This window comes from Vicia villosa, unplaced genomic scaffold, assembly GCF_029867415.1.
Source record: "Vicia villosa cultivar HV-30 ecotype Madison, WI unplaced genomic scaffold, Vvil1.0 ctg.001055F_1_1, whole genome shotgun sequence".
In the NCBI taxonomy this organism is placed as follows: Eukaryota; Viridiplantae; Streptophyta; class Magnoliopsida; order Fabales; family Fabaceae; genus Vicia; species Vicia villosa.
The window spans coordinates 422,541-494,629 of NW_026705464.1; the positions used below are offsets into that span (position 1 = coordinate 422,541).

The following is a 72,089-nucleotide window of genomic DNA, read 5'->3' on the forward strand; positions in this document are numbered from 1 at the left end:
GGTCTCCTTGATGCTAAGTGTTGATTTGAATGTGACGCAGATGCTTTTCAGAATGAGTCATGCGTTTCGGTTGCGCCTGACGGACAGTGATTTGCTGAGTACTCAAGAATGAGATGATGTCTTTTATAAGATTACCTGAAGAGGTCTTTGGAAAGAAACGGGAACTTGTCTTAAATAAGACGGAGCTTTAAACAAAGCTCGAAGGGATGTGTTGTGCAAAGGGTCAGAAATATTCCTATAGAGGATAAAGACTGTTTTTAGGAGCGCGAGGTTTTAAACAAAACTCAGGGAAAACATCTTGAAGAAGACTACTCTAGAAAGAATGGTGAACTGTCTTAGAAAAGACTCTGAACTTTAAACAAAGTTTGACAAGGTTTTTGGAAGCCTAAGAGAAGTTTGAATATGTCTAAAAAAGACTAACTGAAAAAAGTTAAGAGATGTCTTACAGAAGACTACCTTGAAAAGGTTCTTGGAAAGGAATATGTCTTAGAGAAGACTGTCTGCAAGGGTTTGAAAATAGAAAGGATAAGAAGGTGAGTCTTTTAAAAGACTGTCTGAAGAAGGTTCCTAGAAAGGGTAAGGAGTGTTTGGACATGTCTTAAAGAAGACTGCATGGACAGAATGAGAAATATCCTATAAAGGTTCCTGGAAAGGATTTGAGAGTGGCGTTGACACCATCTGATACTGAGTGACCTTTGCAACGTGCCCCCAGGTAATGGGCTTGCCCCATGGGCTATCCAGCATCTTTGAGAGATTCTATGGATCTTGATTAGATTGCCCCATGTAAATGGGATGATGACGAGTTATGCCATGTGTACACGTTAGCCATCCCAGTCATGCGTAAGAGATGTTTCTTCTTTTGACAAGCTTTTAAAAGCTACTTCGTCAGTCAGTAGGACTTTTAGCCATTAGCCATGCCCCATGCAACTTCTCCTTGATGTTTAAACATCTGAATCTACATAGACAAGTGTACTTTGTAAAGAAATTCATAAAATGCGAATGCATATGTCTGTCTTGAAGGTTTAAAAACAATTTTTTTTTGAGCAAAACAAAGTTTTTTTTTTGTAAGAAAGTGATATCAACTCAAGAGTTATAGTAGACCTTAAGGAGTCGGGATACCTTTGGTAACGATATGCTTTCGAACTAACCATGCTTCAGTTAGGACTTTTAAAGGTTGTAACGTGGCCTGGTTCAAGGTTTAAAGAAACAAAAGATAGAGGCTCAAAGTTTATTTGTACCCATCCCAATCTTCGTGATGTTCTCCAGTCCTATGCTCAGTTAGCTACGCATTTAGTCTCAAAAAGAATTTGAGAATTGTGACATTGATATTTGTGATGGTTCAAAAACCAAAGGTTTATCTGCAAAGGCAGTCATTCTCCTTTTTTGTAGTATTTTCCTTTTGTCGAAGGTACATAGTAACCTTTTTTCGACTTTGTTATCCCTAACTTTTTTTTTCTGGACTGTTTGTTTTAAAATTACAGTCAGCGGGATGCCCCAATTTTGCCTAAGTCTCCTTAATAGGTTTTGACTTAGCAGGCTCTTGCATTGCTTTCTTTTTCTTTGAGGACATTGACTGCCGGACTTAATGATGATGGGGAACCATCGGTAATTATGTTCAAAGGAACAACTTGGAATAATTAAGTTAACTGAGCAGCTACCCTACCCTAGGTTATATATTAAGGGTTTTATTTTGTATGAAGGAAAACTCCTACTTCTTTGGGCTCAAAGGGGTTGACGAGGGATTAACATCCTTATATCTCCATTTTTTAGGGATTTGAACAAATGCCTGTACATCGTCAACACGGTCTGTTCGAAAGCATAGTGTATGAAATTGTGGTATCGTTTTCATCATTCTCCCTCAAAAGGTGTACGACTTTAATCGAGAATTGAATATCACAAAGAAGAAAACCGAGTAAAAACACAATTTTAAATATAGTGAGAACACTAGGAATGAATCAAGACAAACGTAAGCAATGCATTAATGATTGTTGTAAAGTACATGGCATATGTCATAAGACTAATGTTTAAACAAGCGGAAAGAAATTGCGAATGAAAACAAAACTAATGATCTAAGAAATCCTTCTTCTAGCCACCTTGATTTGTTCACTGTCCTTGGAGTCTTCCCCAGAGTTAGGGATAGACTGTTATGTCTGAGGTGTTTGGTCTGTATTGTCCACTTCTTGCACTCCGTATTGTAAACCCAGGTAATCATCATCCCTAGGGACATTGCTAGCAGGAATGCGAACTATGCGGGTTGTCCCTTTCGTTTGTGGAGTGGGGACAAATCCTTCTTGGGAGGTTTCTCCTTTCTCTTGGAACTGAATAGCTCTCCTGACAGATTGGGCCTGAGATTTATCCTTAGCTGGGCCAAAGCCTGAAACAAATCCTAGCAGCGGGTTTTTGTCGCTAGGGATCTCATCCTGAACTAGGGTATCCCCTGACTGAACCTCTTTTGCTTTTTCTTTTTATCCAGGAGGGCCTTCATGAATCCTAGCATCTGGGTCATACCTCCTTTAACTTCTTCCATATTAACCTCAGTTGATCCACTTCCTCACGAAGGGCGGCTTGATTCTGCTCTAGCTAATCCATTGATTTCTTTTGCTGAAATCTTGTTTGATAAGATGGTCGGGATGTTAGGTTATCCTTCCCAATGGTCCCTTGTTCTTGAGATAGAAGAGAAATCTTCTCTTAATGCCATGAGAGTGATGTGTATGCCATGCATGATATGTATGATATCCTTTTTTTCCTTCTCTTTTTTTTGAATAAGATATGATGCAAGAATGCCCCTGATGTATGATGAATGAAAAAAGAAATAATAAAAAATGATCAACACATATATATACATATAGCACATAATCACATAGGTTCATAGGTCCGACGTAGCGGCTCTTGGGAGCCAACCTTTTTATAGGGGGTTTCTAGAAGGTCTCACGGGGTCGTTCGTAGCCTCCGAGACTTTTTTTCTCTTCGGATTTTGGAACAACTAATTTTATCCATGAGGTTCGAATTTTTGGGGTAGGTTCCCGGAGAGATCAGCTAAGTATCCAGTCCAGCCCTCCACAAAGTCAAGCTTCGTTTCGGACCTTTCCAAATACCTAACCCACTCCGAGTGGAGTTATCAGTGAGACTCGTAAGGCGATTCATGTCCCCTTTTGGTCTCAAAGTTAACTCCCACACTTAGGGTTTTAACACTACATAATATATCCAGCAGTATATAAAAATATAATAGTTAACAAAAATATAAATATATTCACATAGACAGTTAAATATAAACATATTATAAATAATTAAATTTTTTTAGACAAAAATGAATAAACAATTTTTAAGAAAAAAAAATTGTAAACCCTGAAAAAGGCGCGTTAGCCAAACACTAAAAAGTTGCCAAACCTAAACCCTGCCAAAACCTAAAACCTATAGGAGCATAGTAATTCACCGAACTAGTTATCCCCAGCAGAGTCGCCAGCTGTAGCAACCTGCCCTAAAAATTAAGATTCTAGAGTCGCCACCTATTCTGAAGGGCGAATAGGAAACCCTACGCAGTATAGAGATCAGGGTAAGATACTATATTCAGGTCGAGGGAAGGTGTTAGGCACCCTCAACCCTTTCCTAAAGGCTGATATTCAAAGATAAAGGTTTATGGCAAAACATAAAGAAATGTAACAAAGAATTAATAGGATTAAAGACATGATTAAGATTTGGAGGAAGGGGACTCGCCTTGTTGCCAAGTGCCTACGTACCTCCTTAGGGAGGATCAGAGTCTACGTAGTTCGGGGGACGGGTTGTACGCCCTTAAGGTTTGAAATTTGATTTGAAAGTTTGAAAGATGTTTGAAAAAAGCGTTTTGAAATATGGGCGTACAACCCTGATTTAGTATGGCACTATTAACCGCAATGATCAATAGGTTTGATCACCATAGTCAAAAGATTAGGGGTTTTGCACCATTACCAATTCAAATCGATTGATTCGATTATCACTAATAATGAATTATTGTGTTTTATTATTTTTGTGAATTTTGTTTTGTATTGTTACCCCTCATAACCGATTAACACGATTACAAATAATAACAAATTGGAATTTAGAAAACAGAAAAGTTAATCATCACAACTAATAAAATAGTTGCAACCATTTAACTAAATAGAAATTATTTGTATTTTATTTTAATTAAATAAACATTTTAATTAAAATTATTATTGCCCATAGTGATCAATCGATTTAATCGGCACGAACAATAAATTGCATTTTTAATATAAATATCATGTACTAATTTATTTGTAAAAATAAATATTATTGCATAAATAAATATATTAAAAGAGATTTAATCAAAATAAATATTTAATTAAAATTATTGTAGTTTAATAGAATTTGATTCAGTGTGATTGTTGTTAGGGTGTATAGCATGGGTATTAGTCCTGGGACGTTGGATCATGGGCAAGTGGATATTGAGGGTCAGATCTTGAGGGACCATGGTGGGCTATAGAAGTGCAGGCGCAAGGGATTTAGAAACATGGCTATTCAATAAAAAATGTGGGAGATGGGGCCACACTCCCAAACACTGAACGCGTTAAGAGGACGCACTCATGATAATAAAAACAAACAGAGAGGCCACACATTAAAATGCGCGCGGAGATTCAAATTAACAAACCAGACGATGACACATCATCTTCTTCTCCAACACACCTGCAAGAAAACTGGACAATTCGCTACGAATTTGCTACGACTTCGTTCGTAGCAGAAGAACTTGGAAAATAGCGAATCCAACATCCCTGCATATAAACGTTTCGCGATACCCCTATCTCATTCGCCTGAACCATGCGAACTCAACCATATGAGTAATTTGATCTAATTTTACTCCTAATGAGAAACCCCAATTAAGAGCTCCTAAAACCCTAAGCGGCCAACAATGGTAGCTCTCGATTAAACCACGCAATCCCTAATTAAACCACCCAGAAACGTTCAGGGCATCAACAATAACCACGATACATACTTAAATTCTAATGAGAATGCATAAATAGTCCTCACCGATCCAAAATCGAAAACGACATACCTTGGCTTGTATGGAGGAAATCTGGGGTTGTTGATGACGCGTGATGATCCAGGAATGTTCAAAGGCCTTCAAGGAAACTTTTGTGACCCTCAAATTGCTTTGAAGACTTCCAATTCTCTGAAACCGATCATGAGTTTTGGATGAAATTTTTTGTTCTTGGCTATGCGCTCTTTGGCCAGAGTTGCGTCCCCTAATCCTATACATCACTTCCACTATTTGTAGGCAATGGATTAGGTCAAGAAAAATAGCCCAAAAGCTTCTTGAATCCAATCTTGCCATTTGAGGAAAATTGGTTTTATTCTTGAATACAAACCTTCTATCTTGGCCAAAATTTGTATAAATCTTTCCCCATTAGGTTATGCACGAAAATTGCAATATATTTTACCATAAATGGTGATTGGAAACAATCAAAATATATTTTCTACAAGAATATTTGATTTCCCCTTTTATTTAAATCATTAAAAAAATTAATTTTAAATGAATTAAAATTATGTAAAATCAAATAAAATGAAGTGCTTCTTGTCATATATTTTGGATAACTTGTGGATCAATTTTGTATCATAAAGCCATAGTCCCATTTGCAAAATTTCTCAATTTGAACCTTCTTTTTTCACATTTGGTCCTCCAAAATCACCCAACTTTGATCAATCATATCTCTCTCAATTTTTAAGCTATGAGGGAGTTCTAAGACTTTTTGGAAACCTCAAGAGGTCCTCTATAAGCCACTTTGGAATATATTTTTCATTTGGAGCTTTTATCTTGATCATATCCTCTTTGACAAAAAACTACTTTTGGAGGATGCCAAAAAAGGACCTGTAATCTTTTGCACTGTATCTCTCAAATGAATCATTTCTAGCCCTGGCTTGTGAGAGACAAATTTGTAGATAATCCAATTTCCTTCAACATAGGCTTTGAGTGGGGAATTTTTGATGTTCCATGTGAAAGTTATGCCCAGTCAAAGTTGGGTTGACTTTCTCCTAAGAAACCCTAATTTGAACCTTTGTGTATTTGTTCATCTCTGAGTTTCTATTAATGGAATCATGATCAATCTTTGATCAAATGATGGTTGTACTTCACATACTAGATGTTGACCAAAATTGGGAAGCTTTGACTATGCTCTGGTGATGGTTGACTTTTTAGGTCAAACCAGTTGACTATGGATCATCTTGGACTTTGGAGTGAGTGATCTTTAGGACTGAACCTTGAGCTTTGCATTATTGTGAATGGAATATGGGAGGGCAAATTTTGGGGTATGACAGCCACCATAAGACAGCTTAGCCAGAGTAGATTTCGGCATGACATTCATCGATGAACCAGTATCGATCAACACATTGGACATTGAGTCCTCTTTACAACTGATAGAGATGTACAAAGCCAAAGTATGATTTCTCCCTTCCTCAGGCAAATCTTCATCATTGAAGCTCAGATTGTTACATGCAGTGATATTACTCACAACCCCATTAAACTGATCCAGCGTCACATCATGATCCACAAAGGCTTGATCAAGTATTTTCATCAAAGAATCCCTATGAGCAGGAGAACTTGTCAGTAGCTCCATTATAGAGATCTTATACGGGGTACGGTGCAACTGATCCGAAATCTTATAATCACTCATCTTGATAAGCTTCAAAATCTCATCCATCTCCTTTCCTGAAGATGATCCAGCATTCACTTTTATCACATCATTATTGTTCACAGGCACTTGAGTAGGATTCCTCTGGACATCCATAACTGTTTGGGGCTGAGTAAAAACTCGTCCACTTCTAGTCACTCTACTAACATCTGCTATATTATCAACAGAAGACAGAGGCTTAATCTCAACTTCTTTTCCAGCTTCCAACATGGTGGCATTGTATCTGTAGGGTACAGCTTTGTCAGAACTATAAGGTACAGATCCAGGCAAACATATCACAAGAGTTTCTAGTGCAGCTTTGCCATAATAACCAATCTCTACACATTCCGGGATTTCAAAGCATGGTTCAATCACATTGACATCATCTTCATCTCTATCCCTCAGAATCTCAATGAGCCTTTGGTCTATCATCTCTTTCAAATCTCTTCTCACAATATAACATCCTCGAGGATTAACTGAACAGATCCTACAAGCAGCATGATTATGCTCATAATGACTGTATTCACACAAAGTGGCATGCATCTCTACCAATGATCCTCTGATGTGTTCCACACGATAAATCTTATACTTCCCAGGGCACCCATACACCATATTCACAGCAGACGCTTCATGAGTTGGCAACGGATTGTTCTTCACATTAGGGCCAATATCACGGAAAGAAAGCATTCCAGAACGAACCAATCTCTAAACTTCATTCTTCAAAGGCCAGCAATTCTCTAAGTCATGCCCAGGAGCATTCTGATGAAAAGCACAACTAGCATCAGCTTTGTACCACCAAGGGAGTTTCTCTGGAACAGGAGGTGGTGACCTTGGTTGAACCAACTTCTTATGAATTAGAGCAGGATACAGTTCAGTGTACGTCATGGGGATAGGATCAATATTAACTCGAGGATACGGATTCCGCCTTGCTAGTTGTTGATTATCAGGAGCTACAGGCACTGAATTCACAACAGGAGTTACTGACGCCACTTGTTGAGATTGATTTCTGAATCGACTATTCCTCCCATGAGAAACAGCATTAGCATCTGATTCCTTCTTCTTCTGGAATGATGAACCATACTTCTTTGCACCACCAGAAGAATTGTCATTCTGAACCAGACGGCCTTCTTGCACAGCTTCTTCCAACCTGACACCCATACCCACCATTTCGGTGAAGTCTACAGGAGCACTCGCAATCATTTTCTCATAGTAAAACGGACCAAGAGGTTTAAGGAAAATCTTAGTCATCTCTTTTTCTTCCATTGGAGGAATCACTTGGGCGGCAACCTCACGCCATCTCTGTGCATATTCCTTGAAAGATTCCTTCTCTTTCTGCATCATAGCTCGCAATTGACCCCTATCAGGAGCCATGTCCATATTATACTTGTATTGCTTCGTAAACGCTTCAGCTAAGTCATTAAAAGTGCGAATATGGGTGCTATCAAGGCCCATATACCACTTAGAAGCAGCTCCAGTCAAACTGTCTTGGAAATAATGGATCAACAGACGTTGATCATCAGTGTGAGTGGACATCTTCCTTACATACATCACCAGATGTGCCTGAGGGCAGGAGTTTCACTTATACTTCTCAAATTCAGGTAATTTGAACTCAGCAGGTACTTTCACGTTGGGAACAAGGCAAAGATCATGCACATTCTTTCCAAACAGTTCTTTCCCATGCAAGGCTTTCATTTCTTTCTGCAGTTCTTCAAACTGATCTTGGAAACCATCCATTCTGTCTTGAATTTCACTTGGAGCAGCATCATAAATGGGCTCTGGGACAAAAGGACCAGTATGAACAATAAGAGATGTGTTGACCATAACAGGAGTCAATGGACGAGTCATCTCTGGAACAGACAAATAAGCTTCAGGCATGCCCCAGGGATATCCATTAGGCATACGTTGCTGAGTAGCACCAACAGGAACAGCAGGAATGGTTGTAGCAGCAATTTCGGAAATTACAGTGGTCTGACCCTGAGCTTGGGCATTGGGAGGAGGAACCTGATTTTTATTCTGATTCTGAGTAGCCATCAATGTTTCAACCAGAGCAGTGAGACGATCCACACCAGATCTCAAAGTAACAACCTCTTCGCGTAGCTCACGATTCTCTTGTTCAAGACCTTCCATCTTCTTCTTGCAGTTAGCTCAAGTTTTATACCGGTGAGACAGCTTGGTTCTGTATGAAGAACACTGAATAAGACCTCGGGAATACTCTCGGAAGCAAGACCAAAATGCAGAATGATGCATGAAATTCAATGCAAATGATTTTTATTATTGGTTTTCAAGGAACTTTAAGACATTAATTGTAAACATTAACAAAAACAACATAAAACAAAATAACATTCTTCATTAGAAATGGAAAAGCTTACAAAAGGAATAACTAGAAACTAGAAGGGAACACTTCTGATGAAGATTCAACTCCTCTCTGCAGCTTCCTACGGAGCTTCTCCAACTCATCTTCATAAAAGGCCTTCAAATGAGCATTCTCGACCATCAACTTATCAGCAACTTCTTCCATGCAACTGAATCTTCTTGTTGTCTCTTTCGCTTTTCTCCATGTTGTTGAAGCAACTCTTCTTGATGACGGATTTGATCATCCTTTTCCATCAACCAACCATCTTGGATATCAAGCATTTCATCCTTTTCTTTCAAATGTATCTTCAACTCTTTATTCTCCATTTCCGAAGCATGAAACTTCTTCTCCCAAGCATCTCTTTCCAATCTCATCTTAGCCACGAGCTCAAAATGCTCTTCATTACTTTTAACAGGAGTAATGAAAGATAATGGTGGAGTAATGGGTAGAGAAGGCTCCTCAAGCAAATAAGGCGTCTGAAAAGTATGAGCTCTAGCTTGAACCCAATCAGTGTAGTCTTTGAGAGCAACACATTGTTTCGTTCCCAAATGTCTCTTCCTTTCAATATGATGCCAAGCACGCACAAACCGATTTCTCATATCCGAATTTCCATCTTGATTAAGATAGAAGATTCCTGACACAAGAATACTAGCGGGTCGCTCCTTCATGGGATAGCAAAATTGACGCCTTGCAAGAATGGGGTTGTAGGTAATTCCTCCTTGTATACCAAGAAGAGGTAAATTAGGGAATTCTCCACAACTATCAATAATCTCACCAATGTCATAAGCAGGATTGTACCAATGGATATTCGCATTAGTAAGAGGCATGATCTTCTGAGACCATGAGAGACCATCAGGATTGTTCATGAAATTCTTAGCTTGAGGTAAGTGCGAAATAAACCACTTATAGAGCAAAGGAGTGCAACAGTTGATAAGTCCACCTTTCTTATCATTTCTATGGTGAATGGAATGATAAGTGTCCCCAACCAAAGTAGGTACAGGATTCCCAATCATGAAGATCCGAATAGCATTAACATTGACAAAATTGTCAATGTTGGGAAAGAGTATCAAACCATAGATGAGCAAGGCCAAAAATGTCTCAAAAGCAATCATACTTCCTTTACTAGCCAACATAGAAGCCTTTCCAATCAAGAACTTAGAAGTCAACCCCCAAATTCCTCCTTTTTTGGTCATATTTGCTTTCACATCTGATATCTTCAACTTAAGGAGTTCTGCTATCTCATCAACCTGAGGCTCTTTCTCCAGATCACTAAATGGTATATCATTCGTAACCGGCAGACCAATCCAATAAGAATACTCCTCCAAAGTGGGCATAAGCTGATAATCAGGAAAGGTGAAACAATGATAAACTGGGTCATAAAACTGCACAAGAGTCTCAAGAATCCCTTTTTCCACTTTGGTCTTCAAGATAGAGATCAATTTCCCATAACGGCTTTTGAAGTTGTCAATATTAGGAACCAAAGTTGCTAGCTCTTTCAATTCCTTTGCACTTGAATTCCTGAAAGTGTACTTCTTGATGCCTCTCTTTTGATCCATGGTACCTGTGATGTTTACAAAAAATGTCTCTAAGTTCCTTGAAAACCATTTGTGAACGTCATTTTTATGAATGCATGAATGCATGGTTTATGCATCAACCACAATCAAGAGCACACAAGATCACAGCAAATCACACAAAATCACACAATCAAGGTTCTTAGGTTCGACGTCACGAGCATGGAGCCATGGGTCTACCCATCCCACAAGGCTTGATCTAAGGAGTTTTGTACCTGCCAATCGGGTTCTACAAAGGTTCCCAGAGTTTTCAATCTTCTATCGGATATTACCGGCACGCACAATTGCTCATGGGCGCCAATAATATGCCTAAAAAGACCTCGTCTGAGCGTAGTATCGCATGACAACAAGCTCAAATTGGTACTTGATCTTGTTTCTGCACTACATCCTAAAAAGGCTTAGATGGGTTAAAAAAGTTCTAGGCCATTCAGCTTCTACGGACACTCACTATTGAAAGTAATAGTGTTATCACGATGGTTCGTAACAACCTCTACTACCTTCCATGAGGCCTCCACTGATTGGGGTTCCACCATATGAAGCTCATGGTAAGGATTGCTCCTGACATGCGACTATTGGTCTTACCACCTCCTATCTTAAGTTACTCACCAAAGTTCGGGTTAGAACTTTATCTCATCACAGAGGAACCATCAAGCACCAAAAAGAAAAAAAAGAAAATAAACACACAAAGAACACAACAATATATACAGATAAAACACACAGATAAATAAAAATAGGCTTAGCACACTTAAAACTTGTTCCCCAGTGAAGTCGCCATTTTTCTGTAGCGGGGAAAATCTGATATCGAAGCCATGGGATTGACTCGAATCAATATTTCGTTTGAAATCGCCACCGCGCTTTATTTTTTCAAAGGAAAAGGGAAAAGAACGAAAAACCCAAAGTTTTGCTTTTAAAACAAGAAAGAGAACTCAGGTTCGGGTGTTGATTATATGAGGGGAAGGTTTAAAGCACACCTCATATCTGTGGTACTCCACAGGAACCTTTTTGAAAATCTGTATCGTGTGTGCTAAAAAAAGGGTTTGTTTTATTTTTAAAATAAGCTCGGCAAAGCGTTAAGGTTTGTGCCTACATACCTCCTCGGTGCAATGGAGAAGTCAGAGCTAATGTAGTTCCGCTTAAAGGGAAACAAGTTTTAGAAACGAATAAACACTTTATCGTCATCGGAGAGAAATACTCAGCCATTCATCTTGAGCATGAGAACAAATGAGTTCTTTGCATCGCAAATGAAAGAAGGGCTCCAACTCGGATAAAATCAACGAGTATGCCACTAGCTCTCTCACGTGGAAAAAGATCTCATTATATCAATCAATTTCAAAATCGTGGGGTATAACCACTCGTTTCGACAATTACGGTGTCTAAACTTTTTGAAGAAAATGCCACTAAGGGCAAAAGATATTTTTTTAAGAAAAAAGGTTTTGAAAAGATTTGCAAACATAAGAAGGTTTTTGAAAAAGGGAGAAGATTTTGAAAATTTAAGAATGGGAGGAGATGAAGAGGCTATCCTATTGTGTAAAATAAAAGCTAAGGAAAAGAACGGTCTAACCGAAGAAGAAGCCAACACTTGACATTATAGATCAAGGTAGATTTCCCATCCTTTGGAATATCAATACTAAACCAACGTTATCACTTGGGGATCCAGATGAACTTATTGTCTTAGCACCACTTTGCATTAAGCGCATTAAAATTATGACAAAAAACGGGTAGAGTAACGGCTGTTTTCGGGTAAAATCCTTATATCAATGCCTTGGAATTAACCATCAAGGGCTTTCAAGGAAATACCTGCACACATAAACAGACAACAATCCAATGCCAGACAGGCAGAACAATCACAGAGTAATAACAGAATGAGGGTCCAGAGGTCCTAAGTCCATAAGTCCGAGTCTCCAGAATGCTAGGGATAGCAACCAATAGTCCAAAAGAGAGCCTTAGGTGTTTTTTTAGATTTTTGTTATTTTATTAGTGTTTTAGCATAAAAGTAAAGTATGGTCCAAGTGGACAAAAGAGAAAATGGCGGAAACATAAACATATGTCCAAATGGACAAAGAGAAAATAGCAGAATATAAACGTCCAAATGGACAAAGGAAAAATAGCGGAATGTAAATATGATGAAATGATAAAATAAAGCGATAAAGCGAGAAATATAAAGAGCGGTATAATAAAGGTGCGGAAATTAAAATTAGTTGTTAGATGTTAAAGATAACCATCTTGAAACTTGTCAAGTATGTTATCAAAGTTAGTAATGAAGATCGATGGTGAGTGAAGGATGTTCTCGGATTTAAAGTCAATGGAAATTTATCAGAAGCATGATAAAATCATAGCGACTACACGATAAATTTCCATAAGTCTTAAATCAACCGCATACAATTCTCTTCCATATTTGATCTTTTTTGTTCGGGACACGAAATATTGCGCTATGTTAAGCAGATCGCCAAGTGATTTATGTAGAAATCACCCTACAACGAGGCCGGTCAAAACTTTATGTGCTAATGCATGCGAGAGAAATGATATGTAGATCATTCTCCGAAAGCAATACCGCACGAAAAGAAAATAGGTAACGATCTAGTCTTTACTAAGAATCCATAAGAATTCTCAAAGTGTTAAGACTTTCATCGATCAAAAGAAAAAAAGGAGAAGAAGAAGATAAAATGCATAAAGTAAAGTCAACTCACACTATCATTAATATCATTCATCTAATATTATGGATTTGGTCCTTTCAAACCTATCAACATCCTAGATCCAATGATATTAATGAAATGGAGGAAGAAGAATAAAATTCACAAAAGATAATCAACTCACACTATCACTAATATCATTCATCTAATATTATGGATTAGGTCATTTCAAACCTATCAACATCCTAGATCCAATGATATTAATGAAATGGAGGAAGAAGGAAGCCAAAACAAGCATAAAAAAGGCAAAAAAACCACATTCTGCCAGTAGGAAATCGATTTCATGCAGGGGGAAATCGATTTCCATAGTGCAGTTTTCAAAAAAACAAGTTACGTTCAGCAGGAAATCGATTTCAGCCTTAAGGAAATCGATTTCATCAGTGTAAATTTCAGCAAAAACATCATTTAAAGGCATGAAACTTGATTTGAACAAATATACAAACACCTTATGATCACACATCAACTTGAGCACGAAATTTCCATCACAAAACCAGCAAATATCATCAATATAGCATCAAAGATGCATTGAACACAAGCAATAAAGATCTACATCATGGATCTAGCAAATTACCACTTCTTGAACAAAAGTCTTGGAGTAGCTTCAAGAGCAAGCACAAAGTGTATAGGTCCTTCAAATTTGGAGATGAACAACCAAAGAAAAGAGAGAAATGTAGGAGGTTTAGTTCAAAATTAGCAAGATTCAATGTGAATCTCACTAATCTTATGAAAGTGAACTTTGGGTGAGGGTTTTGGAAAGGGTGAGAAATGAATTTGCAAGCAATTTTTTGGCTCTCCAAGCTTGAGAAATGAGAGAGTAGTCGCCTCTATTTATAGGATGAGAGCAAGAGTAGTGGCAATTTGGTCATTTGCTCTTGGTTAATTAACTTGTGTTTAATTGGTGATTAAAGTGGCATTTAAATGGTAAAAAATGGTAAAATGAGGTTAAAATGGAATTAATGAAGGGAATTATTTTGGTGAGGTGGAAAATTGGTAAAATGACAAAAATGGTCAAAGAAAATAGGTGCCAAAATCAAATCAAGCTTCCCTCTCTATTTTTTTGAATTTCGCCTTAAGGAAATCGATTTCCCCCAGGAGTGAAATCGATTTCACTCTGTTCCAGAAGAGAATTTGGCGCAAAATACACTAGGGAAATCGATTTGCCCAGGAGGGAAATCGATTTCATGCTGTCCAGAATGTGATTTTGTTGAAAATTGCTGTAGGGAAATCGATTTACCCAAGAGGGAAATCGATTTCATCAGTCCAAAATGTGGAAAATGCCTTGTTTATTGCATGTCTTGGCTTGGTACCTACAAAACAAAAACCTACAAAGAAACAAAGCAATATTTTTGGTATTTGGGTTAGTATAATATGCATACAAGATAAACAATCATTGGTGCTTGACGGTCCCTCTTATTGATGAGGTGAGTGCAACACCACAAACAAAACTTCCAAGTGAAGCTCTTGATTAATGATTGGGATATGAATGATATATGATCTTAGGGTCAAAAATTGGGGTATGACACTAATGTATATAAACATACTTTGATGATGATGTTGATGATGATGATGATGAAATGAGTATTTGACAAAGTTACTCATTAGACTTGACGATGGTATAAGTATGTTCATGTATGTTTGCAATCATTCATGCTCATTGATGATACTGTATCCATAAGGGTGTGTTGGATCAGTAAAGGGCATGATTCCCATTGTGTGGAATCTGTGCTGGCAGGGCCGTATCTGGATGATGTTAGATCGGTCATGGGTTATTCCCATTGGATGATGTTGGTACCACATGCATAGTGTCAGTTCATACATATGCATACTTTTATAACATGATTGGAAGTATTCTAGTGTTATAAATATTGATGACATGTTGGTTGTGTGTTTTGTTGAATTAATGTTGAGTATGATTGTCTGTTTGAAAGATGTGTTTTGTTGACGTTTGTGTAAATGGTGGATGTTCCTGATAATCTGAATATGATGAAATTGGGTGAATAAAATAACTATGATGTGTTGTTATTTAAGATGCAATAACATTTGTTAACTGTGATGAGACTCACCCTTACTGTTGACATTTTCAGATTGAGGATAGCTGCTTTCGACTTGGTGAGGATTAGCTCATAAGCCAGTGTTTTAGTGTAGCGTCAGGTGTCATGCTCTGATATTGTAACACTGGGGGAACGCTAGTTTAGAGTTTATGAGTATACTCTATCATGTTGTTATTGTATTAATTCTGTGGGATATTGCATAGATGATGTTATGCTTATCCGTATGATGAATTTTCCGCTGTGTTAACATGAGATGTTTATGTATTATGATGAATTGTTCCTTAGTGAAAGCATGACAATGAAGTTATGATAAATTTGTTTTAATTGGAATTGTGGCACCCTTGTTTTCATGTTTTACTCTGAATTATTTTATTAAATTCCGCGGGGTTTAGAAGGGTGTTACAAAAGTGGTATTAGAGCAGGTCGGTCCGTCCGGCCAATTGTTGAGTCAGTTGAGTTGCGCGACAGTTGTATACCGTCGGCGTTTTATCCCTTGGTACACGACATGTGAGTGAATCACTGTCGATACTTGTTTGTTTTGTTGCAGGTGTTAGATTGAAACAAGTGGGGGAGAAGCTTTGCTTATCGATTATGTTTCAGTTGTAAGATGATTGATTGAGTAGGCTATTGTTGGCAACAGTGCAAGCGTTGTTGGAGTTTGTTGTTTCCCGAATTGAAGGTGACTTGGAATTAAGATTTGATTGATAATTGAGTTGGAACATCTTGAAAGAAGATGATTAGAAGTATTTCGTGATTAATTATAGGAGAGGAAAATTAGAATGTTGCGATGTGTCAGTTCTGCTGGTGTGCTGCGAAGTTGTCAGTTGAGTAGCCTTGCGTCTCGGAAGAGGTTCAGTTACGAGTTTGCAAGGAGGATTGCTGTCGTGATGTTTCAGAAAGCAGACTTCGGCGGGGGAATGTGTCGCTTAAGTTATAAGAATGTTTGGAAGTGAAGAGATACGATGATGGGCTGTTTGGAATGTGATCGAGTTGAAGAGAATGAGTTTTCGAGTGAGATTTTCGTAAGCAAAACGCAGGAAAATTGCTGAATAGCTGCAGAACTTCGAAAATTCATAACTGGAGTTCTGGACATCCGAACTGAGTTCCGTTTGAAGCGTCGGAAAACTAACGAGATGAAATTTGTTATAAAAATAGTTGCAGCAGCTGTAACATATTTAATTGTGACAGGATGACGTTGGAAAGAGGTGAAGTTACGGTTACTCTTGTTCTTATAACTAGACTTGTTTATTGGTACTGCACGGGATGTCAGTGTCAGTGTTGAATGGATCGAAGGAATAATTAGAAGGTTTGTTGAGGAGTAATTTTAAGAATTGAATTTACCAATTGAGGAGTTTTGGATATATCGTATAGAGTGTCGCTGCATGGTGTCAGTGTTGCATTTTTCGGGCAATGATTGGAAAATTCATATCTTGAGTTCCGAGTGTCGGATTAATGTGCCGTTTGAACCTACGAGGAGGAGGGATTGTGTTCTAATTTATGGAAGAGTTATAAATACAGTAGAGTGACCCTATGAAGAGAGGTTCTGAAGTCGGTTATGGAAGTGTGAAACTTGTTGAATAAGAATGCCTACTACCGCGATTGTTTGAAACAACGTGGAGTAGAACATGTTGTTGATGAATAAGTCGACGAGATGTTCGGTCACAAAGATGATTTGAGTACCGATGGATTTTAATGAGAAGTGAATTAGTAGTAAAGGTGAAGTAAACTTTAGAACCCTTGGAATCGTATTTGTGATGGCAAAGTAACGATAAGCATAAAAGAAGAATTGTAGGGAATTTCTAACATTTGTTGACGTGAGGAAGACTTTGTTGAGATTCCGAGTGAAATGATATTTGGACGTGAAGGATGTAATAGAATTTGGATTAAAACCACGAGTTATGAATGTTGTCTTGGTCTTGCAGGTTAATTGTATGGTTCAAAATTCGAAGTGTTTAGTGATCATAAGAGTTGAAGTACCTCTTTGATCAGAAAGGGCTTAATATGAGGCAGTAGAGATGATTAGAGTATATTTTTTTGGATTAGGATTTTGGTTTGAATTACCATCCTAATGAGGAAAATGTTGTGCTATTGTGTTGCGTAAGAAGTCTTTAAAATGTCGGTACTAATGATGAATGAGTTGGATTTAATTGGACAATTTAGAGACTTGAGTTAGTATGTGAAGGCACTCCTAATAGTGTTATATTGAGTATGCTAGAAGATGACTAGTGGTATTCTTGACGAGATTAGAGAAGGTCAGAAAGATGATGTTGAGTTGATCGATAGGTTGACTTTGAATTACCAAAGTAAAGACGGTGAATTCAGAATCGACGAAAACTATGTAATGAGGTTGAGTGATTGGATTTGTGTTTCTGATGTTTGGAGCTTCAGAAGGATATTCTAGAAGGACACCGTACTGAATTATTGGACTATGACGATGTTAATGAGTTTGGGCGCAAACTCGGAAAGGGACACTATTATGTAGTAACGACGGTTTATGCTTAAATATGATTTTCAACTAATATTGACAAATTTAGGACTTGATCACCCTAAATCTCTTGTTGGTAGTAGATGGAATCATATAGAAGAGATAAACTTGTTTTGTTACCTTAATGGTTTAAGATGTGATGAATACTAAGCCGTGAGAATAATCACTCACTATGTTGTGTGAACTTATGAAGAAGTGAACATGAAAGAGTGCAACATGGTGGATGATGACTTAAGACGGGTAATCAGAGTCGCGCAGCGAAAGTGTGATGTGGAGTAGTGTTATGAGTACTACTCGCGGGAAGTAAGGAATTAATATGTCGGAAGCCTACATAGAGAATATGTATTGATCTATATATTGGATTTAGAATCCAGTGGATGTAAGGGTGTCGTGTCGAAAAATTATAACTCTTTTGAATAATTGCCGAGATGATGAATATGTTATTACGGTTGTACGTAGTTAACGAGTATGTATTCGGCGAAATTAAAACGAAGAGTTGATGCTATATGACGTTGTAATAATTTTGTGTTGTTGTTAAGGGGTTATTGTAGATTCTAGATATAATGAGGAATTATACTCTATGAAGGGAGGAATTGATTTAATTCTTAGAAAAAAGCGAAACTCAATTTGAGTTGTTTTGTAAGAAATGGCGTATTGAGGCCGATGAGCGTGATTATAATTACTTGTGTGCACTCGTTCCGATGGCCGGAATGTTTAATAGATGTAGTAACTCATGAATTTGTTTTTGAGTGCGAGTAAGTATTACTGAGTGGTAAATTGGTACCATGAATGATGAAGAATGATTCTTGAACGAATAAGTAAAGAGAGTCGGGATCGGGTAAAGCTCTGAAGTCTAATTGGTATAGATGATTGTGATGAGTAGTCAGAGTAGTGCGGAAAAAACAGAATGTAAAGTGTTGGATAATCGATGGCTTAACATAAGAGGAGTCAGATAATTGGAATTCAATGGTATAGGAATATGAGTATTGAGTTTCTTGAAGGAAGCGGTTGGTGAAAAGTGTAAGTATTATTTTATCGCTCAGATGGAAGAGTATGTCTAAGGTTGGTATGTTTGGTAGATGGTATGCATTACTGCAGTGTTGATCAGTTTGATCATACTATAGATTGTGTAATTGTATTGCTCGGCTGTTGAGCGTATTGTATAGGTTGTACCTCAATGTTCTGTTGTTGTTAACCTTTTGGAGCTATAGCGAGTGGTATACTTTTGGATAGTCAAATGTGACGTAAGAACTGGGATTTGAATGTATGAAACATGTTTCCTGTTGGTTATGTCAGATGGATTTTGGGGATTGACCGATGGTAATGTTAATTGGGAGCTGAAGAATCAGGTGGAGGACTCTTATACGAGCTGGTTACTTGAGGTATGTTTTCGAGGACGAAAACTCTTTTAGTGGGGGAGAGTTGTAACACCCGTATATTTTAATTTTTAATTTAAATGGAAATTTAATTTATAATTAGAATTATTGGTGGTTTGTGGGATTTAATTGGAAGAAAGATGGTTTATAGTATTGGGCCAAGTGTGGTATTAGTAAAGAGGGGGTGCTATGTTAGTAAAGCCCTTTACTAATTAAAATGTTATTTTTCATAAAAATAAGGAAAATTGGGAGAAAGGAAAAAGGAACGTGAAAAGCAGAGCAGAGGAGATGAGGGATTGGGAAGCTGGTACGTGAAGAGGAGCAATGGAGGGAGAGACCAATCAAGAATCTTTGGCTAAGGTAAGGGGGGACTCTCTGGTTATCATCTATTATCGTATTCTTGGATAATAATATTGATTAGGGATGTTGTTGAGTCAATTGGATTATATGTCGGGTTTAGGGAGGTTATGAATTGATGAAAATTGCGTGGATTATCGATTGATTATGTGTTGTTTTGATGTGTGATGATGAATAATGATGCAATTGATGATAAACTGCCTGTATATGACGTTTAGAGTCAGTTTTGGACTCAGATTGAGTCAGATCGCAGGATCTGACGCAGACCCAAAAATCTGTGAAATCGCCAGTTCGCGCCGCGTCCCCGTGTTGGCGCCGCGAAGGAGTACTTGTTTTCTCGTATCGCGCCGCGTGCATAGGTTGGCGCCGCGAACGTGTTTGTGTGGTTCAGGTCGCGCCGCGAACTTTGGTTGCGCCGCGTGCTGTAGCGTTAGATGTTTTCTTAGAAGAGTTAAATTATGTGTAATCCGTAGGTCCGTTTTTAGTGTCGTTTCGAGCACGATGAATCTTATGAGATAGCCTATGTTTTAAATGATGGAATGAGGTGTGAATCCAATTATTTTAAATATGATTTTATTTCTTGGTGAATGATGTATTGTACATATATGTGATGAGATGTGTTAAATACATGCTATGTTGAAATATTAATCATGTGACGATTTGTTTAGTTGGATGATTTATAATTGACATATATGATGAAATGTGACAATATAAGATGTTGTTTTGAAAAACATTATGATGTGATGATTTGTTGAGAATTATATGATGATGATTGATTGTTGTGGAATGATGTGGATACATGTGTGTTCTTCTTATTGATGACGATGATTGATGTGGACACATGTATGTTCTTTAATAATGATGATAATGATTGATTGTATTTGAATGATGCTAATGTATATAAACATACTTTGATGATGATGTTGATGATGATGATGATGAAATGAGTATTTGACGATGTTACTCATTAGACTTGACGATGGTATAAGTATGTTCATGTATGTTTGCATTCATTCATGTTCATTGATGATACTGTATCCATAAGGGTGTGTTGGATCAGTAAAGGGCATGAATCCCATTGTGTGGAATCTGTGCTGGCAGGGCCGTATCTGGATGATGTTAGATCGGTCATGGGTTATTCCCATTGGATGATGTTGGTACCACATGCATAGTGTCAGTTCATACATATGCATACTTTTATAACATGATTGGAAGTATTCCAGTGTTATAAATATTGATGACGTGTTGGTTGTGTGTTTTGTTGAATTAATGTTGAGTATGATTGTCTGTTTGAAAGATGTGTTTTGTTGACGTTTGTGTAAATGGTGGATGTTCTTGATAATCTGAATATGATGAAATTGGGTGAATAATATAACTATGATGTGTTGTTATTTAAGATGCAATAACATTTGTTAACTGTGATGAGACTCACCCTTACTGTTGACATTTTCAGATTGAGGATAGCTGCTTTCGACTTGGTGAGGATTAGCTCATAAGTCAGTGTTTTAGTGTAGCGTCAGGTGTCATGCTCTGATATTGTAACACTGGGGGAACGCTAGTTTAGAGTTTATGATGATACTCTATCGTGTTGTTATTGTATTAATTCTGTGGGATATTGCATAGATGATGTTATGCTTATCCGTATGATGAATTTTCCGCTGTGTTAACATGAGATGTTTATGTATTATGATGAATTGTTCCTTAGTGAAAGCATGACAATGAAGTTATGATAAATTTGTTTTAATTGGAATTGTGGCACCCTTGTTTTCATGTTTTACTCTGAATTATTTTATTAATTTCTGCGGGGTTTAGAAGGGTGTTACAGTTCCTCTTCAAGTTGTTGTTGTCGTAGGATATAGGTTTGAACACGGGGGTCTATCAAGTAGAACAGATCTTCAATAACTAAATTAGGGGTGGTAACGGTACGGTACTAACTCATGTATTATGCAGAAGGTTTCATCTCACGATCACTCACGGGGAAGTCATGGACATATTGGCGACGGTTTTTCCACATCTGGCGCCATTCCGGTGCGAAATCCTTCCAATTTTGATGATTCCATTGATGTTTTACTCGTTTAAGGTGCCATACTCCCAAGTCAGCTAGAGGATCAGGTATACCTTGATGCATTCTGAACTGGAGTTTAACCCGGTCACTATGATGCATCCCGATGATGTTGTACCTAATCAGGCAAGTTTTGGCAGTCCAAATAGCTGCATCTACACCTCTTGGCTCAAGGTCGCATTCCAGATACGGTCTCCAGATAAAATGCATGCATAAGAGTTATACATTATTTCGGTCAAATATTTATAAAAAAGACACTTAAAAAAGAGGAAAAGATTAGAGATAATACATCCTCGGGTCGTAAGTGATCAATCAGCTGGCGGTACATCGTGATATTTGACCGCGGATTTCTCGTGAAGTCCATCTTTTTCACGCAAAATCTGAAACGCAAATAAATATGTCATAAGTAAATCATAATCAATTTATTATGCATTAAAAATATGAATTAAAAAGTTACCTCATTGCATATGGGAAGGTCCAGCTGATTCTGTTAATCGAGGACATTATAGGCATTCACCACCACCCCAAAACTTGCACCAACACAGTGCATCCATAGAATGTACAAGAATCATTTTTTGCGTTCTTGCAAAGGGATTGGTACAACGTAGCCAGGATAGCAGATCCCCAACTATATAGACCCACTCAAGTAAACTTCATTAACAAACATAAATACATAAAATTCACGGTGTTACCGGTACTATCTGGAAACAAAACGTTTCCAAAAAGCAAGATCAGGTAAAACCTAGTTTTCTAGAGTATATTTTCTTGGGAAGAATCATCGTTCAAATGAAATGTTGAATAATAGTCCTTTAACCTCTTAAGGTTCACACCCTGTCCCCTAGCACTTGTTTGTCCCTCTATCAGATCTATACCCAGAGCCTGCTGGCAAAGGGAATTGGCTTGCATTACACAACCATTAATGGCCTTACCATCTACTGGAAGGCCTAGCAACATGTGTACATTCTCCAGGGTTATGGTGCACTCCCCTGTTGGAAGATGGAACGTGTGGATCTCCGGCCTCCAGCGTTCTAAAAAGGCCAGAACTAATTTATGATCTATGGAGGACTCGGCGATGCTGCTAATGGGCCCGAAACCAGCAACTTCTAAGTATGGTTTTATGCGTTCGTCCGGAGCGACGATAGAGTAACTACGAGTACGGAATTGGGAAGCATCCTGAAAATAATTATGTAGGTATTAATATGAAGTTATAACATAATAGAGACATGGAGTTATAACATAATAGTAAAATACTTACATATGCTGCGATGTTCTCCATGGTTCCTCGGTGGGCATCACCCATGGTTAAGAGAGACATGCTTGAAGATTGGAAATCTGGAGTTTGAAAACAAAACGATTTTGGTTGGCATGCATGCAACATAGCTTTCGGTGACAGGACATGGTGACATCCATGCAGGGCAGAAGTAGGTGACAGTATAGGGTTGCATGCATACAATAGTAGGAGGAAATCGTTTCAGGAATCTTTTCAGGAACCATTTCAGGAATTGTTTCAGACGCATGGGAACTACACAGGAATCGTTCCAGATGCATGCAACACAAAGAAATTATTAAGACGCAAACAGGTGGGGACCAGGTGGGGACCACATGGCCCATATACTAATGCACCAATTAAAATGGCGCATTCATAAAAAAAACATATGCGCCATTTGGTTTGGAAACTTCAAGGGAAAAAACAAATCTATGCGCCAGTAAGATAGGCGTGCGTCCCTCTATAAATTAGGGTTTCTTATGTGCAAAAGACTACACACATGAATTAAGGATGAGATCTCGCATAAGGCCAGATAACACGCATCGGAGATCAGAGCCTCCATCACCTGTGAAGCGGTTCGACTATAAACCGGAGTATCATCGAAGGAATGGGCATGTCATATTCTCTCCCGTCAAACCTCCCATGCCGGTTATGTTTTGGAATATCCATTCCATGGACCAACTCAAGAGGACCATCCTAAGGTTTTTGGATGGGGAGTACAATCCTGGCGAAGAAATCAGAAGTATCAAGAGGCTTAGAACAAGGGGTGGTGTTCTCCTTGAAAGGTAGCGTTGGTGAGAGGCTATGGAGGACGACATCCAATGCACTCGGATGATGGAGTACACGAAAGACATTGTTTTAACCGTTGTAATATCTTAGATGCCGCAGTTTCTTTGATTTCTGTAACTTTACTGTTCAATCAAATGCTCAGCGAATATTTCAATGAATTGATATTTTATCGTTACAACGTCGCCAATGAATATTTAAGTTATTAATAATTAACAACAAATTTCCCGCCAAAAAATAAAATATTGTACACTATTTTCCCGCTAAAAAGTAATTGGTAGAAGTGGTAGGCTCTTCTATAAATAGAGGTGTGTGTGTGGAGGTTGAAGTATCAAATCTTTTTCTTACTTCCAATAGTTATAAATGGATTCAGTTTGGGTTGTAGTGTTTTTTGAGGAAGGTAGTCACATGAGGGTTTGACTGAACCCCCATTGGGATTTCAAGAGAATTGTTAGAGCCATAAACACCGGGTTTCGTCAACTCGATGGTCAAACAGAAAAGTTAAACATATAGATTATTGTTGTCCATACATTACGTTGACGGATGATAACCCAGAAGGCACCTACATGTATTATTAGGATCGTGTGAAAGACGATGTGGATGTGGATCTAATGTTTTGGACACACAGTGGAGAAGTTAATCGAGGCGTTGAAAATCCACTTGTTCTAGCAGTGATACTTGAGTAGTTTAAATTGTGTATTGTGTATGATGTGGTCAGATACATCATACTTGAAAATCCTCTTGTTTTGTGTTATTTTATTGTTGCAATGTAATTTCGTGTTCTACCAGTTGTTGTAGTGTTTTCCAAGTATATGTTGCAAACATTATTATGGGGTAATCAGACCTTGGATCATTTAATTATAATTGATATGGTTGTTGTGTTTGTTGTGGTTGTTGCAAACATTAAGTAAAATAACAAACATTTATCATTGTGTGTTTGTCTTTTACAATCAATTTGGAATCTTGAGATAGACATAGAGCAGCGTGCGTCTGTATAGTCACATCATCCAGAGACAAACATAGATCAGCGTGCGTCTGTCTAGTCTCTTCATGTTGGAATCTTTAGGCAGACATAAAGCAGTGTGCGTCTGTATAGTCACATCATCCTAAGACAGACATAGATCAGCGTGCGTCTATCTAGTCTCGTCATGTTAAAATCTTGAGACAAACATAGATCAGTGTGCGTCTGTATAGTCACATCATCCTGAGACAGACATAGATCAGTGTGCGTCTCTCTAGTCTCGTCATGTTGGAACCTTGAGGCAGACATAGATCAGTGTGCGTCTATCTAGTCTCGTCACGTTAGAATCTATTGACTGACTCTATATTACATAATGCAAGGCTGTAAGCATGTTGGTAAACAGTGCACAATAGAGCATTATCTTATCTTATATAAGACAACCAATATTTCTAAACACTACAACACACACAAACAATATTGCATATTATCACCTGATATTACAACACCCAAACACTAACCCGAAACAATGACTTCACCTCCCCAATACTTGGTAAATGCCCATCTAAACAGTGAGACTTACATATCTGAAACAACTGGTTTTCTGATGAGAAACACTCAAATTGTGCCATTTTTGTTAAGCAAAAGAGTCACCTTTACATCCTTCCATCAGCGACTTTAGGCTAAGATTGCAATGGGTCCTATTGCAAACATTGTCTACCAGTATCCTTCTTTCAATAAAAACAACACCATCAAGTTTTATGAGATGGAGATTGCAAATGAGGAAGACCTCCAAAATATGTTTGCTAACCACGAATATTCTGGCTTCGATGCCATCGAGCTGTACGTTACGATACAGGTTGAGACACAAGAACCTCATATTGTTTATCGCAAGTTATTGACCCACCCGTCAACGAGCAAGAAGAGGTTGATGTCATAGACGAGGAAGAAGAAGATCTGGAAACTGAATTTGATGACATGGTCAACGAGGAATTCAAAGACGAACAACACATGTCGGTGCCTCCAGCTCATGTGTACGCACCTCCAGCACATATGAGTATCTTGAACTTGCAAGGTGACGAACCATCATCTGATATCTTCTTCACCCCGTACATCCAAAGTGACAATGAGTTAAAGGAAATAGACAAGTTTCCTTCTAAGGAGGCATGTCTTAGAACAATTAAAAAATGGCACATGATGCACAATGTTGATTTTGAAGTAGATCGTTCAAACCTGGAACGGTATGTAATCACTTGTAAAAATCCAGAGTGTGGCTTTAGACTGTTGGCTTCTTATAGGAAGAGAAGTAATGCACGGGTCATAGGGTCGATTACGCAACAACACACATGTGTCATCCCTAACACTTCCCAGGATCATACGAAGCTCAGTGGCGATCTTATCTGTCTGGAGATCTCGCCTCTCATAAGCTCTAATCCGTCTTTGAAGGTAAAAAATATTATCTCGCATATCATTACAGCCTAGAACTAAACTCCATCTTACAGAAAGGCCTGGGTTGCAAAAACAAAGGCAATTGAAAAAGTCTACGACAACTGGGAGGAGTCATACAAAAATCTTCTTCGCTACCTTACTGCGCTACAAACTTACGCACCTGACACTGTTTCTATTCTAGAGACACTACCCGCGCATGCCCCGAATGGGAACCCTGTCCAAGGAAACGGAATATTCCATCACCTTTTTTGGGCGTTCAAACCTTGTGTACGAGAGTTTGCATATTTTAAACCCATACTTCAAATTGATGGAACATGGTTATACGGCAAATACAAGGGAACCATGCTTATGGCAGTTGCACAGGACGGGAACAACAATATATTTCCAGTGGCGTTCACAATTGTTGAAGGTGAAACTGCCGCGGCTTGGAGTTTCTTTCTAAGAAATCTCTAAGAATATGTTGCTCCTCAGCCTGACCTCTGTTTAATCTCTGATAGGTAAATAATCTGAAAACATGATTTTTTGTGTTTTTTTTTAAACATTGTTATTTAAAAAAAAAAATCACAATTTTCTCCCTGTATAACTAAACATGTAATTTCTCTTTTTATTTAATCTTTAATCTCGTGGAACAAACACAACAATTAAAAACACATTAAAACTCTGATACAAGAAACACTAAGTGTTTGGCTTTAATAATAGAAGTTTGTGGGATTCTTATTGATCCTCGTATCTGATAATAAAAATAAAAAATGAATTAGATTCTTATAATATATTTTCTTCTCAGTTCCCCCAAATTTTCTATACTTCTTGAATGGAAATAATTACTCCCTCCGTCTCAAATTATAAGAGAAATTTCATTTTTAGATTCATTGAATAATTAATGTATCTGGTCTATATATCAACTAGATACATTAAATATTCAATGAATCTAAAAAGTGAATTTCTCTTATAATTTGGGACAGATGGAGTATGCATTATTGCGATTAGAAGTATTTTTAATTATAAAATGAGATCTATTAACAATATATAAAAGTTAAAGTACTTGGAAATTCCACGTATACCCTAATTGAGTTTAAGCTAAACTAATTTAATAATTAAGGGCAAATTAGTCTAATTGTTAAATACTCAAATGTGGTTGATTGAAATCTTAATTTTGTTGACATGGCGGCACTATAAAATCTGCACGATTTATTTACCCCACTCTTCAATTTCATTTTTTTTTAATTATTCCACATTGATCATAATTATTCCACATTACACAATCTCATTGATTTGATATTAATGACTGCTGATGTGTCAATCCCTCATTATTTTCTTATTGATTTTTTATTTATTTTAATACACAAGAAGCTGGAAAGACATAATATTGGATTTCAAATTTCAAATTTCACCTTGAGAAATGAAAAGTCATTTCACCTTGAGAAATGAAAAGCCATTTCATGCGAGACATTATATCTCTCTTGACTCAATGCATACTCTCATATCTTAAATCTCCCTATTTCCATTTCAGAATTTTTAGAGATATCAATGATTCGAGGGATTTATGGAAGATAACCCTCTTTTCATATCTTCTCCAAACCCTATTCTCAATTTACCCAAAGGCGTCCGTCCAAATCACAGAAGAAACCTCCGCCGCCGCAGAAGCACTGAAACCAATCTTCGTCGCTGAATCATCCAACCCAATCCCAACAAATCCTCCACCGTAAGTTTCTATCAATACTTATCTACATATTTGCCTCTTGCTCTCTTATCCATTTTCATTTTTGAATTTGAGAAGATTATTGACTGCTGATAAAAAATTTGAGATAGTTAGAAGCATCTTAGAAAAGTCCATTCAAAATGAATAACTCCTTAACCTCCTCGCCAAAAAACCTGAACCCATTCAAAAAGCCAGGATCTTGGTCCTGAAGACAAAAATCAGACTTCATATCAATTTGGTCCTTTTACTCTGGCTTTTGTATCCAAATATGTAACTTCATTTACCAATTTATATTTTCCTCTCATTGTTTGTTTGTTTGTTTGTTTGTGTGTTTGTATGTGTTCTAACCGAATTTTTTTGTTTTTATTAGATTGAACAAATCGATCTAAACCTCCTTTTAAGTTTAAAAAAAAAAGGAATATATGGAATGCATTTACATGGATCTCTGATGTTATATAATTTTCATAATCTTCTTTGAATTTTGTCAGCAAGATACACAGTCTTATCCTTTTGATTTGGTGTTCTGTTTTCAATTTCACCGTTGGAAGCACTCATACATTCCTGTGGGGTTTGTGGATAATACATAAGTTATTGCTTGCTGTAGCATACGACTTCATTATATTCCACGCAATTACTCTGTTTGCTTGTGGGCTGACGGGAATCGGTGTCGGCCTTAGCAATTGATAATCATATATCTCTGTGATTAGAAGAAGTACGCGGTTATTGTCTCATGTGAAATTAACTCAGACCCATCTTTTTTCTTTTGGCAGATTATATGTATGAAACTTGCAAGGTTACAATTTATGTTAACATTCAAAACATGTGTCATCTATCAGTGCATCAAATATTTTAGTTGTAGGTCTATTGATGGTTTTGTATCTCCGTCAATTTAAGTTAAAGTAGAGAATATCCACATCTATTCAAAGATTTTTTTTCCACTTTTTAGAGTGGTACTGAGTATTATTGGAGAAGAAGCCGGAATTCAAACCAATAATGGAAACAAGGTAACTTTAGCTATCCACAAGGTTAGGGCCTTTTTGTATTATGTTTGTTGTCTTATGTTTACTATTATATTTGTTCACCTTTATGAGTCCTTAAGTAATCAAGGGTGCATTATTTTTCTCAGTGCTTTTCAACAGAACGTATATACGACAATGAGTTGGCAAAGCAACAAACTATTGGTCTCATTGCTTCAAGTGTTTCATGTGTTGGTCCAGATTGTATTATACTTTGACATCACAAATCTTGACTATCTTTTTAAGAGAAAGGAAATGAAGTTAAGAACTTTTGACAGTGTATCTTTTCCGGGATGATTGTGTAGGTATAATATTAGTAAAAATATTGTGTAGTGTTCTGGGATGCACATGCATCAATTGTTTCGATCTCTCAATTAATCATAAATGTTTATGTAAAAGTTATTTTTATAATCATTTAGAATGATGTTCAATTATTATTTTCAACTTATGTTTCTCGAAACGTGATTTTTAAGGTTCTCTGAAAGTGGTCAAGTAATAGTGGGAAATGGAGGATTCAGTTTTGAAGTGATTTACTTGAAAAGGATTTTACAATTTTTGTTTTACCTCTCTATCAAGCAAAAAACTTTTGGTAAAAGTAGGCTTTCGAATCTTTACCATTTATGTTTTTTATTGCCTTAAATGTGTTTTGGTTGTCATCTTATTTATTTTGGCCTTTTTTAAATTTTTTACTTGCAAATTTATCCTGAATTGATGAGATATATATATATGTAAGTTATTAAATAAGTTAGTAAATAAGAATTCATTTTTCACTATTTTTGTATACCGCAAGAATTAGGAAGCAAAATTGTACATAAGATATTATAATCTCATAATTTATATTCATTATCCTAATTACATAGTAGGGATATTATGCTATTTAATATCTGCTTCCACGCATTGAATTTTTTGGATAGAATTCATGGCATAAATGTTGCATCATAATGCAAATTATTTTCAATAGTTGGCTTTTAATTGCCTTTTTATTTTTATCCTTTAGAATCCTAATATCTTCTATTGAATATCTTCAATCTTTATTATATATTTGATTTAAATTTAAATTTATTGATATTTTTTTTTGTAACAATTTATTGACATTTATTGAGCCACCATTTAATGAGAATATGAAACACATTTAAATTAAAAACATTACCATATATTTTAAAAAGTTTGGCCTCAATTAATGAACCAATTTATAAATTATAGTTGGTGCCCACATTCAAATATTAAATTATAAAATTTAACATTTTTTAATCTTCTAAGTTATAAAAATACTAAAACAAAATATAAATTTTAAACTAAATTTTTTATAATATAGAAGTTAAAAAATTATTTTACCATAAATTAAAAGTAAGTGTTACTTTATTTTTTAATGTATATTGTTGATCCAATTTTTTTAAAACGACGTTCTTTTTAAATACGGGAAAAGATGTATCTTGGATATAAACATTTTTATAAACGAAAAAGATCTATTTTTGATGCAAATATTTTTATAAAGGGAAAAAATTATTGTTGATACAAATATTTTTAAATTAATGATTAGGTTACAAATATTTTCAAATAAGTTACAAATATTTTCAAATAAGTTACAAATATTTTATAAATTTGAATAAGTTACAAATATTTTATATTTAGTAAACGGAGAAAAGTTTACTTTTTTTTTAGAAAGCAAGAAATTTAATAACGGGAGAACTAAGGGTTCTCCAACCCGATTACAAACAAAAGAACCGAGTTCAAACTAGGAAAATTACACACCAATTACAATTACGAGAGGAAATAAATTGGCTCCTTACAAAACTCGTAAAAAGAGTAATTGGACTGAGTAATATTCCCACAAAAAGACCACTTCCAAGCCATCAATTTAATATTCCAAACGGTATTGTTGACATTCCACGGGTCGTCCCGGAAACACACGCCATTTCTAACCAACCATATCGCCCAAATAGTAGCTAACCAAATAATCCCCAATTTCCTAACTTTCACCATATTCACATCAAAAAAGGAGTGCCACTCCATAAAATGCGAAAAGCACTCTTCAAAAACACCATTGCTTTTTCCTACCCAAAACTCTATTTCACTCCATATCTTCTTTACCACCCCGCATCTAAAAAATAGATGGTGCATGGTTTCCGTGTCATTACCACAAAATATACAAAAAGAATTCACTAAAGGGAGAACCACACCTCTACTTACCAACATCTCCCTAGTAGGAAGTCTATTACGGAACAACCTCCAACCAAAAGCTTTAATTTTAAACGGAACCTCCAACTTCCAAATCAAGCTAAACACACCATCATGAACATTAGTGGGGCCAAAAGGAATCCTAATGGAATCCAAAAAATAATAACACGAAGCTACCGAAAACTCCTTTTCTGGACACCCACTCCACACCACCGAGTCTTTGCCGACGCCCCACCCTCTAAACTCTTCCACCCTACTTTTCAAACATACCAACTCCTCCGCCGACGCATCATTACTAACAAGCATATCGGAAATACCGAAATTATCCCACTTCCAAACACCTTCCATCCAACCATCCATCGCTGCTATCGAAACTTTTTTCATACAAGACAACTCATATAACACCGGAAAAGCCTCTTTCAAAGGTTCTTCAAGAATCCACTTGGAATCCCAAAACGGAGTACAAAAACCATTATTAACAATAAAACTAGTTCTTTCTACTATAGGATCCACCAAAACGAAAAAGATGGAGAAACAATGGCATCCTTGGTGGTGCTAAAGACATTAGATGATAAATCTCCATACCTTGCTTTCAAAACTTCAAACCAAAGAGAATCTTGACCTTGAAGAATTCGCCACCTCCACTTGTTAAGGAGAGCCACATTAAACAAAGAAATATTTTTAACTCCCAAGCCCCCTTTATCCACCGGTAAAGTAACATCCTCCCACTTCACCCAATGAATTCTCCTCTTTTCCTCCACACCGCCCCACAAGAATTTACTTTGAATGGAATTAATCCTTCTCACCACTTTATTAGGCATCCTATAAAAAGACATAGTGAAAATAGCTAAAGAACTAAGAATGGACTTTAAAAGAGTGATTCTACCTCCAAAATTCAAGAAGCGGTTCGTCCATCCTTCCAACCTATTTTTCATCTTAGTCACAAGCGGCTTCCATGTGTCCTCCTTTCTTGGATTAAATCCAATGGGAATACCAAGAAAATAAAAATTACTTTCCTCCAACTTACATGAAAGTAAAAAAGATGCCCCTTCCAAAAAACCCCTATTAGTATTAATGCCAATCAACTTACTTTTGTGGTAATTGATCCCAAGGCCCGAAACAATCTCAAACGCGCGAAGAACCGCCTTTATGGCCCAAACATGTTTCCAACTTCCTTCGCCCACAATTAATGTATCATCCGCAAATTGGAGAACATCCACCGAACAAGACTCCTTAATCACAAACCTTTGGAATTCTCTCAACTCTATGGATTGTCTAATAAAACCCGAAAGACCTTCCGCCACAATGACTAAAAGAAAAGGAGAAAGGGGGTCTCCTTGCCTCAAACCTCTAGAAACATTAAATTCCTTCGTGGGACTCCCATTAACCAACACCGACATACTACTAGTAAACACCAAAGATTCCATCCACTTCATCCACTTCTCCCCAAACCCCATTCTTCTTAACATATATCTCAAAAAATTCCAACTAACTTTATCATAAGCCTTGTCAAAATCAACTTTGAAAAGAGTACAACTTTTACCTTCTTTTCTAGCGAAGTCCACCACCTCGTTAGCCACTAAAACACCATCTAGGAGTTGTCTTCCGGGAACAAAAGCACTTTGAGAAGATGAAATAATAGAATGTAACACTCCTTTTAATCTCCCCGCCAAAATATTCGCCGCCACCTTGTACATGCATCCCACTAAACATATAGGCCTATACTCATCCAATCCAATCGGATTAGAAGTCTTCGGAATAAGTGTCAAAAAGGAAGAAGTAACCGCCTTTGATAAAGCCTTTCCGACGAAAAGATAATTGAAATAACGAATAAAGTCAAGCTTTACAAAATGCCAACACTTTTTGAAAAAAAGAAAAAAGTAGCCATCCGGACCCGGACTTTTATTTACTCCACAAGCCCAAACTGCCTCTTTAATCTCCCTTTCAAGAAAAGGTCTCTCTAGCCCCTCCGCCTCCTCACAACTAATAGAATTCAAAGAAATTCCCTCTAAACAAGGTCTAACCTCCTCCGTTTCCAAAAATTTGATCCCAAAATGATTAAACACCGCTTCTCCCACATCTTCCACCGATTCAACCATTCCTCTCGTAACCCGAATCGGCCCAAGGTGATTGCGCCTTCTCCTTTGCTTCATTACCTTATGAAAAAACTACTATTCGAATCCCCCTCTTTTAGCCAAGACACCTGTGGTGTCGTTTTCTTTACCTCCCCGTTTCACTTGGGAGGACGGCACGCTAAACCCTTCACGCGAAATTTGGAAGGAGAATGCGCCCGTGGTGGGATGAATTTTATTTCAGTTCTTCCTACGATATCACACGAACTTTCTTATTTGTCCTACGAGTAGGAAAGGGGAAAAAATATCTCAACTAAACCCTAGGAGTTTGCTAAGTGTGGGGATTTCACCTAGACTAGAAATTCTGGAGTCCGGGAGGTCGGTTATACATAGGGAAGTGTTTAAACACCCTACATATCTGTAGTACTCTACAGGAACCTTCTATGTGTCATTTGTGATTGTGTTTGCTGCTAATGATTGGGAAAGTTTCTCCTTTGTGTTAGGAGAAGGAATTGATTTGATTTGAAAAGACAGACAGATAGACAGACTGACTATTTTTGGTATTTTATTAGCTCGCTGAGATTCCTTGTGAACCTCATGCCTACATATCCCTAGTGGAAGTCAGAGCTTAATGTAGTTCGGGGAACTAACTAGGGAAATTAATTGTTTTTTTTTGGTGCCTTGCTTGAAGCTCAAGGTTGAAGCTTGGAATTAAATCTCTGTTTACAGTAAAGAGACATGAAATCATCTCTACAGAGAGGTATTTGCACTATTCTACCACAAACATTTTGAAAGAGTGACAGAATAACTGGATTCATTTCATTCAAGAGGGGGACCTTACTTGTGTGTGCAAGTATGCCAGTCAGATGCCTCTTAAATGAAAGAAAGATGCTCGTCCAAATTAGGGAAAGTGTACAAGTCTGGGGATGTGCCAGAGCATGTCTTTCAGAGTCCTAAATGGGAGACTTGGTTGAAATTGAAATTGAAATGTTTGTTTGTTTGAATGTGGTAGAGTAGTAAAAATATCTCTCTATAGAGATAAGCTATGTCTATCTACTGTATAAAAGATTTGACTTTAACTGGCTTGTATGAGGCCCAAGCTTGAGGCTTTTTGATTGATTAATTAATATTATTGACTCTGGGAGATGACTCCACTGGGGATTAATTACAGGGTATTTTTGTGTTCTGTACAAAGCCCAGAATTGAGGCTGACTCTACTTAGGGAGACTCTATTTATGTGCCTTGTACAAAGCCCAAGGTTGTGGCTGATTGCTGAGGATAATTAAATGAATGACTCTATTTTATGTGCCTTGTACAAAGCCCAAGGTTGTGGCTGATTCTAGCTAGGGAAAACATTATTTTCTGCCTTGTACAAAGCCCAAGGTTGTGGCAGACTCTTAAATAAACTGAGTATGGATGACTCTATGGGGAAAAGATCCTAGGTGTTAGGAATCTTTGACACATGAAAATATGGTTTATCTGCCTTGTACAAAGCCCAAGGTTGTGGCTACTGAGTGATGAAGAACTCACTGGGGAGACTCTATTATCTGCCTTGTACAATGCCCAAGGTTGAGGCTGACTCTTGACAGGGGAGTTTTATTGTTTGGGTGCCTTGTATGAAGCCCAAGGTTGAGGCTAACTGTTTTTGTTGGTTTTGACTCTACTGAGGAGATTTTATTTATTAAAAGACTGTTTTTCTTTGGAAGCTAACCCTTTCCAGGGATTTTGACTCAGCTGGAGAAATTATTTGGTAAAAGACTGACTTTATCATGTTTTTTGGAGGCTGACCCTTTCCAGGGATTTTGACTCTTTTGGGGAAATTATCTCCTAAGAGAAATGAATCTTTATTTTTTGACATTTTTATTAATTGACTTTGGAGGCTAACCCTTTCCAGGAGTTTTATATTGAAAAGATGGATGTGTGGAAGCTAACCCTTTCCAGGGATTTATTGAAATGGAGGTTGATTTTAATTGACTTTGGAGGCTAACCCTTTCCAGGGGTTTTGATGAAGGAATGTGTGGAAGCTAACCCTTTCCAGGGATTTATTGAAATGGATGGCAGAAAGATTATCTAATGGAGACTTCTTGTTTAAAGCCCAAGATGAAGGCTGACTCATGCTGAGGAGAAAATAAACATGGATCCTAGACTCTGCTAAGGAAGATTGATGAAGATAAGGGTGACAGAGACTGTCCATGTCTCTCATTCCAAAAGGTGTACTCAATGCAAAATTGAGACAAACTTAGCTTGTTTAAAGTCTGGTTTAAATTGGAAGAAACTCACCAGGGTAGGCTAAAAGGTGACTAAAGACCTGTTCCTATGTTTATAAGAAACCTGATGGGTCCTTGTATACAAGCTCAAGAGGAAGCTGGAAATGCTTTTAAGAAGCCTGTGGGTCCTTGTACAAAGCCCAAGAGGAGGCTAATCGAGGGTCCTTGTTATAGCACAAGAGAAAGCTATGTAGTTTTGAACTTATTTTGGCTCTAAGCAAATGGGTAAGAGGTTTCACCGGGAATAATTCCTCTTTGGGTGGATGTGTCCTATTATTTTGGATTCTAAGGTTTTTGCCAAGATGTTTCACCGGGAATAATTCATCTTGGGGGTTTGAACTACAGATCTCTAATTAGGAAAGAGCCTTCACCGGGAAGACATTCTCAATCCTAGGCCATATTCCTATAATATATATATAGTTTAACTGTCCTAAGGTTTATACTCAAACGTAGTTCTAAACTAATATATATGCACAGTTTATATTTGACAGTAATTTAAATAAAGACTGTAAATTGAAAGCTTGTAAAGCCTAACCTGGATGGAGTGGAGGCCTTTGGAGAAGTATGTACAAAGCCTCACCAGTAATTTTTGTTGTTTTGTTGATAACAGTTGAATATATATATATGATAAACAGTTAATGGTTTTTGAAAACAGAAGAAGTGAAGATGGACATAGGTCACATAGGTATCTGAAGAGTTTCACCGGGAATAATGCCCTTCAAATACCAGAAGAATGTTTTGAAAACAGAAAGAAGATTTTGAAAATACAGTTTTGAAAACAAGCTAAGAAGAGAAGGTTTTTGGGACTTACACTCTATTAGAGGCCCAGTACTTTACAGTACTGGTGTAAAAGCAATTTGAAAAATGATTTGGAATGATGCAAGGTTTTGTTGTTTGAAAACCCTAATCATCCGTTTAATCAGAGATTGAAAACAGTTTTGAATATTGACAAAAGTCAACTTAATTAAGGCAAAGATGAAATCTATACCCAATTAAGACCTAAATAATTAGGGTTTTATCATAAAATTATTCACAAAGTAATTAGGTTAAAACAAAATGAATATATATATTTTAAAGTATTTAAGAAAACATTTAAAACATACTATTTTAAACCTAATTAAAATACATGAAATAAATAATATTTTTATGATTTTTTTGATTATTCACAAAGTAGGTATATTAAATAGCAAGTGTGTGAAAAATGAAGTGAAAATGATTTAATTTGATAAGTTTATTAATTGTGTGAAGTTTGTATAAAAAAAGAATGAAAATGGATGCTAAAAAATTGGTTTGGCCCTAGAGAGGTTCGAACCCACGCCCTTTATGATCACATTTCAAAACTTAACCAACTGAGCTGCGCGCGCAGCTTGTTAACTATATACACTCAATATATTATATTTTCAGATAAGCCAGGAAATTCAAATTTTACGCGCGCCATGTTCATCTTCTTCCTCGAGCTTCAGATTTTCAAATTCCTAACTCTCTGGTCTCTCAACTAAATGGCATGATGTAAACATCAATCTCACTCGTTTTTGGACAAGGAACAATATTATGGGCTCAGAATTCATTTATTCTAAGTGTAACTAACGAATTTCATTATGAACACGAAGAACACATAAACCCTAATTTTAAAATTAAATGATGCACAAGATGAATAAATGAATGATGATAGAGGGTTTTTAATCCTCTGATGATGCTGAACAAGATAGAATCGAGCTTTACCACAAAGAGTGCTTAAATTAAAGAGGTGGAGTTCAGAAACTTACCTCTGAAAATGGAGGTCGTGAGGATGATTGAGAGCACCTGGGCTTGAATGAATGATCTCAATAGCTTCCCTGAGACTCGATGATGCTAACTGAATGCTTATTGCAGCCTGAATCCTTCTGAATTGTTCTATGGACCTCCCTCGATTTCAGCTTCAAGTGAACATGGAGGGTGTTGATTCTTGAGTTACAGATGAGCTGCAGCCATCTGGTTAGCTTCACTATGACCTGAGGAGTGTGCCTGGATGATTGGCTTGGCTCGGAACCTCCTGGATTACTCCATGGACCTCCAACTGCAAATGCTCCAAAGTGAGAGCAACAATGGTGTTCCTCCACTTACAGAAGTGATCCAGGTGCTTGGATCACCTCAAATGACCTCCCTTGAGATGTTAGAATGTTCACTTCCCAAAGATGAGCTTTGGTTTGAAGAAATCGATTCTTCTTGCCAAAGAACTTTGAAAAACAATGAACATGAGAAGAGAAAGAGAAAGCAAGGAATATGGTTGCTTTGGTGTGTTTTTGAATGAGGAATGCATCTGTATTTATAGGCAAATGGATCAGTATAGCTGCAGAGGAGTGAGCTTCCTTAGTGAAGTTGATTTGCTTTCTTAGCCATGAAGGAAGTTTGCAAGTATCTCTTATGCAATGATGAGAATTTTGATTCCATTTGATCAATCCCCTAGCCCTCGATTTTGTTTAATCTTAGGGGACAATTCTGAGCCAGAAATGAGCTCTAATTGGTTGGTGAGAAGATTCCTTGGGTGATTCATCAATTTGCCATAAATTCACAAATGTAATCATTACATAATCACATGTTCTTGTTTTTAGAATCTTCTTCAATTCTTATGGCATGGTGAAAATGAATGCATGGCATGTTTTCAGATGTGTTATGGGTCGTGTAGCATCCATAAGAGAGGTTATTTGCACAAAATTTGCAAAGTCCAAAAGTGTCCATGACCTATAATTTTACTTCATGAGGCCAACTTTGAACAAGCATAACTCTTAGCTCAAATTGAATTTGGAGAAGGTTGAACACAATTTGGAAAGCCCTAAACATCTACTTTAAATCATTAGTTTATGTCTTCTTCAGAATCATTTGGGAAATTTGTGAAAAATGAGCCCAAAGTTGGATGAAAACTAGGTTAAAACACTTAGAAAAATTTCTAAGTGTTTATGACCTAAACTTCAAAATTTCCAAAACTTCATAAATGATTGATCTTTTGAAAAAAGTTCCTTTCTAAGATGTTGTTTTATTTTGCAAGATCTACAACTTTCATGTTGGAAGTTTTTTGAGTTGTGTAGGTAAAATTTTGAGTTCTCACCATGCCTTCAAAAACCCTAATTCCCGACTTTTTGCTCCTTGATGAATTTCTTTGAATTTCTTTGGTCAAATGACTTTAATATCCATATATTTATGATATTGATCTTTGAAAGTCATTTTTTGACCAAAAACCTTAAAAGTCAAAGGTGATCCCATACAGTTGACTTTTGCCTGACAAAGTGAATTTTTGGACTTTTGTGTAGAAACAAGATCTTATCCTCAAATGAATGATGTAAATGGATTATATTGAGTTAGTAGAGACTCTTGAATCATGTCTTGAGTTTTGGATTCATGCCCTGATTAAAAGTCAACTATCTTGGTGAATTAGGTCAAAAACCCTAATTGTCGACCATAGGACAATGATGACTGTAGACTTTGAACTGAGGTGTAATGTCCAGTGGATCTTGTCATATGAGTTATTTGAAGATGATTGATGTCTTTGAATGGTTCCCTGGGGCTTTTTAGGGTTTCCCAAAAGTGATCCCTGATTTTAGTCCTTGATAGGCTCCAAACCCTAGTCTGTTGATCTGAGTAATCCTGTGCTTAGATGACTGGGTGTCTTAATCAATCATAGGTGTAATAATGAGGCTTTTGAGTCTTATGATTGTATTAGAGACTAATCCCTCTATTGATTGATCCTTTGCCTGAGTTTTCTTGTCTTTGAATATCCTTGATTAAATGCCAGATGAAGAAGTGACTGCTTTGGGCACTAGTTTTGACCTGATGAAAATCCTGAAGATATGTCATCTCAGGGGGGTCAAAAATTAGGGTATGACAACACCCTAGATTTTGGAAGCATCAAATTCTCCTTTATCCTCAAATTCCTCCAAAAACTACTACACGCTTCTTTCCTCAAGTAAAAATTTTCTACAAAAGAAGAAGAAGAAGAAGAATTAGTAGCGAAAACCAACCTATCATCGGCCTCATTCAAATCGCGAACACCTTGTTCCATTTCTAGCTCAATCTTCCGAAACACCTCCTTGTCCCATCTTCTAAGTTTATCTTTAAGAAGCCTAAGTTTCTCTTTCAAGACAAAATCACCCCTTCCTTCCAATTTCAAACTCAACCACTCCTTTTCCACAAAAGAAACAAAAGAACTATTAGAAAACCACTCATTGTTGAACCTAAAAGGTTTAGGACCCCAATTAGAATTGTCTTTCATCAACCAAATTGGACAATGATCCGAGATGTCTCTATCACCAACCGATTGACCTTATAAACGGAAATAAATTACAAATATTTTATAAAAGGGAAAATACTATTGTTGATACACTTATATTAATAAAGGGAAATAAGTTACAAATATTTTAATAAATTAGAAAAAAAATATTGTTGATACAATTATATTTATAAGCTGGAATAAGTTATAAGTATTTTTATAACCGGAAAAAAAGCTATTGTTGATACAATTGATTTTATAAAAGGGAATAAATTACAAATATTTTTATAAACGGGATAAAGTAAAAGTCTAATGTTGATACAATTGATTTTATAAACCGGAATAAATTATAAATTTTTGTATAAACGGGAATAGTCAACTTTTGATACAATTGATTTAATAAACGGGAATAAGTTACATATATTTTTATAAACGAAAATAAGTCTGATGTTGATAAAAAAAATTTTATAAACGGGAATAAGCTACAAATATTTTTATAAACAAAAATACTCTATTGTTATTACAATTTTTTTTATAAACGAAAAAAGACTATTGTTGATACAATTTTTTTTATAAACAAAAATAAATTGCAAATAACTTTATAAACGGGAAAAGTCTACTATTAATACAATTATATTTATAAACGTGAATAAGTTAAAAATATTTTTATAAATGTGAAAAAGTATATTGGTGATACAATTATTTTTATAAATGAAAACAAGTTACAAATATTTTAATAAACAAGAAAAATCTACTAATTATTTTTATAAAATTATTTTACCCAGCGTTGGATCCAATAAGTGTTTTTATAAACGGGTTCTAAGTATTTTTATATTGGATCAAATAAGTATAGTGTTGTTATATTACTTTAATCAATGCATTAAGGTTGCTACATATTTTTTGTTTATATTTGTGATTATGTGAATGTTTATGATCCGTAAAACAAATTTAAAAACTGACAAATGACATATTGCGACGTGTAATTATTGTTTTAGTTAAAGAGCTAAAATTTAGATGTATTATTAGCTCTTACATCGTTAATTATTATTTAACATACATGTTTAATTTTTATTCTGATAGTCATTCAATTAATATGTGTATTGTTTAAATATATACGGAATAACTTTATAAGATAGATCTTATCCATGTAATATTAATCCCAAACGATCTCGTGCGATAGCACGGGTATCCCGCTAGTTTCATTTAAAAAGTTCCGGTTGTTTTGTTTCTACATGGAGATTTTAGTTGGCAACGGTTTTGCTTCAACATAGTAGTGGATGTCAATTAAGAAGAAGAAAACGTGTCTTTATTTTTTTCTTAATTTTTACAATAACAAAAATTAAGTATCATTTTATAAAATTCCTTAGTTTTTCAGGAAAAAAAATACTTGGAATCAACTATAAAGATACATTGTAGGCGAGATATCTAAACCAATAAAATCTTAAAAATAAAAACATTTGTACACTAATATTAATTGCATCCAAATGTTTCTGTTTAGTATGTCTTGTTTTCTAGTGAAGGTCAATGATAATAAACGATAAAAAGAGAAGTCATATGATTTAGTTAGAGTGTAAAAAAATTGTGTGGGATTGTGCAAATATTTTTTAGTTTTTAAATATAATAGTTTCGAAGCGTTGATAAATCTAACGGTATGTTTTGACAATGTTACCAGTGAGGTTTTAACTAAACCCTCACCTTAGACTTCACCTAAAAAGAATACAGTTGAATTTTTTTTAAGTTGTAGGGGTTGATGTACAGTAATTGTGAGAGGTAACCTAAAATAATAATAATAATGGTTTTAAAAGAGTTTTTTTTTTAAGCAAGGATTATATTATAAGAGAACCCAAGTTCTCAAAGCTTGATACAAAAAAATCGGGTTAAAACCGGAAGAGAAGAAAAAATTAAACGCCAATTGCGCCTTACGAAAAATAATGGAAAGGATTCCTACTAAATTCGAAAAAATTACAATTGGGTTACCTAATTTTCCCGACAAAAGCCCAACGCCAAACTAAAACTTTCACCCCCCCAAACCATATCGTAAATATTCCATGTATCTCCCGTAAAAACAATTCCGTTTCTAGCCTTCCATAAATACCACATCACCGCTAACCACACAAGTCCCTCTTTTCCTTTACGAACCTTAGCTTTCTTTCCGAATTTGTACCACTTCATGAAACTTTCCTTGAAATCTTCCGCTTTATAATTATCGAAACCAATCGAATCTGCTATTTCTCTCCACACCAAATTCACATTATGACATCGCAACAACAAGTGCCCACCAGATTCTTCACACAAACAGCAAAACACACAGGAAGTGTTGGAAAAAGGTAAAATACCTCTATGAGATAAAGCTCCTCTAGTCGGAAGCCTATCAATAAAACAGTGCCATCCAAAAGCCTTTATTTTTGTTGGCACATCCATCTTCCACACTCTGGTTAAAGCTTTATCGAATTCACCAATAGGGCCACACGGAAAGTGTTCAGAATTCAACATGTTGTAGCAAGATTTAACCGAGAACCTTCCGTCCATACTAGATGTCCACTGCACGCAATCTGGCCTGTTACGATCCAAAAACACCTTGCCAAGATCCTGTTTCATCCACGACAATGCATCAGATCTAACCCGCAACGCATTCTGCTCAGAGTGTGCAAGATTAGTCGTTGGCTGCTGGGAAGTTCCTGCTACTGGAAAAGAGATCTCCGCATTCTGCGGCCGACTTAGATGCTACAAATTCACAGCCTGAAATATTTCAGCAACACCAGGATCAAACAGAGGGAGCTCAAACTGGTTGTTCATAGTGTTACGCGGAAAACCAAAATCTCCCCACACCCAAGATCCATCTTTCCATCCTCCCATGAGAGCTACCGATACCTGCTGTAAAAGAGAAACATTATACAGAGATGGAAAAAGCTCTTTTAAAACTCCCCTCCTCATCCAATTAGAGTGCCAAAAGGAGGTGGTGCAACCACTCCCTACCGCAACTTTGCAATTAGAGTTAAAAAAGCCTAAAGGTTTTATCGCATTCAAGGACAAAATATCTCTCCAGCAAACCGACTTGAGAACCTCCCCATTGCCTTTATTGTTAGAACATGATTTGTTCTGATCAATATTCTTAGTTTTGATGATAACAAGCATATGAATTTTGTATGAGATAATGTGGTACTCTAATACTATGCAATTTCCATTTCCGGAATTATATAAAGAGTATGCACAAAATCAGCGCAAGAAGCACTGACTCAGAAGGTTCAGCATGCTACATTAGAACATGGTCTGGCAAGACATCAGAAGATGGTCAAGCAGAATCAGAACATGGGTCTATGGAAGCATCAGAAGAACTTGAGATCAGAAGCAGAAGCACTGAAGTTCTCATGGTATCACGCTCAAAAGCACTTCAAGGTCAGAAGACAAGAAGATGCTCTGCACCAAGCTGTTTGACTCTGATGACATTCAAACGTTGTTTACACAAACATCAGATCAGAAGCAAGTACTAGACTGGCAGGCTACGCTGACTGACAAATGGAACGTTAGAAGCTATTAAAGGCAACGTCAGTAGACACAACGAAGACAAGGCTCGAGGTAGTTGACAAAAGAGTGAAACATTAAATGCAATGCTGTACGGAATACGCAAAGCATTAAATGCTCCCAACGGTCATCCTCTCAAGTGCCTATAAATATGAAGTTCTGATGAGAAGCTAAATACAACACTTGCGCATTATACGGAAATGCTGTCAAATTCAAAAGCTCTCAAACTTCATCATCAAGCTCACTACATTGCTGTTGTAATATCTTAGTGAGATTTAAGCTTAAACTTAAGAGAAAATCACTGTTGTGATAATAGCTTTATAAGAAGCATTGTAACTCTTAAAAGAATTTGTTTACATTAAGTTATAAGAACTAGAATGATTAGGTTGTTGATCAGTATACTCTAGCAAGTCTTAGAAGTTGTCTAAGCAGATTGTTCCTAGAGTGATCAGGTTGTGATCAGTATACTCTAGAAGACTTAGCAGTTGGCTAAGTGGAAAACCATTGTAATCAAGTGTGATTAGTGGATTAAATCCTCAGGTGAGGTAAATCACTCCAAGGGGGTGGACTGGAGTAGTTTAGTTAACAACGAACCAGGATAAAAATCAGTGTGCAATTTGTTTTTATCTTACAAGTTTTAAAGCTACACTTATTCAAACCCCCCCTTTCTAAGTGTTTTTCTATCCTTCAATTGGCATCAGAGCGCCGGTTCTAAGGTGCAAGCACTTAACCGTGTTTAGAAAAGATTCAGGAAGAGAAAAACGCTTTAGTAAAAGATGGCTTGTGAAATTCCAACAAACACACCTACATCTACATCTGGCTCTGCTGAGCAATACAATGGAAATGGTAACAATGGTTATACTAGACCACCAGTATTTGATGGTGAAAACTTTGAATACTGGAAAGATAAACTGGAAAGTTACTTCCTTGGTCTAGATTGTAACTTATGGGATCTTCTAGTGGATGGTTACAAACATCCAGTGAATGCTACTGGCGTAAGGCTTACTAGACAAGAAATGAATGACGATCAAAAGAAGCTTTTCAAAAATCATCATAAATGTATGAATGTTTTGCTGAATGCTATCTCTCATGCTGAGTATGAGAAGATATCTAACAGGGAAACTGCCTATGATATATATGAGTCATTGAAAATGACCCATGAAGGAAATGCTCAAGTCAAGGAGACCAAAGCTCTTGCTCTAATCCAGAAATATGAAGCCTTCAAGATGGAGGACGATGAAGATATTGAGAAGATGTTCTCAAGATTTCAAACGCTAACTACTGGATTAAGAGTTCTGGACAAAGGCTACACCAAGGCTGATCATGTAAAGAAGATCATCAGAAGCTTACCCAGAAGATGGGGTCCAATGGTGACTGCATTCAAGATTGCAAAGAATCTGAATGAGGTTTCTTTGGAAGAGCTAATCAGTGCCTTGAGAAGCCATGAGATAGAGCTGGATGCAAATGAGCCTCAGAAGAAAGGTAAGTCTATTGCATTAAAATATAATATTAAAAAATGCACTAACGCTCTTCAGGCTGAAGAAGTAGATACTGAAGAATCAGAATTAGAAGAAGAAGAGCAAACAAAGGAAGTTCAAAAGCTTCAGAAGTTCAAAGAAGTTTGAACGAGGAGAATCTTCTGGTGGCAGAAGATCTGACAAGAAGAAGGTCGTCTACTATGAGTGCAATGAGCCTGGACACTTCAAGAATGAATGCCCAAAACTTCAGAAGGAGAATCCCAAGAAGAAGTTTCATAAGAAGAAAGGTCTTATGGCAACATGGGACGATTCTGAGTCAGAATCAGAATCAGACTCTGAAGGAGAGCAAGCCAACTTTGCACTGATGGCTACAGTGGATGATGGATCAGAATCTACATCAGAATTAGATTCTGAAGAGGTATTTTCTGAACTATCTAGAGAAGAGTTAGTTTCCAGTTTAACTGAACTTCTGGAACTCAAGGCTCGTCTTAGTATCAAATACAAAAAGCTGAAAAAGCAATTTGAATTTGAAACTAAGAAGCTGGAAGTGGAAAATTCTGAACTGAAGGAAAAAGTTTTAAAATTATCGAAAGATAGTGGATCTCCTTCTGAATCATAAAAATCCATTCCTAGTCTCAATCATATTCTGAAAGAATATGACTCGAGCTTCAGAAAGTTCCTATCTAGAAGTATTGGCAGAAGTCATCTTGCTTCTATGATATATGGTGTTTCTGGAAACAAAAGGTTTGGTTTTGGCTATGAGGGTGATACCTCACATAAATTTGAACCTGTTGATGATTTGAAAATCACATACAAGCCATTGTATGATCAGTTCAAATATGGCCATTCACATGATATCAAGCTCACATCACATGCACAGAGTTTTAACACAACACACACCAAGAAGCATGTGACACAACCTAAAAGATATCATGTAACACCCGTATAATTTTAATATTAATTTAATTGGAATATTGAGTTAGTAATTAGAATTATAAAGATTTTGTGGAAATAATAGAAAATAATGGTTTATGGCATTTGGGCCATGTGAGGAAATAGTAAAAGAAAGGGGGGTGACTTTGTAATCCTTTTACTAATTTATTATTATTTTCATAAAACAATTGGATTTGGGAAAAAAAAGAAAGAACGTGAAAGATTGAAGGTTTGGGATCACGAAGAACGTGAAGGAGAACTGTAGAGGGAGAGACCAAGAACCAAGAACTCTATTCTAAGGTAAGGGGAGACTCTCCATTTAATCTTTATTATCGTATTATAGGTGATAGTATGGATTAGGAGTATTGTTGGATCCATTGATTCTATATTCTGGATTTGTTGTTTTGTGTTCATCATTTGGATTGGATCTAAGACTGTTAAATCCCTAATAACTGAGTAGATTTAGGGTATGATGAATGAAATCGATTATAGAATTAAATACTGTGATTGTTGGATGAATTCGTATGCTGTTAGGATGTGAATTTTCGGGTTTTTAGACCCAAATCGCACACTGTGCATGTGAAATCGCGAGGAAGACGAAGGGGTAAGTTGCAGATTCTGTGAACTGCTGCCCATTTGCGTATGATACGCGTACGGTACGCGTATGGAGGGGACGATACGCGTATGATACGCTCCCCAAGTGTGCATCAGGTTGCACCTTCTGCTCATACGCGTATGGTACGCGTATGGTGTCCAACAGATACGCGTATGGCATGTTGGTACGCGTATGAAGGTGTTTTGTGTGGAATTTTGGATCTGCTCATACGCGTATGCTACGCGTATGGTGCTTGTGTTTTGGTCTGGAAATGTGATTCTGTCCATACGCGTATGGTACGTGTATGGTGTGTGTTTTTGTGAAATTCTGGCCCTGTTGGTACGCGTATGGTACGCGTATGGCCAGCGTGACCTGCAGATTTTGTTGTTTTGTGATATTTGAAAGTTTGACGACGTGTGACTTTAAACTGATGATTCTGTATGAAGTATTGTTGTTTGATTTATGAAATGATGCAATTATATATGTATTGAACATACTTGTTAAATGATGATGAATGATGATGAATGAGTATATGATGATGCTACTCATAGTATGATGATGATGATAGTATGTTGTATATATGTTGCATGCATTCATAATCATTTGATGAGGGATGTATCCTAACGATGAGAGGATACAGTGAAGGGCAAGATTCCCATTGTGTGGAATCTGTGCTGGCAGGGCCGTATCTGGATGATGATAGATCGGTCGGTGGATTCTCCCACTGGTGATGTTTGGTACCACATGCATAGTGTCAATTTCATACATATGCATGATTTTTCTTATAACATGATTAATATATGTTATGTGATGACTTGATTGTTGTGGATGTGTGACAATGATGTGTCTGAATATGAAACAATTGGGTGAATGATATAACTATGATGTATTGTTATTTATGATGCAATAACATTGGTTAACTGTGATGAGACTCACCCTTACTTGTTTTCATTTTCAGATTGAGGATAGCAGCGCGACTTGGTGAGGATTAGCTCATAAGTCGGTTTTTAGTTTTGTGTCGGTGTCATGCTCTGGTATATGTAACACTGGGAACGCGTTGTTTTGGAGTTTTGGATTATAACTCTATTTTGTTTTGTTATTTGAAGTCTTATACATTAAATGATGAATGTTGACTTAATAATTAAATTCCGCCGTGTAAACATGACTTTGTTTAATGAGTTATAATTTCAGATGTTTTCAGTGAATGCATGACAGGTGCCGAACGTGTGTATTCTTTATTTATTTTATGAATTGTGACACCTCTTGTATGTTTACTCTGATTAATAATTGTTTAAATTCCGCGGGTTATTAGAGGGGTGTTACAATAGTGGTATCAGAGCATAGTCAGTCGTTGTGACCAGAGTCTTAGTGTCATTGTCAGTCTTTCTGTGTATGCGACTAATACGAGTTATTTGTCGATACTTTTGTTCTGACTGGATTGTTTGTGTTAAGCAGAACAATGGCTGGAAGAGGAAGAAACGATGATGCTATCGCCGAGGCTCTAGGCATGATTGCTGGTGTGCTTGGAGGAGAGACTGTAGGAGCAGGGATTGGTGCTGATAGGCAACTGGGGAATTTTCAGAGGAATAATCCTCCATTGTTTAAAGGCACGCATGACCCTGAAGGTGCTCAGAAATGGCTGAAAGAAATTGAGAGGATTTTCAGAGTCATTGATTGTGCTGAGAATCTTAAGGTGAGATATGGTACGCACATGTTATCTAAGGAAGCCGATGACTGGTGGTTGGCAACCAGAGCTGAGCTGGATGCTGGTGGTATAGCAATTACTTGGGCTATATTTAAAAGGGAATTTCTGAGGAGGTATTTTCCTGAAGATGTCAGGGGCAGGAAGGAAGTTGAGTTTCTAGAGCTGGTGCAAGGTAACATGACAGTACCAGAGTATGCTGCCAAGTTTGTGGAACTGGCAAAGTACTATGTGCACTACAACAATGACGAAGCCAGTGAGTTCTCGAAATGTGTCAAATTTGAGAATGGTCTTCGTAATGAGATCAAGCAGGGTATCAGGTACCAGAGAATCCGGAGATTTGTTGACCTGGTAGATTGTAGTAGAATTTTTGAGGAAGATAACATCAAGCTGAGGTCATCTCACTCTCGCGAGTTGGTTGACAGAAAAGGGAAGAAACATATGGATAGAGGTAAGCCATATGGTAGAGGCAAACCTACTGATTGGAAGAAGCCCAGTGGGGGAGATTCCAGTGCTCGTATCAGATGTTACAATTGTGGTGAGATGGGACATCGTAGGAATGAGTGCAAGCTTGATCAGAAGAAGTGTTACAAGTGTGACCAAGTGGGTCATATTGCTGCTGACTGCAAGAAGAGGGTTGTGACTTGTTACAACTGTGGTGAAGAGGGTCACATCAGTCCTAATTGTCCTAAGCCAAAGAAGAACCAATCGGGAGGAAAGGTTTTTGCTTTGACCGGGTCAGAGACTACTCCAGAGGACAGGTTGATTAAAGGTACGTGTTTCATTCATGGCACACCTTTAGTTGCAATTATTGATACTGGAGCAACTCACTCATTTATTTCTTTGGATTGTGCTGAGAGGTTAAATCTTGAGATATCTGACATAAATGGAAGTATGGTTATTGACACTCCTGCGTCGGGTTCAGTAACTACTTCGTCTGCATGCTTGAATTGTCCGGTTGATATTTTTGGTAGAGAATTCGGGATGGACTTAGTGTGCCTTCCGTTGAAACAACTCAATGTAATTCTGGGAATTAACTGGTTGGAATTCAACCGTGTTCATATCAACTGTTTTGCAAAGACGGTAATTTTTCCTGAAGAGGTTAGTACTGATGATCTGGAAATGACAGCTAGACAGGTGAATGAAGCTATCGGAGATGGTGCAACAGTGTTTATGTTGTTCGCATTGATAAATGTGAAGGAGAAAGTGGCGAGTAGCGAATTACCTGTGGTGTGTGAATTTCCAGAAGTTTTTCCAGAAGATGTGAATGAATTACCACCGGAAAGAGAAGTGGAGTTTTCTATTGATTTGGTTCCGGGAACTAGTCCAGTGTCGATGGCACCGTATCGTATGTCGCTGTTTGAATTGGATGAACTGAAGAAGCAGTTAGAGGAATTGCTTGAGAAGAAATTTAATCGTCCTAGTGTTTCGCCGTGGGGTGCGCCTGTGTTGTTGGTAAAGAAGAAAGAGGGTTCAATGAGGTTGTGTGTAGATTACAGGCAATTGAACAAGGTTACTATCAAGAACCGGTATCCATTGCCGAGGATTGATGATTTGATGGACCAGTTGGTTGGGGCATGTGTATTTAGTAAAATTGATCTGAGGTCTGGGTATCATCAGATTCGCGTGAAAGATGACGATATTCAGAAGACTGCTTTTAGAACGAGGTATGGTCATTATGAGTATTGTGTGATGCCGTTTGGAGTTACTAATGCACCTGGTGTTTTTATGGAATATATGAACAGGATTTTTCATCCGTATCTCGACAAGTTTGTGGTGGTATTTATAGATGATATCCTGATATATTCTAAGAGTGAGAAAGAACATGCGGAACATTTCAGAACTGTGTTGGAGCTGTTGAAAGAGAAGCAACTTTTTGCCAAACTGTCGAAGTGTGAATTCTAGTTGGAAGAAGTCAGTTTTCTTGGACATGTGATTTCTAAGAATGGTATTGCTGTTGATCCTACAAAGATAGAAGCTGTGTCTCAGTGGGAAGCTCCGAAGTCAGTGTCAGAGATTCGTAGTTTTCTTGGTCTCGCAGGTTACTATAGAAAATTCATTGAAGGGTTTTCAAAGTTAGCATTACCGTTAACTAAATTAACCAGGAAGGGACAAGCTTTTATTTGGGATGCAAAGTGTGAGGAAGGATTCCAAGAGCTGAAGAGGAGGTTGACTAGTGCTCCTATCTTGATTTTGCCGAATCCGACAGAATCATTTTTGGTTTATTGTGATGCGTCACTGATGGGTTTAGGTGGTGTATTGATGCAGAATCAACAAGTGGTCGCTTATGCGTCGAGACAACTCAAAGTGCATGAGAGGAATTATCCGACTCATGATTTGGAGTTGGCAGTTGTGGTTTTTGTTTTGAAGTTGTGGCGACACTATTTGTATGGTTCGAGATTTGAAGTATTCAGTGATCATAAAAGCCTGAAGTATCTCTTTGATCATAAAGAGTTGAATATGAGGCATAGAAGGTGGTTAGAATTTTTGAAAGATTATGATTTTGGTTTGAATTACCATCCGGGTAAGGCAAACGATGTTGCTGATGCATTGAGTAGGAAGACCTTGCATATGTCTATGCTAATGGTGAAGGAATTGGATTTGATTGAACAATTCAGAGACTTGAGTTTAGTGTGTGAAGTTACTCCTACTAGTGTCAAATTGGGTATGTTGCAGCTGACTAGTGATATTCTTGAAGAAGTCAGAGAAGGCCAGAAAGCTGATGTTGGATTGATTGATAAGTTGACTTTGATTAATCAAGGCAAGAATAGTGAATTCAGAGTTGACGAGAATGGTATACTGAGGTTTGGTGACCGAGTTTGTGTTCCTGATATTGATGAACTCCGAAAGCATATTTTGGAAGAAGGACACCGTAGTGGATTGAGTATTCATCCTGGTGCTACCAAGATGTATCATGACTTGAAAAAGTTGTTTTGGTGGCCGGGAATGAAGAAGGAAATTGCTGAGTTTGTGTACTCTTGTTTGACTTGCCAGAAGTCAAAGATTGAGCATCAGAAACCATCTGGGTTGATGCAACCGATGTTTATTCCTGAGTGGAAGTGGGATAGCTTATCAATGGATTTTGTGTTGGGTTTGCCGAGAACTGTCAGAAATTGTGAAGCTATCTGGGTCGTGGTGGACAGATTGACGAAGTATGCACATTTTATACCGGTGAGAATGGATTATCCGATGGAGAAGCTAGCTCAGTTGTATATTGAGAAGATAGTTAGTCTGCATGGTATTCCTTCAAGTGTCGTGTCAGACAGAGATCCGAGGTTTACATCTAAGTTCTGGGAAGGTTTGCAGAAAGCTTTGGGTACTAAGCTGAGATTGAGTTCTGCTTATCATCCGCAGACGGATGGGCAGACTGAGAGGACGATTCAGTCGTTAGAAGACTTGTTGCGTGCTTGTGTGTTGGAAAAAGGTGGTACTTAGGATAGTTATCTGCCTTTGATTGAGTTTACCTACAACAACAGTTATCATTCGAGTATCGGTATGGCTCCGTTTGAGGCTTTGTATGGTAGGAGGTGTAGGACGCCGTTGTGTTGGTACGAATCTGGTGAGAGTGCTATGATTGGTCCAGAAATTGTACAACAGACTACAGAGAAGATTAAGATGATCCAAGAGAAGATGAAAGCTTCTCAGAGTCGTCAGAAAAGTTATCATGACAAGAGGAGGAAAACACTCGAGTTTCAAGAGGGAGATCATGTGTTTATGAGAGTTACTCCTATGACAGGTATTGGTCGGGCATTGAAGTCAAAGAAGTTGACTCCACGTTTTATTGGACCATTTCAAATCTCTGAAAGAGTGGGAGAAGTGGCATATCGTATCGCTTTACCGCCAATGCTTGCAAATTTGCATGATGTGTTTCATGTGTCTCAGTTGAGGAAATACATTTCGGATCCGTCCCATGTGATCCAAGTAGATGATGTACAGGTGAAAGACAACTTAACGGTTGAAACTTTACCTGTGAGGATTGAAGATAGAAGGCTGAAGCAATTGTGTGGCAAGGAAATAGCTTTGGTCAGAGTAGCTTGGGGAGGACCGGCTGAAGGAAATATTACCTGGGAGCTAGAGAGTCAGATGAAGGACTCTTATCCTGAACTTTTTACCTGAGGTATGTTTTCGAGGACGAAAACTCTTTTAGTGGGGGAGAGTTGTAACACCCGTATAATTTTAATATTAATTTAATTGGAATATTGAGTTAGTAATTAGAATTATAAAGATTTTGTGGAAATAATAGAAAATAATGGTTTATGGCGCTTGGGCCATGTGAGGAAATTGTAAAAGAAAGGGGGGTGACTTTGTAATCCTTTTACTAATTTATTATTATTTTCATAAAACAATTGGATTTGGGAAAAAAAGAAAGAACGTGAAAGATTGAAGGTTTGGGATCACGAAGAACGTGAAGGAGAACTGTAGAGGGAGAGACCAAGAACCAAGAACTCTATTCTAAGGTAAGGGGAAACTCTGCATTTAATCTTTATTATCGTATTATAGGTGATAGTATGGATTAGGAGTATTGTTGGATCCATTGATCCTATATTCTGGATTTTTTGTTTTGTGTTCATCATTTGGATTGGATCTAAGACTGTTAAATCCCTAATAACTGAGTAGATTTAGGGTATGATGAATGAAATCGATTATAGAATCATATACTGTGATTGTTGGATGAATTCGTATGCTGTTAGGATGTGAATTTTCTGGTTTTTAGACCCAAATCGCAGACTGTGCAGGTGAAATCGCGAGGAAGACGAATGGGTAAGTTGCAGATTCTGTGAACTGCTACCCATTTGCGTATGATACGCGTACGGTACGCGTATGGAGGGGACGATACGCGTATGATACGCTCCCCAAGTGTGCATCAGGTTGCACCTTCTGCTCATACGCGTATGGTACGCGTATGGTGTCCAGCAGATACGCGTATGGCATGTTGGTACGCGTATGCAGGTGTTTTGTGTGGAATTTTGGATCTGCTCATACGCGTATGATACGCGTATGGTGCTTGTGTTTTGGTCTGGAAATGTGATTCTGTCCATACGCGTATGGTACGCGTATGGTGTGTGTTTTTATGAAATTCTGGCCCTGTTGGTACGTGTATGGTACGCGTATGGCCAGCGTGACCTGCAGATTTTGCTGTTTTGTGATATTTGAAAGTCTGACGACGTGTGACTTTAAATTGATGATTCTGTATGAAGTATTGTTGTTTGATTTATGGAATGATGCAATTATATATGTATTGAACATACTTGTTAAATGATGATGAATGATGATGAATGAGTATAAGATGATGCTACTCATAGTATGATGATGATGATAGTATGTTGTATATATGTTGCATGCATTCATAATCATTTGATGAGGGTTGTATCCTAACGATGAGAGGATACAGTGAAGGGCAAGACTCCCATTGTGTGGAATCTGTGCTGGCAGGGCCGTATCTGGATGATGATAGATCGGTCGGTGGATTCTCCCACTGGTGATGTTTGGTACCACATGCATAGTATCAGTTTCATACATATGCATGATTTTTCTTATAACATGATTAATATATGTTATGTGGTGACTTGATTGTTGTGGATGTGTGACAATGATGTGTCTGAATATGAAACAATTGGGTGAATGATATAACTATGATGTATTGTTATTTATGATGCAATAACATTGGTTAACTGTGATGAGACTCACCCTTACTTGTTGTCATTTTCAGATTGAGGATAGCGGCGCGACATGGTGAGGATTAGCTCATAAGTCGGTTTTTAGTTTTGTGTCGGTGTCATGCCCTGATAGATGTAACACTGGGAACGCGTTGTTTTGGAGTTTTGGATTATAACTCTATTTTGTTTTGTTATTTGAAGTCTTATACATTAAATGATGAATGTTGACTTAATAATTAAATTCCGCTGTGTAAACATGACTTTGTTTAATGAGTTATAATTTCAGATGTTTTCAGTGAATGCATGACAGGTGCCGAACGTGTGTATTCTTTATTTATTTTATGAATTGTGACACCTCTTGTATGTTTACTCTGATTAATAATTGTTTAAATGCCGCGGGTTATTAGAGGGGTGTTACATATCATGCTGACAAACCCAAATAATATCATGCTGTTCCTCCTGCTACTTATCATGCTAAACCCAAGTTCAACCAGAACTTGAGGAAAACTAACAAGAAAGGACCCAAGAAATTGTAGGTACCTAAGGAGAAGATAATTTCTGTTGCAGATATCCTTAGCAGCAAAGAAGGCAAAGCACAAAATGTCATGGTACCTGGACTCTGGGTGCTAGCGACACATGACGGGAAGAAGGTCTATGTTCCAAGACCTGGTGCTTAAGTCTGGTGGAGAAGTCAAGTTTGGAGGAGATCAGAAAGGCAAGATTATTGGCTCTGAAACCATAAGTATTGGTAACTCTCCTTCCATAACTAATGTACTTCTTGTAGAAGGATTAGCGCATAACTTATTGTCCATAAGATAATTAAGTGACAATGGTTATGACATAATCTTCAATCAAAAGTCTTGCAAGGCTGTAAGTCAAAAGGATGGCTCAATTCTATTTACAGGCAAGAGAAAGAACAACATTTATAAGATTGATCTTTCTGATCTTGAGAAGCAGAAGGTGACTTGCCTTATGTCTGTTTTTGAAGAGCAATGGGTCTGGCACAGAAAATTAGGACATGCTAGTTTGAGAAAGATTTCTCAGATTAACAAACTAAATCTGGTCAGAGGTCTCCCAAATCTGAAATATAAATCAGATGCTCTTTGTGAAGCATGTCAGAAGGGCAAGTTCTCCAAACCTGCATTCAAATCTAAGAATGTTGTCTCTTCCTCAAGGCCGTTAGAACTTCTGCACATTGATCTGTTTGGACCAGTCAAAACAGCATCTGTCAGAGGGAAGAAATATGGATTGGTCATCGTAGATGATTATAGCCGCTGGACATGGGTAAAGTTCTTAAAACACAAGGATGAGTCTCATTCAGTGTTCTTTGAATTCTGCACTCAGATCCAATCTGAGAAGGAGTGCAAAATCATAAAGGTCAGAAGTGATCATGGTGGCGAATTTGAGAACAGATTCTTTGAGGAGTTCTTCAAAGAAAATGGTATTGCCCATGATTTCTCTTGCCCTAAAACTCCACAGCAAAATGGAGTTGTAGAGCGAAAGAATAGGACTCTACAAGAAATGGCCAGAACCATGATCAATGAGACCAATATGGCTAAGCACTTCTGGGCAGAAGCAATAAACACTGCATGTTATATTCAGAATAGAATCTCTATAAGACCTATTCTAAATAAGACTCCTTATGTATTGTGGAAGAACAGAAAGCCCAACATTTCATATTTTCATCCTTTTGGATGTGTGTGTTTTATTCTGAATACTAAAGATCATCTTGGTAAGTTCGATTCTAAGGCTCAAAAATGTTTTCTTCTTGGATATTCTGAACGCTCTAAAGGCTACAGAGTATACAATACTGAAACATTGGTTGTAGAAGAATCAATCAATATCAGGTTTGATGATAAGCTTGGTCTTGAAAAGCCAAAGCAGTTTGAGAATTTTGCAGATTTCGATATTGATATATCAGAAGCAGTAGAACCAAGAAGCAAAGCATCAGAAGCTAAGAATCTCAGAAGTAAAGAATCTGAAGATCAAGTTGCTGCATCTTTAGAGAATCTCAGAATTTCTGAAGAACCAACTGTCAGAAGATCTTCCAGACTCACTTCAGCTCACTCAGAAGATGTCATTATTGGAAAGAAGGATGATCCTATCAGAACAAGAGCATTCCTTAAGAACAATGCAGAATGTCAATTAGGTCTTGTGTCTTTGATCGAGCCAACTTCTATTGATCAAGCTCTAGAAGATCCAGACTGGATAATTGCTATGCAAGAAGAACTTAATCAGTTTACAAGGAAGGATGTATGGGATTTGGTTCCTAGACCAAAAGGATTCAATATCATTGGTACGAAGTGGGTGTTCAGAAACAAGCTCAGTGAGAAGGGAGAAGTGGTAAGAAACAAAGCTAGACTGGTGGCTGAGGGATATAGTCAGCAAGAAGGGATTGACTATACAGAAACCTTTGCACCAGTGGCCAGGTTAGAATCTATTCGCTTATTGATTTCTTTTGCCACTCAACATAACATCACTCTGTATCAGATGGATGTTAAGAGTGCTTTCTTAAATGGTTATATAGATGAGGAAGTCTATGTCCACCAACCTCCTGGTTTTGAAGACTGTAAGTCTCTAGAACATGTTTTTAAACTTAAGAAATCATTATATGGATTGAAGCAAGCTCCCAGAGCTTGGTATGAAAGATTAAGTTCTTTCCTTCTGGACAATGGTTTCACTAGAGGACAAGTGGACACGACTCTTTTCTGTAAAACATCTAAGAAGGACATTTTAATTTGTCAAATTTATATTGATGATATTATCTTTGGAACATCTAATGCTTCACTTGGAAAGGAGTTTGTTAAGTCTATGCAGGCTGAATTTGAAATGAGTATGATGGGTGAACTCAAATATTTCCTTGGGATTCAAATCAACCAAACTTCTGATGGAACTTATGTTCATCAAACGAAGTATGTGAAAGAACTTTTGAAGAAGTTTAATCTTTCTGAAAGCAAAGAAGCCAAAACTCCTATGCATCCAACATGTGTTCTAGGTAAGGATGAGGTAAGTAAGAAGGTAGATCAGAAGTTGTACAGAGGTATGATTGGATCTCTTCTATACTTAACTGCTTCTAGACCTGACATTCTATTCAGTGTTTGTTTTTGTGCTAGATTCCAATCAGATCCCAGAGAATCTAACTTAACTGCTGTTAAGAGAATTCTGAGGTATCTGAAAGGTACTACTAACGTTGGTTTAGTCTACAGAAGATCTAAAGAATACAACTTAGTAGGATTCTGTGATGCTGACTATGTTGGAGATAGAATTGAAAGGAAGAGTATTTCAGGAAGCTGTCAATTTCTTGGAAGTCATCTAATCTCCTGGTACAGCAAGAAGCAAGCTACCATAGCTCTCTCAAGAACAAAAGCAGAATATGTTGCTGCTGCTGGGTGTAGCACACAAATGCTATGGATGAAGAGTCAGCTAGAAGACTATCAGATATATGAGAGTAACATCCCTATTTTCTGTGATAATACTTCTGCTATATGTTTATCTAAGAATCCTATCTTACATTCCAAAGCTAAACATATTGAGATTAAACATCATTTTATGAGGGACTATGTTCAGAAGGGTGTTCTTTCTTTGAACTTTGTGGATACAGACCATCAATGGGCTGATATCTTTACAAAACCCCTTGCTGAAGATAGGTTTAAGTTCATTCTGAAGAATATCAGTATGGACTTATGCCCAGAATGAGAAGATGAGAAGATCTGTATATGAATAACTTCTGAAATGTGTTAGGACTAGGAAGCTATAAGAAGTTCTGATAATGATCAATTAGAAGTTCTGATTCTGTTATTACTAACGTTTCATTATCTAAGTTGATTCAAAAGCTCTTTTAAAGTAAAACAGCTGTCACCAATCTTTCCAGAAAATGAACACGTGTTCACTATTTTTGGACAAGCATGCGTGCAGTTGAGGAGACGCCGCCCTAGGTAACTGTGCAAATCATTTCATTTTGTCACTTTATCTCTCCTAACGTCATTTCTCATTAAATGCATATTGATGTCATGTTTTTCTGTAATCATTTCATTTAAACAGTTTTCGTTTTATTTTATTTTTTTCTTCTTTTCAACCCGTTTAAATAACCCGCTTCATCTTCATTTCATCTTTTTCACTCTCTCTCCATTTGTGCATCTCTTTCTTTGCATTTGTTCTTTCAAACCCTAGTTTGTGATCTGAAACCAAGCAAAATCATCATGAATCCTTCATCTAGCACATCAAACCCAGCAGAAGAAATGTCTTCCTCTCAATTGGTATTCAACAAGCACAGATACGCTCCTCTGAAAACTTGCTCCATTCCTCAGTCAGAACTGGAAGTTCTCTGTGAGTCCTCAGTGGACTTTGAAAATTTGAAAGCATATGGTTTCAAACCTGATGCTAAGATCATGGCACAGGGATGGTTAAACTATCTGGCTAGATTGGTTGGACCAGGTTATCCAGCCCTTGTGAAAGACTTCTGGGTTCATGCAACCGTCACTCCAACCGCCATTATCTCCTTCGTGCTAGGGCATGAAGTTGTGATAACTGAGAAGTTAATCAGGAAGGTGTACAACTTGGACGATGAAGAAGGAGTCACTGGTCCTTTTCCTGGCAGAGTTGATTGGTTCCAGGTTGAGAAGCAGATTTCGTGTGTTACTGGTGTTGATTCAAGTCAAACTGGTACCTTGAAGTCGTTTTATCAAGTTTGGGCTGAGATTATTCTGGGCTCTCTTCATCACAGAAAGAGATCCTTCTCTTCATCTTACATCAGTCCTGACCACAAGTACACTCTCTTCTGCGTCGGAAGAAGAATTGAAATCAACATCTCCAACATCATTTTTGAGAATCTGAAGTTGGCTATTGAAGAGTCAATAGATGACGAACGTGCAAAGTATCCTCATCTCCAAAGAAATGTTGTTCCTTTCGCCAGAATGATCTCAGACATTCTGATTGAAAGTGACCTGATGGCCTCCCTAAGGACTATTGGAACACCTAACTTCTTTAGAGTCACTCGGGGTTCTATCTTCAATGGTCTTGACTTGCTGATAATGGAACTTGTCAAGGAAATAACTGCTGTTCCTTTTGACATTCAACCCAGAGGAATTCCCGTTGCAGGTTTCTCTACTTTGTTCCAAGCAGAACTTTGCCAGGCGGTTAAGCTCTATTTGGAAGCTTCTGTGAGAAATCAATCTTCTATTGATCCTGCATGGATTCGTGGAAGAGTGCTTCATTTTCAAGCTGACCTCAAGAAGGAGGATAAGAAGAAGCGAGAGAAAAGGCTAAAGAGAAAGGCTGCAGAAGAAGCTGCCAAGAGAGAAACAAGGCAGAAGGTCACTTATGACCCTCTTAAGGTTGATTCCTTCGAGGCAATCAGAACAGGTAACTTCTCCAGGCAAGTGTACCAACCTCCACCTATTCAACCCTCTCCTTCTGAACCTTGAAACACCCTTACCTCTGCAAATATCCCTCAATCACCTCCTTCTGCACAAACTCCTACCCCCATATCACCTTTACCTAATAACTTGCAAACACCATCATCTTCTCAAGTTCTCAACCCTACCCCCATAACTACCATCCTTCCCACACCCACAGATATACCTTCCTCGTCAACGCCCCTCACTGATATTCCATCTTCTTCAACCACAACAGTTCCACCTGCCCCATCTCATCCATTTCCCACCATAAAATCCAACCCTTACTGCCTTCTCTACCCAGACTACAAATTCACCTTCAACCCTCATGAACCTGAACCTATCATTTGCCTGGAGGTGTTCAGAAGTGAAGTTATCAGTAGGCTGGATCTCTTGAAGGATGCCTTCCTCAACGAGCTTGATGATGTCTCTACAAGAAATCTTTGGAGAAGTTTTCGCCAAGATTTTCAAGTGGAAGCCATGGCTGTTCAGAAGAGACCGGTAGCTGCTGCACCTGCTTATGCTGTCTATCTTCTTGAAATGGATGATGGAAGATACTTTCATCCAATCAGAAACAGATTCTGTCTTGAAGAAAAGCCTTTTGTTGATGAGCTGCTGGATAATCCTTGCAGAGATATTGTGGTCTGGAGACCTCAGTATCCAGTTCTCATTGGAGACTTCAGGATTCTTTTTGAATTTCTGAGGGAAAATCCTTCTGAGGAAGACCCAAGCTTGGTCATTCCAGAAGTTGTTGACCCACCAGAAGTTGAAGGTCCTTCTGCTCCAAGGAATCTAGCTGCCATTCTGCAGGCTCTTGAGAATGGAGATTTTGAAGTTCCTGCTGCAGAGTATGAAGATGCTTCTATAGGAGAAGCAGATGCTGAAGATCATGTTGCTGAAACCATTTATGTTGAGGAAAATCCTGCAAATGATCTGACTATGGAAGCTGCGGATCAGAATGCCATCCCTCTGGAAAGAAGTTGTGAAGCTTCTTCTGATGAACCTTCTCGTCTCGCAAGGACTCTGGAAGTAATTCAGAAGAACCAGGATGAGCAGAGATTGATCAACGCTGAATTTCGTGCTTTCATGGAAAGGCAGAATGAGAGCAACAATGGGATTCATGATATGCTGGCCAAGATCATGTCAAAACTAGGGTCATCTTAGTCATTGAGTCTTAGATTGTTTTCTTTTGTTTTGCTGCATCTGTTTTTCTATGCATCTTCCCTTGCCCTCTTGTACTTCTGAAAATCTTTTTCCTGTGCTATCAATGAAGATATCCTTTTCTTCTAGTGTTTGTCTTGTTTTTTCATCTGAATCTTTTATGTTTTTGATTTTATGACAAAAAGGGGGAGAAAACTGTGATAAATGATTTGATTTATTTTATCAGTTGCTGGGAGAACTTGCAAAGTTCTATGTCTTTGAGTGTTGTTTTGCAGGAATTGAAGATCCTCTTTAAAGCTCAACATGAGAAGCAAAGACATGGGGAAAAGCAATTCTATAAAGAATCAAGGTCATGGAAATTGAAGCAAGCTGAGTGCTATAAAGCTTCAAAATCAGAAGCAAGAAGGAAGAATGTTCTGATATTCTGATGATAGAATATGCTTTTATTCTTATTCCTTATATGTTCTGATGCATGTTTTTAGTTACAAAATATGCTCTGCAACATTATGTTTGTATGTTCTGATACATATTTTATGTTCTGATTCATTCATGCTGACTTTTGTCGTTTAGTTTGTTCTGTAACATTTCAGGATGTAAAGATGCTCAGATGATGCTCTGGTACATTCAACAATATTCTGATACAACCTAGCATGCAATGACTCAAGAAGAAATTCAAGCTCTGAAGTTGTCCAATGGAAGCAAGAATCAGAAGCTATGAATATTCTGAAGATCGAAGAAATTCGAGTTCTGAAGCTGTCCTATGGAAGCAAGAATCAGAAGCTGTGAATGTTCTGAAGATCTAAGCATATATGAACGTCTCAACCGAAATACTCAGGGAAGTCTTTTATTTATAAAATTCTTCTAGTATTTATTTCCGGGGGAGATTATTTATCTCAGGGGAAGATTGTTTATCTCAGGGGGAGACATATTCACACACGATGTTTATATGCTTATGCTATAGCTGTGTAATTGTCTTTAGCCGTCTGATATTCTGATCGCAAATTCATATCATTTATGTATGTTTTTGTCATCATCAAAAAGGGGGAGATTGTTAGAACAAGATTTGTTCTGATCAATATTCTTAGTTTTGATGATAACAAGCATATGAATTTTGTATGAGATAATGTGGTACTCTAATACTATGCAATTTCCATTTCAGGAATTATATAAAGAGTATGCACAAAATCAGCGCAAGAAGCATTGACTCAGAAGGTTCAGCATGCTACATCAGAACATGGTCTGGCAAGACATCAGAAGATGGTCAAGCAGAATCAGAACATGGGTCTATGGAAGCATCAGAAGAACTTGAGATCAGAAGCAGAAGCACTGAAGTTCTCATGGTATCACGCTCAGAAGCACTTCAAGGTCAGAAGACAAGAAGATGCTCTGCACCAAGCTGTTTGACTCTGATGACATTCAAACTTTGTTTACACAAACATCAGATCAGAAGCAAGTACTAGACTGGCAGGCTACGCTGACTGACAAAAGGAACGTTAAAAGCTATTAAAGGCAACGTCAGTAGACACAGCGAAAACAAGGCTCGAGGTAGTTGACAAAAGAGTGAAACATTAAATGCAATGCTGTACGGAATATGCAAAGCATTAAATGCTCCCAACGGTCATCCTCTCAAGTGCCTATAAATATGAAGTTCTGATGAGAAGCTAAATACAACACTTGCGCATTATACAGAAACACTGTCAAATTCAAAATCTCTCAAACTTCATCATTAAGCTCGCTACATTGCTGTTGTAATATCTTAGTGAGATTTAAGCTTAAACTTAAGAAAAAATCACAGTTGTGATAATAGCTTTATAAGAAGCATTGTAACTCTTAAAAGAATTTGTTTACATTAAGTTGTAAGAACTAGAGTGATCAGGTTGTTGATCAGTATACTCTAGCAAGTCTTAGAAGTTGTCTAAGCAGATTGTTCCTAGAGTGATCAGGTTGTGATTAGTATATTCTAGAAGACTTAGCAGTTGGCTAAGTGGAAAACCATTGTAATCAAGTGTGATTAGTGGATTAAATCCTCAGGTGAGGTAAATCACTCCAAGGGGGTGGACTGGAGTAGTTTAGTTAACAACGAACCAGGATAAAAATCAGTGTGCAATTTGTTTTTATCTTACAAGTTTTAAAGCTACACTTATTAAAACCCCCCTTTCTAAGTGTTTTTCTATCCTTCATTTATCTCCTTTGTGAACAACACTAAGGTTAATATCTCCATATCTCGCTTTCAAAACTCCGTACCATAAAGCTCTGGTTTGTTCCAAAATTCTCCATTTCCATTTGCGTAAAAGAGCCACATTAAAATCGCCTATCCTTCTAACCCCCAACCCTCCTTTCCCTATCGGAAGGCAAACCGTTTCCCAACTAGCCCAATGGATATTTCTCTTATCCTCCACCCTCCCCAAAGGAAATTGCTTTGGATTTTAATGTTGTCTTTAATAATTTTCTTAGGCACCTTGTAAAAAGATAGAAAAAAGATAGCTAATAAACTCCCAAGAATCGCTTTGATAAGAGTAAGTCTACCTCCGAAACTAAGAAATCTCCTTTTCCATGATGCCAATCTACTCTTTATCTTCTTCATCAATGGTTCCCATGAGGCTATTCTTCTAGGTTTACATCCGATCGGTATCCCTAAAAAAGAAAACTCCTTTCCTTCCTTCTTACACCCAAGAAAACTAGTAGCCACCTCCAAGAAATTAGGACTAATGCTTATTCCAATTAATTTGCTTTTATGAAAGTTAATGCCTAATCTCGAAATCATCTCAAACGCTCTCAACACCGACTTAATAGCCCAAAGGTGTGACCAACTTCCATCTCCAACCAATATCGTATCATCCGCAAATTGGAGAACATCTATGAAACTCCTCCCATTGAAAGTAAACCCCACAAAATCACTGTTTTCCACCGCTTTATTCACTAATCCCTTCAATCCTTCCGCCACAATTACAAATAAGAAAGAAGATATAGGATTGCCTTGCCTCAATCCTCTTTCCACTTTGAATTATTTGGTAGGACTCCCATTCACCATCACCGACATACGACTAGTGAAAACTAAAGCTTGCATCCAACTTATCCACACCTCCCCAAAACACATTATTATCATCACAGACCGGAAAAATTCCCAATTGACCTTATCGTACGCTTTTTCAAAATCAACTTTGAAAAGTAAACATCCTTTCTTCTCTTTAATAGCATAATCTACCATCTCATTCGCCACAAGGACTCCGTCCAATAATTGTCTCCCGGGAACAAAGGCACTTTGACAATTAGATATGATCTTGTCTATCACCTTTTTTATTCTAACTGCCAAAGCTTTCGAGATAATCTTGTTAATGCTACCAATCAAACAAATGGGTCTATAATTATCAAGGCCTATCGGATTGTTTGTCTTAGGAATTAAGGCTAGGAAGGACGAAGTTATAGATTTGAAAAGAGCAGCCCCTGTTTGGAATTCTTTGAAACATAAGATCACATCCTTCTTCACAAACTCCCAACACTTCTTAAAGAATAAGATAGAATAACCGTCCGGTCCCTGGCTCTTATATCCGTCACAACTCCATATCGCTTCTTTAATTTCTTCTTCCTTAAAGGGTAATTCAAGATTATTCTTATCCTCTTCGCTTAGAGTTTTGAAAAGATCACCTTCAAGAAACGGCCTTAACCTATCACTCTCCTTGAATTTTGCCTCGAAATGTTCAAAGACCACTTCCCATACTTCCTCCACTTCGCTTATCATCCCACTGGGAGTAAGAAGAGAACCAATGAAATTGCGCCTTAGTCCTTGCTTCATAATCGAATGAAAATATTTGCTATTATCATCCCCATCATTAAGCCACTTCAATCTAGCCTTTTGAATTAACATGTTCTCTCTAATTTTGAGATTCATCCAAAATTTCTTATTCGCCTTTCTTCTAGCTCCTCCGTCTTCTTCTTCATCCGATGGGAGATCATCAATCACATTAATCTCCTTTACTCCTTCATCCAACTCCATATCAATCTTTCCAAAAATGTTTACATTCCACCATTTCAACTTATTTTTAAGAAGCCTCAACTTTTCCTTCAACACGTAATCCCCACGCCCATACACTTCCATCTCCTCCCATTCTTTTTCAAGAAAATCGATAAAATCTTTGTTTTGAAACCACTCATTGTTGAATTTTAAAGGCTTCAGACCCCAATCCTTTTTATTTGCGACAAGCCAAACTGAAAAATGATCGGATATGTCCCTATCTCCAATTTGTTGACCTACCACGTGCCAACAATTCACAATATTATTGGACATTAAGATATGATCTAAGCGACTTTTTGATTTGCCATCACTAGTAAACCAACTGAATTTCTTTCCGTTGCAAGGAACGTCCACCAGCCCCATGTCATTTATAAAACCAGAGAATTCCTCCCACTCCGCTTGATTACTCAAAGTTGTCCTTCCTTTCCTCTCACCTCCGATTTTAACCGCGTTGAAATCTCCTCCTACCACCCATTCTCCATCCACACACCTATTCTTCAAAGACAACAATCTTTTCCAGAGACCACGTTTTAAAGAAATACAGCAAGAAGAGTAAATATTACATATATAGTACAATTTCCCCATCCATAAGACCTTCACTCTTAGGTATAGAGTACCCCTAAAACTGCAAATAACTTCCACATTCTTAGAAATCCACAAAATTATAAGGCCTCCAGACATACCTGCAGAATCAGAAGCGGAGAAATCGTTTCCTCCCGAGCGCCAAAAACGTTTGGCAGTGGATTCAGAACAATACTTCAATTTAGTTTCTTGAAGGAGGAATAATTCCGCTCTGCCTTTGCTAATAATTTGATGTATCCTTCTTCTCTTGACCAAACTACATCCCCCTTTGATATTGAAAGATCCAATAATCATTGATGTCCTTTTGCTTGCTACTTACCTCCTTCCTTCCACAACAGACTTGAAATTTCTATTCCTTGGCTTCTCTTGTTCATATTACTGTCTGTCTCTGAGCACGAGAAAACCATGCCCAACTTGTTAATTGAGTTCTGCAGCAATTCTCCCCCACCATGATTGAGAAGACTGGCAATTCTATTATTACTCCTAATAATGTCTGTTTCTTCCGATTGCTCACCATGAAATTTCCTGACTCTTCCACCATCCGGACCGGAGCGCAAAGAGAATTGCGAAATAGGGTCGGAGAAAGATTCCAAAGACTCACTGTTGGGTTCCAAGCGAGTAACCAGATTTGTCTAAAAAAACTCTTCCTTTTCTTTTGGGCCTGGGCTTAATACTTTTTCCTGGCCCATTGAGCAAATGTAATTTTTTAAACGACAATATTTTTTCCCTATAATATTTCCAATCCACGTGTATGTTTGGAGCATGAGTTAGGTCTGGCCCACTAGAATTAACTGGACCAGGTAGCGAATAGACTGAAGAAACGGACAAACCCCCATTTTCTATGAGAGAGCCTTTCACCTTACCATCTTATCCTTTTCCTATATTAAAAGCACTATCTCTTTCCATACTTTTCGCCAGTTCCACCGCTTTGTCAAAGGTTGAACTATTCTCCACGTTATCCTCCTGCATTAAAAGACCCAACCTCTGCTCTGGAGCAGATGTTTCAGACATTTTGATCTTCCCTTTTCTCTTTCTAGCCGCCCTAACCTTACTAGAGTCCTTCGAAAAATACCCCTCGGATAAAGAATTGAGCCCTTTGAAGGAATCTTCCTCAACTGAGTCGCTTTCAGGAAATGATTCTGAATCCTCTGAGCTTGAAATCTCCGACTAGAGCTACTTCTTATTAGAGCTCGCAGGAGAAATCCTCAGCGGTCCCCATGAATCTTCCCTGAGCGTCAGCCAAAATTCCTTACCATCTATCTCCACCTTAAGCCTTTCAGATAACTGGAAAGAGGTGGAGACCCTCACCATAACCCTAGCAATGTCCAAGCAAGCTTTATTTGTCGTATTATCGTCTAAACAAATAAAAGAACAAACGAATTAGCCAGCAACACAAAGAACTCAGAGCACCAAGCATGACAAGGGACACCGTGAATGCGTATCCATGTTACTCTATCCTCGTCGACATCAAATGATTTCCACGGCCTAATATCATTGAACCATTGTCTCCACCAATAAGATCCATCTTCAATCAATTCGCTGATGTATCCTTCTTCCAATTCCTCCAACAAGAAAAGATTGGCTCCCATCGGTGTAGCTTTAATGGAAAATACACCCTCCACGTCGAAATCAGTTTGAATGTAATAACCTGACCCGGGAATCGTCACAGTTCCCACATATGCCTTAGATAGCCTGAGTTTCTCTTCTTCAAGAGCCCTGAACTTCAAAAGGTTCCCACCACCAAGATGCTTTGCTGCCTTCTCCTTTGTAACAACTTCCACAAAAGATATCCCGTTGCAGGTTCCTTCATAAGCTTTCACCTTCTGAAATTCGCCAGACTTTCTCCCTTCGAAATGGCGTCCTACCCCGCCTCCTTGCACCTCCGAACCTCCATACCTCTAATTCCTCTCATATCTCGGTATGTTGGCATGAATTTTCTTTCCATCTATCAGGATATTGTCTAGTCTAACCGTCGGAATCCTTGCATCACCACCTCCACGAACCGAGCGAAACTGAACCTCTTACCAAACTTAGTTTTCCTAGGCGGAATCACCACTTCTATAACTTCACCATGGCACCCGAACAACTCAAAGATGTCCTGAGCACTGACTCTACTAGGAAAATCGGAGAAAAAGATGGAAACAATCACCTCCTCCTCACCCAATCTACGTCCACTGTTGAAGGGAAAGCAATCCCATTTAGGATACACTGAACGGAATATCTTCTTCTGCGCACTCTGCCACTCCATATTACTTTTTTTGAATAGGCAATGGAATTGCTAGAGAGCATAAGGGGTGCTCACCCGTGGTTACAAAACGGAAAAACTTCTACCGCTCAAAACAAGAGAGCGGGAGAATATTCCAAGAGTAAAAGTTACAACAAGACTTGAGCCTATAATAGGAGCAAAGCCACCTCCAAGAATTAGAAACCACCCCACCCCAACATTCATTAAAACTAAAAGAATCCCGCTTGAAAATGATATTGTTCCTTATCAACCAAATACCCCACACCGACGCCAACCAAATAACCGCTATTGTGTCCCTTACTAACCTCGCTTGATCCAGAAGAACCTTCGCCGAAAAAAGGAACAGACAACCAACGAAATCAGTATTAAGAGAGAAGGGAGAGGAAAGAAGTGTCTTTCTCTCTCATTTTAAAAGAGATGATGTTAATCCAATTGATTAATTTTTTTAAAATAATTGTGAGAGGTAGATTGCAAACTGACTCATGAATGATCTTTATATAATTGTTTTAGTTAGTATTGAAATAAAAAATAATTGTGAGAGGTTGAAATAAAAATAAAACAACAAACACAAGGTAACTTCCTTTGTCCAATTAACCGTCAGTGTTCCACCGCTTAAACAATAATAATTTTGTTATTGGGCCAAAGAGTGATTAATAACCCGGTTGATATGAATAAATCCATTGCATAATTTCAAACCCTAGGTAGACAAACCCTAGTTTTTAATGCTACGGCGCTTGTGCTTAATTTTCATGCAGGTAGCTTCCTCTTTTAATACCATCTCATGAGTTTGATTTAAATTCTACGACGCTTCTGCTTTACGTTCCTCAAATATATTCATGAAGGCAACTTCAACTGTTAATACCATCTCATGAGTTTGATTTTAATACTGGTATGTATTTGCACTATTTCTTTAAATTTCATTCCGAATCTATTAAATTTTACTCTCCACTAAATCTTGTTTTAAATTATGCAGCTTCATTCAAACAGTTAAGATGAAGTTTATTGATTCAGCAGAAATCACTAAGTTGCAAATTTATTGCTCTCTTGTGAGAGTCATATTTTTCTTTTCATCGACTATGATTTCCTTGATTAATTTATGTGAGTCATAGTTTTTATCTTCGGTAATGAGTAGTGTTTGTTAGTTGTTTAATTTATTGTGTGATGAGATTCTGTATGGAATTATGATAACATTAAAATATTATATGTTTTGTCTCTTTATTATGTAGTTTGTAAGATTTAAGTATATTTTGTTGGATTCTTGCAATTTTGATAGATTTGAGCTTATCAAAGTTACTAGATTATAGGATAAACGTGTATATCGACTCATGCTATTTATATATTTTTCTATTGGGATGTGCATTCAAGGGATCTCCCTCTAAGCAAAGCTTATATATTGGCGAGAGATGCCTCTCATGGAGAGATAATCTTGTTGAAATCTCTAATTTATATTATTGTTCTGTTGCTATTCTAATGTTTTATAGCTGTTTACTTAAATTTTTGGTGGAGACTTTTCATTTATCATTGTCTTATAGCTATTCTTTTGCTTTATGACTTAATTTTTTTTAGGGGTGACAACTATATAAGTGATGTTGATCCTTCATAGTGTATCACATTCTTAATGAATATATGATTTATGTGCAGTTGATATTCAAAATGGTAATGGATGCATATGTACACAAGAGGAATGTAAACAAGAGGAAGACAAAAAAAATCTTTCCTCTTGAAGGCATTGAAGACATGGAGAGACAAAACATCATTCCTCTTTAAGGCATTGAAGACATGGAGAGACAAAACATCATTCCTCTTGAAGGCATTGAAGACATGGAGAGACAAAACATCAATTCTAATGAAAGTACTATTGGATGATACTTATGAAAACATTCCAAATTCTGAAACAAACTCAGATTCTGTAAACAAGTCCAATTAATGGTCAGCAGCCACTACATGTGAAGCAAATGATGAATGAGTTTTCAAACTTGAAATAAATAGGGATAAAGTGAAATAAATGAAAAACATTCTTATTTTATGTTTGGGAAGTGTTTTCTCTCCATATTTAGTTACACTTTTTGTACTATTTCAAATTTCTTAACATGTGTTAATGTTAGACAGCTTTATAATTTTGTGCTTGTGCTAGTTTCGTTGTTCTTGATAGTTTCACAACTAGATCTATGAATTGCATTGTTGAATGCATAATGAGACAAAAAAAAAGAGCGGAAAAGTATGAAAATTACAAAACTCCACTAACTTGTAAGAAGATAAAAACCAATTTCAAGAAAATACAACTATCTCCGACATACACTTGGTAAAGCTAAAACTCTCATTCTTGAAGATAATCGTATTACTCTTAAGCCATAAGCACCAAACCATGGCTAGCCAAATCACCTCCGTGATGGTTCTCTTAGACAAGCACTTCACTTTTTCGCAAAAATTGAGGAAACCTACAAATTCCTTGAAAGACATCTCCGAAATGAGGCTAATCCACTCAAACACCCTCCTCCAAATACGCTAGGTTACCAAAAAATGCGATAAAGATTCATCCTCCGTCAAGCGCATAACACAAAGCAAGTCACTATTCTCCATCAAAATTTCCCTCTTGAACAATTGATCTTGAGTAGCTATTGTGTTATGAAAAAAGTGTCAACCAAAAAACAGAATTTTAGCTGGAACTTTTACCTTCCACAGATTGTTCAAGGCTTTGACTAAGAACGGATAAAGGGGAGGCTGTTAGCTAAAGATTTCGTTTGGGAAGAATATCCTTCGAAGGTTTGAAATTCGAAGAAAGATGGTTACTGATGATCATCTTTGAGATCAAAAATGGCTACTGATGGCCATGTTCGAGAATGATGGTTTAAGTTGGAACGGAGACAGTTAGCACTGAAGCTAAATTCGAAAAGAATCATCTTTTGGGACTTAAACGTTTTTACGAGATATGTAAAGTACTGAAGCTTAGCATATTTTCGTGGCATTCTCGATTCTGAGTACGTTGCCACGCGTCGAAAGAGGATTCAGGCGGGAGGATTTGAATTTCGAAGTAGTTTACATAACTGCACAAAGACAGATGGCATCCCAAGGATTCTTGTGAGTAACGTGGCATTAGATTAGTGTAGGACCGTTAGGGTCAAATTTAGTATAAATAAGGATCTTAGTATTAGGATTCCGTGTGTTCATTTTGTACAAATCACTCACATATTGCTCAAGTATCAAGTGTTAAGAGAACGAGTTTCGCTGAGAAATGTACGTATGACACCAACACCATTTTAAATACATTTGTATCTTTCTTTATTCAAGTATCTTTTGATATTACTACATTTCGTTTACTTTCTGTCATTTACATTCCTGCACTCTTTATTTTTATTCTATTTAGTTTCGAAGCATTTAAGTTTCTACATTTTAAGATTCTTGCACTTTACAGTTTTGTCTTATATTTTATCTTTATCTTACCCTTCGTTGATGTTATATTTACGTGTATAACAAGGTGATTGCTAATCTTTATTTCTTTGATTAAGTATTTCTTATTTCGAGACAAGCCAACCATAGACATAATTCGAACTATCATGAATAACAACCTTTTTGACTATGTCCTAGGATCAATCTAGTCGATCCTGCGAGTAACCAAATCATATTTATTATAGTTTGGAAGACTAGCGGTTGTTTACCGGAAATCACCGTAAACAAATTGGCACGCCTAGTGGGACGGTGTCAAACAGATTGTTTTAATTGATTGTTTTGTTTGTCTAGAAAATATCAAGACATTGTATGAACCTTAGGAACGGTAAATTAACCAACAGTGCACAACCGATTCCTAAACAAAGGTACAACAAGAAAATGGTCAATGCGGCCAGTGGAGGGGGAAATCAAGATCCCCCACAAGGGGCAGGAACAGTGGCGACAAATTCTACGCACGTTTCGACTTCTACTCAAGAGGCGCAGGCTATACCAGTTTCGACAGGATCTGAACCCATAGGTAGTTCCCAGGTGATACCCGAAAATACTACAGGGACAACAGGGACTGTACCAGTTTCGAGTTCGACCACCACGCCTCCATTCATTAGCGCAAGCGAGATACCACCTTTCTCGACAAACGCTGCAAGTCAGTTATTTTCCCCAGGACCATCATCGACTTTCGAAGGTTGGAGACCCAATAATCCATATGGAATGCCATATTCATATATGACAGGATTACGAGGATCAGGGCCTACATACACTACAACTAACCCGACGGCATTTTCGCCGAATGTCAGTTTGATAGGTCGAAGCGCACAGAATACTGGCTTCTCTGCCCAAATACCCCCTTTTACCACAAATAGTCAAGCAGCATTTCGACAGGAAATGGATGCAAGTAACCATGATATGTTAGGAACTCTTGCCAAAGAATTGGGCTCCATCTTGAATCCGTTAGCAACAAACATTGCTAGGACTAACCAGGATAATGTGGAAACTTTCCAAAAAATATCATCTCAAATAAATCGAATGGCAGATTTTTTAGGAGTTCCACAAAATAGACGAAGGAACAACCAATCAACTTATCAGGAAGGGGAACCCATTCTAGAACAAGTTCGAGCCACATCACCACCATCTAGACCAACACCAGTCGAGCAAAACCAAGTGATAGACTTAGAAACTCGAAGGCAAACGACTAACGTTGGCCAACAAGCAGTTGCCCAGCAACAGCCTAATCTGGTGGTAGTAAGAAGAAACGAACATCCTGACGAAGTGGTCCATAGGGTTAGGAGAGACAATTTGGCAACAGAGAACAATCTCACTGCCATGATAGAGAGAATAATGGCTAACAATGGCCTTAATACCGGGCTTCGACGCCCAAATTATACATCCCCAATAGCAGAATATATCATGCAAACGGATTTGCCAAGGGGTACCAAAGTACCAAAATTTACTAAATTTTCAGGGGACACCAATGAGTCTATCGTGGAGCACATAGCCAGATATCTTACGAAAGCAGGGGATCTAGCAGGGAACGAAGATTTAAGGATTAAATACTTCCCTAGTTCGCTAACAAAAAATGCTTTTGTTTGGTTCACTACTTTGCCCCCAAATTCCATAGATGCATGGGCAAACTTGGAGAGATTATTCCATGAACAATTTTACATGGGTCAAACCAAGATAAGTCTGAAAGAATTGGCTAGCATCAAGAGGAAGTTCACGGAATCTATAGATGATTACTTAAACAGGTTCCGTTTGTTGAAATCAAGATGCTTCACGACTGTCCTAGAGCATGAATTAGTTGAAATGGCTGCAGGTGGCCTAGATTATTC

General features: G+C 37.5%; 1 protein-coding gene across 1 annotated transcript; it reads right to left on the reverse strand.

Moving 5' to 3' along the window:
* Positions 1-30,537: 30,537 nt before the first annotated feature.
* On the reverse strand, positions 30,538-31,314 carry LOC131632958 (uncharacterized). Its single transcript, XM_058903668.1, has one exon. The coding sequence runs from the start codon at positions 31,312-31,314 to the stop codon at positions 30,538-30,540; it is 777 nt and encodes a 258-aa protein (XP_058759651.1).
* Positions 31,315-72,089: the final 40,775 nt, after the last annotated feature.

Bases quoted from the DNA above. Each gene is read 5' to 3' on its own strand.
- LOC131632958 (XM_058903668.1), bottom strand. From the start codon at position 31,314: ATGGATGGTTGGATGGAAGGTGTTTGGAAGTGGGATAATTTCGGTATT.